The 72,089-nt window shown below is 36.3% G+C and overlaps 1 protein-coding gene, 1 non-coding gene and 1 pseudogene across 2 annotated transcripts; 1 reads left to right on the top strand and 2 right to left on the bottom strand.

The window, feature by feature from the left end:
- Positions 1 to 7,340: 7,340 nt before the first annotated feature.
- On the top strand, positions 7,341 to 12,156 carry LOC131160941 (uncharacterized; annotated as a pseudogene).
- A 31,722-nt stretch (positions 12,157 to 43,878) lies between these two features.
- On the bottom strand, positions 43,879 to 50,129 carry LOC131160611 (probable serine/threonine-protein kinase PBL8). The gene is made up of 6 exons (XM_058116445.1): positions 49,741 to 50,129; positions 49,027 to 49,364; positions 48,736 to 48,871; positions 45,201 to 45,337; positions 44,969 to 45,092; positions 43,879 to 44,572 (listed from the first exon to the last, which is right to left on the bottom strand). Exons 1-6 carry the CDS (start codon positions 49,790 to 49,792, stop codon positions 44,079 to 44,081), a joined length of 1,281 nt encoding a protein of 426 aa, XP_057972428.1. The 5' UTR covers positions 49,793 to 50,129; the 3' UTR covers positions 43,879 to 44,078.
- Positions 50,130 to 52,311: 2,182 nt separating this feature from the next.
- LOC131161029 (U6 spliceosomal RNA) lies at positions 52,312 to 52,415 on the bottom strand. The gene has a single exon (XR_009138192.1). It is a non-coding gene; the product is annotated as a U6 spliceosomal RNA (small nuclear RNA).
- Positions 52,416 to 72,089: the final 19,674 nt, after the last annotated feature.

Below are 72,089 nucleotides of genomic sequence, written 5' to 3'. Positions count from 1 at the left end.
CCCACCTTCTATGTTACTGAAAGGCTTAAATTTACAAATGGACAGACGACTGTCACCATATGGACAAACGACTGTCACCTCATATTCTAGTGACAGACGACTGCCACTTAAGGAACAAACGACTGCCACCTTTCTGCCTATGATTTTTACAGTTATTTTAAATGGACAAACGACTTCAAGGACTTCACAGTCGTCTACCTCGCGGCATTTTTCTGTTTTCCAACGGATATAATTTTTGAAATTCAAATATTTAGAAACTCAAATAAGTTTAATATATGGAAACAAGTCTGAGTATTCTTGGGGAATAAACAAGAAGGTTTTCTACATCTATAAATACCCCTAAGACACATTGATTTCCACACCAAGATCATTAAGAAATCACATTCTGCTATCATACTCTCTCTCATTCTGAATTTCTGAAAGTGCTTCAAATTGCTCTCATCTTTGCTCGAAATTAAGAGAAGTTTTTGCCGAATCTCTCACTGTGTTTGATCATTGAGCTGCTGATTCTTTCATTGAAAGATACCCACGGTGATAAGTTTCTAAGAGCTTCATTCTGAAATTCATATTTTGAATTTACTGAAGTGCATGAGTGTTTCAAATTTGTACTAATCAGCTCTTTGAGGAGCAAGTTCTTGTACATCTTGTTTTCTATCTTTGTAACAGGATTTGTTGACGATTTGAATATTGAATCGTTGGACAAACAAGGGGAGATTGTTTGGAGAAGGCGGGCTCTAGCCTTAGCCAAGGAGTGCTTGTAACTGATTTTGTTCCGGCTAATAAAGGAACGGTAATAGTGAATCCTTTGCGGTTTGGCCAAGGGCGAGGACGTAGGCTGTGTTAAAGCCGAACCTCGTAAAAATCCCTGTGTTCTTCTTTTTCTACTCTACTCTTTATTTTTTTTGGATATAATCTGCGTGGTTGCTTTAAATTTCAATTCTGAATGTTTGGTTGTTAAGTAGACTGGAAGGTAATTTGTTTTGGATAAATCAGCATTGATTGCGGAAACCGAAAGGGACTACCTTGGTTGATTATCCTTGACCTATTAATCTGAAAGTTTATTTAAAAAACTGAACATTGGGAAGAAGAATAATTGTAATACAGGGCTTATACTGAGTGCAGCAAATTTTTACATATATTGTTACATAAATTGAGAGTTTGATCATGCTTTGTTGATTGTGATTGTTTCTAAGATTTACAACTTAAAAGAACTAATTCTAAAGGAACATTTTTAAAAAAAAAAACCAATTCACCCCCCCTCTTGGGAAGCTATTCCTAATTTCAATTGGTATTAGAGCCTAGTTATAATAATTCCTAACAAGAAACTATAAAAAGATCAAATGGCAAATATAGGAGTAGCACCCTTTGGTGAAGGCCAATCCTCAACTCGTCCACCAATTTTTTTGTGGATATAATTATACGTTTTGGAAAAAGAGAATGTAAATCTATCTCCAATACATGGATTGGAAAGCATGAGAAGTAGTTATGGATGGAGACCTTATTCCCACTAAAATAGTTGATGGAAAACAGATTCCAAAAGAAAAAAGGGATATGATCGATTTAGACTATAAAATGTTTCAAATCAATTCAAGCGCTATAAATGTTTTATATTGTGTCTTAGATGCTAATGAATTTAACAGGGTCATGGCATGCAAAATGGCTAAAGAAATATAGGACAAATTAGAAATGACATATGAAGGAACTATTGATGTTAGAGACAATAGGATAGACATATTAACATGCGAATATGAAGCATTCAAGATGAATTATGATGAAACAATATCAAGTATGTACACTAGATTTACCCACATAATAAATTCCTTAAGTGCCTTAGGGAAAACCTATACTACCTACGAAATGATTAGAAAAATCCTAAGAGGCCTTCCCTCAATATGGAACCAAAGGCTACAGTTATATGAACTCATAGGTTCACTTCTTACCTATGAAATGGCCTTAAAAGAAAGGAATCCTGAATCAAAGCATAAAAGATCTATTGCACTAAAAGCGTCTAGCTGCAGCTCTAGTGAAGAGGAAAGTGAGACAAGTGACTTAGATCAAGATGAATTAGCATTCATCACTAAGAGACTAGGCAAATTCTATAGAAGAAATAAGAGATTTCCTAGGAAGTTCAATAAAAGAAACCTGAAAAAGGAGAGACAAGTAGGAAGGAAAATAAAAGTAAGAATGAACCTCCAATATGTTATCACTGCAAGAAACCAGGGCATATCAAACCAAAATGTCTGTTGCTCAAGAAAGACAAGAAGAAAAAAAAGGAAGCTATGAAAGCTACGTGGGATTATTCAAGCTCCAGTGAGACAGAAAATGAATCAAGCGGACAAGAGATGGCAAACATATGTTTCATGGCGAATGAAGAAAATGTAAACTCCTACTATTCCTCTACAAAATCTCACAATGAGTCGTGTGATGAGTCACATGTCAGCATGCCTTCCTATAAGGAATTGCAAGCTGAGTTGTTTTCTTTGCATAAGAGATTCATAAAAATTTCTAAGAGAAATTTTACTTTGAAAGATCAAAATAAAGAACTAGTGAAGCAACTTGAATCATTCAAAGCTATTGAAGAAGGAAAAAATTATTGTATTAAGAAGTTGGAAGAAGAAATAAATATAGCAACTCAAGAGTTAGGCAAAACTCATAAAGATAATTTGAATAAAAAGGATCTAGAAGTAAATGAACTCAAAAAGGTAGTAGAAGATAAAGAAAAAATTATCTATAACTTTACCAAAGGAAAAGAAAACTTTGAAAAGATTATTGGACAACGAAGGCTTCATGGGAACAAAGAAGGTATAGGCTATAATGGTAAAGCAAATAAAAGGAACAAAAAGCTATACATGGGATACTTTGTTAAGGAAACTAAGTATTATGCTAGTACTTCGTCAAACAACAAACATGAACACACCACTTGCTATATGTGCAAGACTAAAGGTCATGTAATGTTTAATTGCCCATTAAAAAGAAAGTATATTAAAGTTCAAGGAGAATGGAAAACCAATAATGGAACTAACAACAAAACAAAGAAAGTCAAAAGAATTTGGGTTCCAAAAACTAACACATAGTATCCCTCATTGTAGGTTTGCTTTAGGACAACAATGTTAACGGATAAATGGTACTTGGACAGCGGGTGCTTAAGGCACATGACCGGTGACAATACCAAGTTCACTACATTAAAACAAAAGGATGGGGGATACGTCACCTTTGGCGACAATGCCAAAGTTAAAATTATTGGCATCGGAAAAATTGGTAAAGAACCTTCACTCACTATAGATAATGTGCTATTAGTAGAAGGATTAAAACATAACCTTTTAAGTATTAGTCAATTAAGTGACAAAGGGTTCGAAATAATCTTTATGAAAGAAAAATGTGTTATCCAAAATCCTAAGAACAAAGAAACTTTGTTCATAGCTTATAGAATAAATAATGTCTATTGCATAAATCTTGAGAAATTAGTAAATCAAGACATAACTTGTTTGACAGAAATGAATGAAGTAAGTTGGTTATGGCATAGGAAACTAAGACATGCAAGCATGGACCTACTATCCAAATTATCTAAGAAAAATCTTGTAAAAGGACTACCAAATTCTAAATTCATAAAAGACAAGATGTGTGATGCATGCCAAAAGGAAAAACAAGTAAAAACAAGCTTCAAAAAAAAAAAAATACATATCCACCAAAAGACCTCTAGAACTCTTGCACCTAGACTTATTTGGTCCAACTAGAACCTTAAGCCTAGAGGGTAAACAATATGCTTTTGTAATAGTGGATGATTATTCAAGATTCCCTTGGGTATTATTCCTAGCAAACAAAGATGAAGTCTGTGACATGCTTATTACATTGTGTAAGAAATTGCAAAATAAAAAGGGCTATAATATAACAAACTTTAGGAGTGATCAAGGTAGAGAATTTAAAAACAAAAATGTTGAAAAATTCTGTAATGAATATGGAATAAACCATGATTTTCCCGCACCTAGGACTCCACAACAAAATGGAGTTGTTGAAAGAAAAAATAGAACTTTACAAGAAATGGCAAGAACAATGCTGAATGAATATAATCTACCTAAATACTTTTGGGCAGAAACTGTAAATACATCATGTTACATTGTAAATAGGGTATTGATAAGATCAAAAATAGACAAAACACCATATGAACTTTGGAAAGGTAGAAAACCTAATATTTCCTACTTTCATGTATTCAGATGCAATGTTTTATCATTAACACTAAAGATGATTTAGGAAAATTTGATACAAAATCTGATGAAGGTATCTTCTTAGGGTACTCTAAAAATAGTAAAACTTATAGGGTTTATAATAAAAGAACCTTTACTATTATGGAATCAATACACATAACATTTGATGAATCAAACAATCATGACAATAAAAAATGAGAATGATGAAAAAAGAAGATACTCCACAAAAAGAAGAAGATTTTGAAATAAAAGAAGAAAACAATAATGCTCCAAATGAAAACCTTATAGAAAATCTGAACCTTCCTAAAGAATGGAGATATGATAAAAATCACTCAAAAGAACAAATTCTTGGTGAAACATCAAAAGGAATAACCACTAGAGCCTCATTAAAAAAAATTTGTAATCATTATGCTTTCTTGTCTCAAGATGAACCCAAGAATATAGAAGAAGCCTTAAATGATGACTCTTGGATCATAGCTATGCAAGAGGAACTAAATCAATTTGAAAGAAGTCAAGTATGGAAACTTATACCTAAACCCAAAGACAAGTCAATCATAGGAACTAAATGGGTGTTTAGAAATAAAAAGGATGAAATTGGAGTAGTTGTAAGAAATAAAGTTAGGCTTATAGCACAATATTACAATCAAGAAGAAGGCATTGATTATGAAGAAACCTTTGCCCCTATAGCAAGAATGGAAGCAATAAGGATGTTTCTTGCCTATGCAGCCTATAAAGACTTCAAATTATACCAAATGGATGTAAAAAGTGCATTTCTAAATGGCTATATTAATGAAGATGTTGACTTAACTGGAGTTTTCAATCCTATTTTGATGATAACAAAATGAAGGATGCTTTAACATATGATGTTAAGTGATGTGTTTTAGGTAAAAAAACTCTCAAGGTTGATAAGTTGAAGCTCAATGTTAATCTAGTGAAAGCACCTCAGAATATTGAAGGTAATGAATAACAAATGAAGAAACTTAAGGGCAAGCAAACCCAAAGTCAAAAGTAAACCTCAAAAGGTTGAAGGAGGCTGAAGGATTTAAGAAGATCATAATTAAAAGAACTGTTGTAAGTACTTCAAAACCAAATGTCATTTAGATATGTGAAGCTCTTATAAAATCAAAAGAAACTAAGAAACACTTTGTTTTAAAGAGCTTAAAACATGTTTTTGAAATTAAAGTAACAAAGGCCTTAATGGAAGGAAAATGTTCAAAATAAAAAGTGAGTTTCTGATAAGCAGTGCACCTGACAGATGACTGTCTATCTATGGACAGATGACTGGCAAGTTAAAGGGTTTAATAAAAGTATTATGGGTTTAAATTTTAATTATGACAGATGACTGCCATGTCATGGCAGATGACTGCCACGTGGAGCAAATTTTAGATCTCAAAGGGAAGCTTCTTGTTAAAATTTTGAATTTCAAAATTTAATTAACAATTTAATGTTTTTTCAAAGTTTACCTAATTTGATATGGACAACATCTTTCAAAATTTTGAATTTCAAAATTTAATCAACAATTTAATGTTTTTTCAAAGTTTACCTAATTTGATATGGACAACATCTTTCAAAATTTTGAAGTTCAAAATTTAATCAACAATTTAATGTTTTTTCAAAGTTTACCTAATTTGATATGGACAACATCTTTCAAAATTTTGAATTTCAAAATTTAGTCAACAATTTTAATGTTTTTTCAAAGTTTACCAAATTTGATGTGAATGTTGATCTTTCAAAATTTTGAAATTCAAAATTTAGTCAACAAATTAAATGTTTTTTCAAAGTTTACCTAATTTGATGTGGAAGTTGATCTTTTAAGTTGCCTATAAATACCTCTTTGGGTAATGAAAAAATACAAGACTTGAAAACACAAGAAAAGAGAGAAATCAGACAAAATTTGAAATTCATCTTGTGCTGAAATTCTTCTGAAGTTCTTCTTTGCTCACATCTTTTGCTGGAGAAGAATTCTACAATTCTGGTAGATTGAAAATATCAAAGTTCGGTTCCGGGTTGCAATTCCATTTCTCTTTTAAACGAACCATTGGTGACTTCTAAAAACTTTAGAGCTTCATATATTCTATTTTGTTTTGGTTTTTTGAAGTACAATTTACATTTCAATTTGTACAACCTGCTCTAAATTTTGGGAGTATTTTTTGTACACAGAATTTATATTATATTCTTGTAGATTGTGACGATTCCAGGTTTGCTGGATCGTTGGCTAGGCAAGGGATTATCGCTTAGAAAGGTGCTGCTCTAGCCTTCTGAAGGAGTGTATAAAGGTATTGTTCCACCCGGTAAAGGAACAGGTTTAGTGAATCCTTTGGCGGTTTTGCCAAAGGCGAGGACGTAGGCTGTGTTGAAGCCGAACCTCGTAAAATCCTGTGTCTCACTCTCTCTTTCCCTTACTCTTTATTTTCAGCATATTTATATTGCGTGGATGGTTTAAATTTGAAATCATATACACTACGTTTATTTGGAAATCAAACAAACTTAAAGTTTAATTTTGATTTGGGTTGCGGAAACCGAAAGGGAGTACGTTGGTTAAACCATACTTTGCGGAAACCATACTGGAGTACGTTACTTGGTTAAAACACCTAAAGAAAATTAACTAAGAGTTTATTTGAATTCTGAATTTTGGGAAGAGTGTGGATGTGCGGTTGTAAATCATATAAAAGAAGCAAATTTATTTTAACAAGCATATCATTCAACTATAAGGCTTGATTCATATTTATAAGGCATACATAAACAAATAACCATCCTAATTTCTTACTACTGTATATCTTAATTTTGGTTTGGTTGTTTGCCTTCAAATTGTGTTTGGTTAGTTTGGATAGTGTGGTTAATTGAAAGGTTGATTGGTGATTTAGTTGTTTAAGTGCTTGTGTTGTTGATTCTATAAAAGAAACCAAGTTATTGTTTGACAAATTAAACAAACAAGTAAAAGAATTAGATAAACAATAAAAGAAGTTAAGTATTCTTAAAAGGAATTAAAAAGAAAGTTTTTAAATTCCCAATTCACCCCCCTCTTGGGAAGCTATCCTAATTTCAATTGGCATCAGAGCCTAATTATAGCAAAACCTAACAAGTAGCTATATAAAGATCTAAATGGCACAAATAGGAGTAGCTCCCTTTGGTGAGGGTCAATCCTCAACTAGGCCACCAATTTTTTGTGGAATAAATTACACCTTCTGGAAGCAACGAATGAGAATCTATCTTCAAACAATGGACTAGAAGGCATGGAACGTTGTAACAAATGGAAATCTAATCCCCACTAAACTACTTGATGGAAAAGAGGTACCTAAAGAAGATAAAGAACTAAACGATTCAGATTATAAAATGTTGCAAATTAACTCAAGTGCAATAAACGCTTTATATTGTGCACTTGATGCAAATGAGTTCAATAGAGTAATGACATGTAAAACAGCCAAAGAGATTTGGGATAAATTAGAAGTAACCTATGAAGGCACAGTAGATGTTAGGGAAAGTAGAATTGATATGTTAACCAGTGAATATGAAGCCTTTAGGATGAACTCCGATGAAAGTATAACAAGCATGTACACTAGGTTCACCCATATCATAAACTCATTAAGTGCCTTAGGAAAAACTTATTCCACCCATGAGATGATTCGTAAAATTCTAAGAGCACTTCCACCTATTTGGGAACCAAAAGCCACAGCCATTACGGAAGGAAGAAATCTTAAAACAACTTCCTTAGATGAACTCATAGGATCTCTTCTAACCTATGAAATGATGTTGAAAGAAAGAAGCACTGAAAACATAAATAAGAAGTCTATAGCTCTAAAAGCTTTGAAAGAATATTCAAGTGAGGAAGATAATGAATCTAGTGAATTAGAAGATGAGGATTTAGCACTCATAACTAAAAGACTTGGAAAATTCTTAAGGAGAAACAAAAAATTCACTAGAAAATTTAACGGATCAAAAGCTGAAAAAGGAGAAAGTAATAAAAAAGAATACAAAAACAAAAATGATCCTCCCACTTGCTATCATTGTAAAAAGGTAGGGCACATCAAACCGGAATGCCCACAACTCAAGAAGGACAAGAAGAAAAAGAAGCCTGCAATGAAGGCAACTTGGGATGACACTAGTTCGAGTGAATCGGAAAGTGAACCAAGTGATCGAGAAATAGCAAACATGTGCTTCATGGCGCATAACGAAGAGGTAAACTCTTATTATTCCCTCTCTGAAGATTCGTGTAATGAATCTTGTAGTAATTCGTGTGAAAGTATGTCCTCTTACAAAGAACTTCAAAATGAATTACTCTTTTTACATAACAAGTTTATTAAAGTCTCAAAAAGAAACATTAGTTTGAAACAACAAAGCGAGGCACTTAAAAATCAACTTGAATCTACAAAACTTGTTGAAGAAGAAAAAGATTTAAAGATTGAAGAACTTGAGAAGAAAGTAGATAACTTATCTAAAAAATTAGCTGAGTCTCAAGTGAATGAAGATAGCAAGATTATGCAAGAAATAAATAATCTCAAAAATCAAATTCAAGAGAAAGAAAAGGTCATCTATAACTTTACCAAAGGTAAGGATAACTTTGAAAAGATGGTAGGACAACAAAGGATGACAAACAACAAAGAAGGAATTGGTTATAATGGAGCCTCAAACAAAAGAAAGAAAAACTTGTATATGGGATATTTTGTAAATCAATCTAAATATAATGCAAGTACTTCATTAACAAATATTCATGAGCACACCACATGCTACATGTGCAAAAAGAAAGGACACATAATGTTTAATTGTCCACTTAAGAAAAAGTATACAAAAGTAAAAGATGAGTGGAAGATAAATGCTAAAAATAGACAAAATTTAAAGAAAATTAAGAAGGTTTGGGTTCCAAAAGTAACAACTTGAATCATTTCTTGTAGGTTTGCTTTAGGACCACTCCATCTAAGGATAAATGGTACTTGGACAGCGGATGTTCAAGGCATATGATGGGCGATAAATCTAAGTTTACCTCTTTCACTCCAAAGGATGGAGGATTTGTAACCTTCGGTGACAATGCAAAAGGCAAGATCATCGGAATAGGTAAAATAGGTAAAGACTCTTCATTTTCTATAGATGATGTCTTGTTAGTAGATGGTCTAAAGCATAATTTACTAAGTATTAGTCAACTTAGTGACAAAGGATGTGAAATAATGTTTAAGAGAGAAAAATGCATAATACGAGATTCTAAGAATCAAAAAACGTTATTCACTGCACTTAGAATGAACAATGTTTATTGCATAAATTTTGATAGTTTAATCTCTCAAGACATAACTTGCTTAGCAGCCATGAGTGAAAATAGTTGGCTTTGGCATAGGAGGTTAGGACATGCTAGCATGGATCTTATATCCAAACTCTCCAAAAAGAATTTAGTTAAAGGCTTACCTAAAACAAAATTTTTCAAAGATAAAGTGTGTGATGCTTGTCAATTAGGAAAACAAACCAAGAAAAGTTTCAAAAAGAAGAAACATATATCAACTAGTAGACCCCTAGAACTCATACACTTAGACTTGTTTGGTCCTACTAGAACCCAAAGTTTAGGAGGAAAACAATACGCCTTTGTAATTGTTGATGATTACTCAAGATACACATGGGTGTTGTTCCTAGCTAACAAAGAAGAAGCTTGCAACTCATTAATCACTTTATGTAAGAAGCTTCAAAATGAGAAAGGGTATTATGTCTCAAATATTAGAAGTGACCAAGGAAGAGAATTTAAGAATCAAAATGTTGAAAATTTTTGTAATGAATATGGCATAAATCACAACTTTTCGGCACCTAGAACCCCACAACAAAATGGAGTTGTGGAAAGAAAAAATAGAACCCTCCAAGAAATGGCAAAGACCATGCTTAATGAAAATGACCTACCAAAATATTTTTGGACCGAAGCTGTAAATACAGCTAGCTATATAATTAATAGGGTTTCCATTAGATCAAACCTAAACAAAACACCCTATGAATTGTGGAAAGGAAGAAGGCCTAACATAAAGTACTTTCATGCTTTTGGATGTAAGTGTTTCGTCCTAAATAACAAAGACAACTTAGGAAAATTTGATGCTAAATCGGATGAAGGCATTTTCCTAGGATACTCCACAAATAGTAAAGCCTATAGAGTTTACAACAAAAGAACTCTAACCATAGTTGAATCAATTCACGTAGACTTTGATGAATCTAGCCCACTTTTAAGAGAGGTTAAAAATGAAGAAAAAGATTATGTATTCAAAAAGGAGGATGAGATAGAAATCAAGGAGGAAAACGAAATAATCAAAGAAAAGTCAAAAGCTGAACTCATAGAAAATATGGAATTTCCAAAAGAATGGAAATATAAGAAAGATCACCCTCAAGAACAAATTATAGATGAACCATCTAGATGTGTGACTACTAGATCTTCACTAAAGAACCTTTGCAATCATTATGCATTCCTATCCCAAAATGAACCTAAAAATATTGAAGAAGCCCTTAAGGATGAATCTTGGATAGTTGCAATGCAAGAAGAATTAAACCAATTTGAAAGAAGTCAAGTATGGAAATTAGTACCCAAACTGGAAAATCATTCGATCATAGGAACTAAATGGGTATTTAGAAATAAAAAGGATGAAAATGGTATAATCACTAGAAACAAAGCTAGACTTGTAGCAAAGGGGTACAATCAAGAAGAAGGAATAGACTATGATGAAACCTTTGCCCCTGTAGCTAGAATGGAAGCTATTAGAATGTTGTTAGCCTATGCTTCCTATAAAGAGTTTAAGTTATACCAAATGGATGTCAAAAGTGCATTCTTGAATGGATATATCAATGAAGAGGTATATGTTGAACAACCCCCTGGTTTTGAGAATATTGAAAATCCTAACCATGTATTTAAACTAACTAAGGCTTTGTATGGACTTAAACAGGCCCCTAGGGCTTGGTATGAAAGACTTAGTGGATTTCTAATTGAGAAGGGATTTTTAAGAGGAAAAATTGATAGCACCTTGTTCATTAAAAATAAGGAAAATAATATACTTTTAGTTCAAATCTATGTAGATGATATAATATTTGGTGCTACAAATGAGCATCTATGTAAAGAATTTGCAAAATGTATGCAAGAAGAATTTGAAATGAGCTTGATGGGGGAATTAAACTATTTTCTTGGACTGCAAATTAAACAAACAAAAAATGGGACTTTTATAAGTCAAACAAAATATATAAAAGATATGATACAAAAATTTGGTATGGAAAATAGTAAACCTATAGGCACGCCTATGAGTACCTCCATCAGCCTAGACAAAGATGAAAAGGGAAAATCCATAGACACAAAGCACTATAGAGGCATGATTGGAAGTCTATTATATCTAACAGCTAGTAGACCTGATATAATGTTTAGTGTGTGTATGTGTGCACGTTTTCAATCAGCACCTAAGGAATCACACCAAATTGCTGTTAAAAGAATCCTAAGATACTTAATAGGCACAATGGACTTAGGACTAATGTATCCTAAAGACACTAGCTTTGAAATGATCAGTTATTCAGATGCGGACTATGCCGGTCGTAAGATAGATAGAAAAAGTACTAGTGGCACATGCCACTTCTTAGGAAGATTTTAGTTTCTTGGTTTTCTAAGAAACAAAATTCCGTGGCTTTGTCAACTGCTGAGGCCGAATATGTAGCAGCTGGTAGTTGTTGTGCACAAACTCTTTACATGAAACAACAATTAAGAGATTTCAATTTAAACTACACAACTGTACCAATCAAGTGTGATAACACGAGTGCGATTAACATATCTAAAAATCCTATTTCACACTCAAGAACAAAGCACATTGACATAAGACACCACTTCCTAAGAGATCATGTTTAAAAAGAAGACATAAATCTGGAATTCATCAATACAAATGACCAATGGGCTGATATCTTTACTAAACCACTCTCAGAAGATAGATTTATAACCATAAGAAGAGAACTTGGTCTACTACATAGTAGAGAAGTAAACTAAAAGGAACTAGACTTAAAGAAATATCTACAATCTCTAAGATCACTTAGGGTTTGTCTCTTTTAAGTGATCAAAATTTGTTTTGGCATGTACTTCGATGTGTTGTATAATTCAACACTGAGTTTGAATTGCTTTCCTTGTCTTTTAGGCTCATGATATGTGATATGCAGCATGCTACATGTGGATATTTAAAAAAAAAAAAATTGGTATCTTTAAATTTATATTTTGGAAAATCTAAGCATCAAAATTACTAAGTTGAGCACCATATGCATGATTGAAAATTCAAAAATGTCACAACACATATGAAATAAGAATGCCCAATTTGAAATATGATGTTGAATCTTGGCATGATTAAGGAGTATGTGGTCATATGTACATTTTAATGTTTACCCTTTTTGATTGATGTCAAAAGGGGGAGTAGTATTTGAGCAAAATCTTGGCATGATTCTAAGCTTGATGGGCATGATAAAGATTAAATTGATTAAAAGCATGATATTGATAGTCTGATATTGAAACTTGAGCATGTTGAGTATGATTAGAATGAAAAATAAAAGCGATAAGAAAATTGAGCAATGAGCATGATTAGACTTGAATTTACAAATTGTTAAAGAAATGCTTATCGTAAGGGGGAGTAGAATAAAGCAAGTTGTAAGGGGGAGATTTTTTATGCTTATTCATATTTTTTTTGCTCCTCATTTGTCATCATCAAAAAGGGGGAGATTGTTGACTTAACTGGAGTTTTCAATCCTATTTTGATGATAACAAAATGAAGGATGCTTTAACATATGATGTTAAGTGATGTGTTTTAGGTAAAAGAACTCTCAAGGTTGATAAGTTGAAGCTCAATGTTAATCTAGTGAAAGCACCTCAGAATATTGAAGGCAATGAATAACAAATGAAGAAGCTTAAGGGCAAGCAAACCCAAAGTCAAAAGTAAACCTCAAAAGGTTGAAGGAGGCTGAAGGATTTAAGAAGATCATAATTAAAAGAACTGTTGTAAGTACTTCAAAACCAAATGTCATTTAGATATGTGAAGCTCTTATAAAATCAAAAGAAACTAAGAAACACTTTGTTTTAAAGAGCTTAAAACATGTTTTTGAAATTAAAGTAACAAAGGCCTTAACGGAAGGAAAATGTTCAAAATAAAAAGTGAGTTTCTGATAAGCAGTGCACCTGACAGATGACTGTCTATCTATGGACAGATGACTGGCAAGTTAAAGGGTTTAATAAAAGTATTATGGGTTTAAATTTTAATTATGACAGATGACTGCCATGTCATGGCAGATGACTGCCACGTGGAGCAAATTTTAGATCTCAAAGGGAAGCTTCTTGTTAAAATTTTGAATTTCAAAATTTAATTAACAATTTAATGTTTTTTCAAAGTTTAACTAATTTGATATGGACAACATCTTTCAAAATTTTGAATTTCAAAATTTAATCAACAATTTAATGTTTTTTCAAAGTTTACCTAATTTGATATGGACAACATCTTTCAAAATTTTGAAGTTCAAAATTTAATCAACAATTTAATGTTTTTTCAAAGTTTACCTAATTTGATATGGACAACATCTTTCAAAATTTTGAATTTCAAAATTTAGTCAACAATTTTAATGTTTTTTCAAAGTTTACCAAATTTGATGTGAATGTTGATCTTTCAAAATTTTGAAATTCAAAATTTAGTCAACAAATTAAATGTTTTTTCAAAGTTTACCTAATTTGATGTGGAAGTTGATCTTTTAAGTTGCCTATAAATACCTCTTTGGGTAATGAAAAAATACAAGACTTGAAAACACAAGAGAGAAATCAGACAAAATTTTAAATTCATCTTGTGCTGAAATTCTTCTGAAGTTCTTCTTTGCTCACATCCTTTGCTGGAGAAGAATTCTACAATTCTGGTAGATTGAAAATATCAAAGTTCGGTTCCGGGTTGCAATTCCATTTCTCTTTTAAACGAACCATTGGTGACTTCTAAAAACTTTAGAGCTTCATATATTCTATTTTGTTTTGGTTTTTTGAAGTACAATTTACATTTCAATTTGTACAACCTGCTCTAAATTTTGGGAGTATTTTTTGTACACAGAATTTATATTATATTCTTGTAGATTGTGACGATTCCAGGTTTGCTGGATCGTTGGCTAGGCGAGGGATTATCGCTTAGAGAGGTGCTGCTCTAGCCTTCTGAAGGAGTGTATAAACGTATTGTTCCACCCGGTAAAGGAACAGGTTTAGTGAATCCTTTGGCGGTTTTGCCAAAGGCGAGGACGTAGGCTGTGTTGAAGCCGAACCTCGTAAAATCCTGTGTCTCACTCTCTCTTTCCCTTACTCTTTATTTTCAGCATATTTATATTGCGTGGATGGTTTAAATTTGAAATCATATACACTACGTTTATTTGGAAATCAAACAAACTTAAAGTTTAATTTTGATTTGGGTTGCGGAAACCGAAAGGGAGTACGTTGGTTAAACCATACTTTGCGGAAACCATACGGGAGTACGTTACTTGGTTAAAACACCTAAAGAAAATTAACTAAGAGTTTATTTGAATTCTGAATTTTGGGAAGAGTGTGGATGTGTGGTTGTAAATCATATAAAAGAAGCAAATTTATTTTAACAAGCATATCATTCAACTATAAGGCTTGATTCATATTTATAAGGCATACATAAACAAATAACCATCCTAATTTCTTACTACTGTATATCTTAATTTTGGTTTGGTTGTTTGCCTTCAAATTGTGTTTGGTTAGTTTGGATAGTGTGGTTAATTGAAAGGTTGATTGGTGATTTAGTTGTTTAAGTGCTTGTGTTGTTGATTCTATAAAAGAAACCAAGTTATTGTTTGACAAATTAAACAAACAAGTAAAAGAATTAGATAAACAATAAAAGAAGTTAAGTATTCTTAAAAGGAATTAAAAAGAAAGTTTTTAAATTCCCAATTCACCCCCCTCTTGGGAAGCTATCCTAATTTCAGAAGAAGTTTATGTTAAACAACCTCCAGGTTTTGAAGACTCTAAAAATCCAAATCATGTGTTTTTAAGCTAACTAAGGCCCTATATGGATTGAAACAAGCTCCTAGAGCTTGGTATGATAGGCGAAGCAAATTTCTACTCCAAAATAATTTCTCAAGAGGAAAGATAGACAACTCTTTATTTATAAAGACCAAGGTACTAATATGCTTATAGTACAAATTGATGATATTATTCGGAGCTACTCAGGAAGACTTGTGTAATGAATTTGCTACAACTAAGCAGAGAGAGTTTGAAATGAGCATGATGGGAGAATTAAATTACTTTCTAGGTTTGCAAATTAAACAAGCTAAAAATGAAACTTTCATAAATCAAACTAAGTATATTAAAGACATGTTAAAGAAGTTTGATATGGAAGAAAGTAAACTTATAGGAACTCCCATGAGCACTTCAACTAGTCTAGACAAGGATGAAAAAGGGAAACGAGTTGATACCAAGCATTATCGAGGTATGATAGGAAGCTTACTTTACTTAACAGCAAGTAGACCAGATATAATGTTCAGTGTGTGTATGTGTGCTAAGTTCCAATACTCCTAAGGAATCACATCAAACAGCAGTAAAACGGATCCTTAGATATTTGTTAGGCACACTAGATTTAGGGTTATGGTATCCAAAAGGAACTGATTTCGAAATGATGAGTTATTCAGATGCAGATTATGCAAGATGCAAAATAGATAGAAAAAGCACTAGTGAGACTTGCCACTTTTTAGGAAACTCATTAGTTTCATGGTTTTCAAAGAAACAAAATTTCGTAGCATTATCTACAGCTGAAGCAGAATACATAGCAGCTGGAAGCTGCTGTGCTCAAATTTTATACATGAAACAACAATTAAGGGACTTCAAAATTCAATACCAAACAATCCCCATAAAATGCGATAATACAAGCACGATAAATATTTCAAAGAATCTGGTATCACATTCAAGAATTAAACATATTGACATACGTCATCACTTTTTAAGAGATAATGTAGACAAGAAAGAAATAGTTCTTGAATTTGTCAATACTCATTCTCAATTAGCTGATATATTTACCAAACCATTAGCTGAGGATCAATTTGTATTTATTTGACAAGAATTAGGCATGTTACATATAAGAGAAGTTAACTAAAAAGGAAGAAGTTCAGTTGGACAGGACAGGCGACTACCAGAGAGCTGACAGATGATTGGCAGGCTACTGTCTGTGTAAAAGATAGTAGACTGACGACTGGCAATGAGCTAGCAATTGACTGGCAAGCTACTGTCTGTGGACACACGATTGTCCAATTAGTGACAGACGACTGTCTTGCGGTGGGTGATGTATCTTTCACTTAAAAAACTCGATTTTTAAACTACAGACGTCTTTCCATTTGTGTTCCTTCTCTAAAACATCTTCCCTTCTCTTTCTTCTCAGTTCTTTCTCTCCCAAGCTACACACAATGATTATCCATCACACACCTACTCCATACATATCTAGGGTTTCTGCATATCAAGATGGTTCGTACCAAAACTGTGGGAAAGAAGGACAAAGCCTCCTCGTCTTCTTCAAAGCCTACAAGCAACAATGACATAGAAAAATGGTTGGTCTCTTCACATGCGAAATCATTGTATCAGAATCACATATCTGCCATTGAACCAATGTTCTGTAAGATTTTAGACGTCCCTTTCTTTGAAGAAAATTTTCCTGAAATTATTGAAAAGTTCAAAAACCATAGGATGGGACAACTTCATTCTTCATCAGGTAAAAGGGTATTATCCATATCAGATTAAGATTTTTTTATTCTAACTTGGTTAAGAAGGAAGATGGAATTTCTACTGAGATTTATGGCCAAAGGATTACACTTACCCCACACTCATTACGGAAAATTCTTCATATCAAACATGGAAATTTTGAGTATACACCATTTAAGAAGCATTGGACCATGGAACAAGGATTTTCACCACAAGAATTTCTGCCTCTTATGATGAATGATATACCTGTGTATTTTGGACATCCTCCACCATATAAGCAGCTTAATCTTCAAGCACAAATCTTGCATAAGATCATTGCATACAATATAATTCCGAGGTCTAGATCTTTTGATCATGTGTCACATTTTGATTGTTTTGTTATGTGGTGCTTACTAAAAGGGAAGAAATTAGACTTATCCAGTATTATACTGAAGTGGATGGTGATGAAGCTTGAATCTCCTAGAATTGGGCTTCCATACGGCGGTATTCTTTCCTTAATCTTTGCCCATTTTCAAGTCCTCTCTCCAGCTTCAAAAATAGTTAAAAGAACCCATTACCATGTTTTATCATCTACTACATTGAAACGAATGGGTTACAAAAAGTATACCGAGGGTTGGATGTTCCGGGGCAATAGACCGACAAGACCTGCACCTGAAGAAAGGAGTCCAGCTCCTGAAGAAGCTGATATGTCACCTTGGTTTGTTCCATTTTATCATAATTATACTAGCTTTAGTTACGAAATGAGAAAAAACTTTGCTTCTCTTTAAGATAAACTTTCAACCATTGATGAAAAGTATACCTCATTAGTCACTCGTATTGCTAAGATAGAGCATCGTGTCATTAAACATGACACTGATTCAGATAATGAGGATAGTAAAAATTCTGCGGAGGAAAAAGCTGAAGATGAAGAAGGTGAAGAAGAAGAATTGCTGAAGACAATGACATTAACTTTGACATATAGACTTTTGTTGGTTTTTTTTTTTTTTTTCTATTCTGTATGTTACACGTACTTAAATTCTGAATGTATTTTTTTTTTTGCTGTAAAAATGGGGAGTATGTGTAAGAAAATACTATGAGTCTTTATAAGTATTTGTTTCTAGTTCTGAAACCCTGAACTTTTGCAATGTTTTGTTATCAGTTTGGTGTATTATAAGTTCTAATGTTAATGATAACTCTAAAAACGTTGCAACTTCTGACCTTATGAATTACAAGAAATGATTGAGTATGCTGATTGACAGGGGGAGTATTATGAGTTATCACTTGAAAATAATCTTTAATCAATTGATGTTAATACATTAACACTGATATCACATATACTCAAATTAATATTTGCCCTTGATCATTATATACTCAAATTATGATTTTTGATTAATGTCAAAGGGGGGAGAAGTGTTTAGCAAAAATTGAAATTAACTTAAGCTTGCTTGAACTTAAAATGAGCATGAATGATGTATATTTTTTTTAAATAAAGAAATGAGATTGATTGATGAAATTATTTTTGATTCTATTAAGATAAAGCTTATAGAAAGGGGGAGTCTTTTTAAGGCTCACTCAAAATTTTTGCTTTTTATTTGTCATCATCAAAAAGGGGGAGATTGTTGGCCTTAAAAGGTTTAATACTCCATTTTGATGCTAACAAACAAGTAGGACTTAACATGCTTCGGTTGAGTGTTGTGTTTTCTCAGGAATCTATATCGAAAGTACTCATATAGCATGGATCAAAGTCTGATAATATGGATCAAAGTCTGAAGACCATAAGAGCATGAAGATTAAAAAAAATCAACATGAGAGGTCAAATTCTAAATTAATGAAGAAATATGAAGAGGGTTTAAAGAGATGAAGGATCAGAAAATTCTGAGAGATCAGAGACTAGCAACAAAGAAAGTTCGGAGCAAAGAAGAATTTTTGAGTACTTAGGACAAGTCTTTGTAAGTACTTTAAGTTTATTCAAGTTTGAAGTTTTCATTTTGAAGCTCATTAGGCAAAGAGACTTAGAGACCTTAAGATAAAAACTTGGAACATGTTTTTAAAGTTAAAACAAATCTATATTCCAAGCAACAATGAGAGAGAAATCAAAAATTGACTAGAAAAGAAAATCATTTAGTGGACAGACTACTGTCTGTTAATAGACAGACGACTGGCTAAATTAACAAGGCTTAAAACTGGAACACAGAAGCCTGACAGACGACTGTCAAGGCACTGATAGACAACTGTCAGTGAAAAGTGAGAAGACTGTGTAGGTTTCACCAGATGACTGTCCACCTTCTATGTTACTAAAAGGCTTAAATTTACAAATGAACAGACGACTGTCACCATATGGACAAACGACTATCACCTCATATTCTAGTGACAGACGACTGCCACTTAAGGAACAGACGACTGCCACCTTTCTGCCTATGATTTTTACAGTTATTTTAAATGGACAAACGACTTCAAGGACTTCACAGTCGTCTGGCTCACGGCATTTTTCTGTTTTCCAACGGATATAATTTTTGAAATTCAAATATTTGGAAACTCAAATAAGTTTAATATATGGAAACAAGTCTGAGTATTCTTGGGGAATAAGCAAGAAGGTTTTCTACATCTATAAATACCCCTAAGACATATTGATTTCCACACCAAGATCATTAAGAAATCACATTCTGCTATCATACTCTCTCTCATTCTGAATTTCTGAAAGTGCTTCAAATTGCTCTCATCTTTGCTCGAAATTAAGAGAAGTTTTTGCCGAATCTCTCACTGTGTTTGATCATTGAGCTGCTGATTCTTTCATTGAAAGATACCCACGGTGATAAGTTTCTAAGAGCTTCATTCTGAAATTCATATTTTGAATTTACTGAAGTGCATGAGTGTTTCAAATTTGTACTAATCAGCTCTTTGAGGAGCAAGTTCTTGTACATCTTGTTTTCTATCTTTGTAACAGGATTTGTTGACGATTTGATTATTGAATCGTTGGACCAAACAACGGGAGATTGTTTGGAGAAGGCGGGCTCTAGCCTTACCCAAGGAGTGCTTGTAACTGATTCTGTTTCGGCTAATAAAGGAACGGTAATAGTGAATCCCTTGGCGGTTTGGCCAAGGGAGAGGACGTAGGCTGTGTTGAAGCCGAACCTCGTAAAAATCCCTATGTTCTTCTTTCTCTACTCTACTCTTTATTTTTTTTGGATATAATCTGCGTGGTTGCTTTAAATTTCAATTCTGAATTTTTGGTTATTAAATAGACTGGAAGGTAATTTGTTTTGGATAAATCAGCATTGATTGCGGAATCTGAAAGGGACTACCTTGGTTGATTATCCTTGACCTATTAATCTAAAAGTTTATTTAAAAACTGAACATTGGGAAGAAGAATAATTGTGATACAGGGCTTATACTGAGTGCAGGCAAATTTTCACATATATTGTTACATAAATTGAGAGTTTGATTGTTTCTAAGATTTACAACTTAAAAGAACTAATTCTAAAGGAACATTTAAAAAAAAAAAAACCAATTCACCCCCCCCCCCCTCTTGGGAAGCTATTCCTAATTTCAAATTTACATACCTCGGGTCAGGTTCTTACAACCCCCCCTCCTTATAAAAATTTCATCCTCGAAATTTGCATTCTCTCATTTACCTAATCATCCACATACCCGTACGTATACCCGACTCTTCGAAAAGCCGGAGGCCACCCACATAGTAGCCTCATCCCAAATATATACATACCCTCACTTATGGCAAAGGAATACTGTGGTTACATACGTACACTGTCTCGGGAGCTCACAATACTACAAAACTCTCCCAGAGACTAACCACACAATACTACTACGATAATAGAGTATTATATACATAAATACGTACATACTCATATCGACCCTACTATCAGTACTATTACTCAGAACGACTGTGGATAATTCTGGCGTATTTCCGTCCTTAACTCCCAAAAAGCTTCCTCAACCGCGCGATTTCACCATAGTACCTTCACTAATGGTATCTCCTTAGTATGCAACTTCTTAACTTTATGGTCCAGAATTTGATCGGGTATCTCTTCATACGCCAAAGCATCCCCAATCTCTAAGGACTCATAACTAATCACATGTGATGGATCCGGCACGTACCTCCTTAACATGGATACGTGAAATACATCATGGATCCTCGAGAGCGCTAGGGGTAGTGCAATCCTATAGGTCACCGAACCCACTTGTTCTAGTACCTCGAATGGTCCGATATACCTCGGGCTCAACTTACCCTTCTTCCTGAACCTTATCACTCCTTTCATCGGCGCGATCCTCCGAAATATCTTACCCCCAACCTCGAATTCCAACTCACGACGGTGAACATCCGCGTAACTCTTCTGCCAACCCTGAGCTGATGTAATCCTATCTCTGATCAATCTAACTTTCTCTGAAGCCTATTGTACAAGTTCAGGACCCAATATCTGTCATTCACCGACCTCGTCCCAATACAGAGGAGACCAACACCTCCGACCATACAACTCCTCGAACGGTGCCATCCTAATACTAGCCTAGAAGCTATTGTTATAGGCAAACTCTACCAATGGTAGAAACTGAATCCAACTACCACCAAAGTCTAATACACAAGCCTATAACATGTCCTCCAAGATCTGTATCGTCCTCTATAACTGTCTGTCAGTTTGAGGGTGGAACGTCGTACTGAAAGTAAGCTTCGTCCCCAGTGCTTCCTGTAAAACCTTCTAGAATTGAGAAGTAAACCTCAAGTCTCGATCTGAAACAATGGACATCGGTACACCGTGCATTCGGATTATCTCATACACATACAAATCTACTAGCCTACTCAAAGAGTAGCTAACCTTCATTGGTATAAAGTTAGCAAATTTGGTCAACCTGTCCACAATTACCCAGATGGCATTCTACCAGTGTAGTGCTGGTGGTAGCCCGGTGACAAAGTCCATGGAGATATGCTCCCACTTCCACTCCGGGACACTCAATGGCTGCAATGGCCCTGCCGACCTCTGATGTTCAATCTTTACCTGCAGACATGTCAGACATTGCTCCACAAATCAAGCAATCTCTTGCTTCATGCCACTCCACCAGAAAGATTCGCACAAATCCCGATACATCTTCGTACTACCCGGATTTACCATATACAAAGAACAATGCGCCTTCTCCAAGATCGTCCTCTTTATCCCCTCATCGTTTGGAACACACAATCTGGTCCCAAACCTTAGCATACCTCCCTCAGAGATGTTAAAATTTGCAGCCAACCCTTGCTGCACTTTCTCTACAACCTCGACTAACTCTGCATCATTGGACTGCATGGCTTTAAGCCTCTCAAATAATGTCAGCTGGATCACCAAGCTAGCAATGAAAGCATGATGATTACCATCCACCAACTCCATACCAAGACTTTCCAGATCCCATCTGATATGATGCTAACCTATTACTGCAAATACTAACGCATGCTCTAACTTCCGACTCAACGCATCGGCTACCATGTTAGCCTTTCCCGGGTGATAGCTAATGGTGCAATCGTAGTCCTTAATCAGTTCCAACCACCTTCTCTGCCTCATGTTCAACTCCTTCTGTGTGAAAAAGTATTTGAGGCTCTTGTGGTCCGTGAAGATCTCACACTGTACACCGTACAAGTAGTGTCTCCAAATCTTCAACGCATATACTACCCCCGCCAACTCCAGATCGTGCGTAGGGTAATTCTTCTTGTACTCCTTGAGTTGTCGATAAGCATAAGCAATTACGTTCCCCTGTTGCATCAGCACACATCCTAACCCCTTCAGTGATACATCGCTGTAAATCACAAAACCACCATCCCTAGATGGGATGGTTAAAACCGGAGTAGTGACCAATCGATGTTTCAACTCCTGGAAACTCTGCTCGCACTCATCGGCCCAATCAAATCTCACACCCTTCCTCATCAACTGTTTCAGAAGGCCAGATAACTTAGAGAATCCCTTCATGAACCGCCGGTAATACCCAGCCAGTCTTAGGAAACTCTGAACATTCTGTACTTTATTCGGTGTCACCCAATCAACCACTGCTTCTATCTTACCATGATCAACTGAGATACCACCCTTCGACACGACATAGCCTAGAAACACGACCTGATTCAGCCAGAACTTGCATTTCTTCAGCTTAGCATACAACTTCTTCTCCTGTAAAACCTGAAGTACCAACCTCAGATGGTTTTCATGCTTTTCTGAACTCTTAGAATATACCAGAATATCATTGATGAATACCTCTACAAACTGATCCAGGTATTCATGGAAAACCATGTTCATTAGGTACAAAAATAATGTCAAGGCGTTAGTCAACCCAAATGGCATGACCAGAAACTCGTAGTGACCGTATCTGGTTCGAAAAGCAGTCTTCGCAACATCCTCAGTGCTAGACCTCTCCTGATGATACCCTGATCGTAGATCAATCTTTGAAAAGACCTACATTCTCTGCAACTGGTAAAACAGATCATATATACGAGGCAACAGGTATCATTCTTCATTGTCACCTTGTTGAACTCACGGTAGTCAATGCACATTCGCATCGACCCATCCTTCTTCCTCATGAACAACACCGGAGCTTCCCAGGGCGAAACACTAGGTTGAATAAAGCCCTTGTCCAATAGTTCCTACAACTACTCCTTTAACTCTCTAAGTTCAGCTGGAGCCATTCGGTATAGAGCTTTAGAGATCAGTGCCTTTCCTGGCAGCAACTCAATAGCAAACTCCACCTCACAATCAGGAGGTAAACCGAGTAAGTCTTTCAAGAATACGTTCAAAAATTTGTTAACCACTTGGATATCTTCAAGTTTCACATCATCCCGAGGTGGTTCCTTCACGCAAGCTAGGTACCCCTGCCAACCCTCCAAGAGTAACCTTTTCGCTTGAATATCCAATAGAATCTATAGCGTCGAATGCACACACGATCCCAAAAACTCATATTCCTACTCCCCAGGAGGTTTGAACACGACTACCTTCCTACGACAATCAATGACCGCATAGCTAGAGAAGAAAAAATCCATCCCCAGTATGACGTCAAATCCAGACATGTCGTATACTACTAAGTTCCTCGATAGCAACCTTCCATGAATAATCACTAGGTAGTTTCCCAACACCTTACTACAGATCATTACACTCCCAGTCGGTGTAGCCACAAACAACCACTCATCCATCACTTGGGTTTCAACCCCACACAATTTCACCAAACTAGCAGATATAAACGAATGGGTTGCTCCCGAATCAAATAAAACAATAGCTCTATTCAAAAGCAATAACATGGTACCTATCACCACGTTCCCAGCGTGTTCCGCATCTACTGGAGTAACCCCAAAACGGCGAGCATTCACCATCGTGCCACTTACGGCACTTGGCGCATGGTGCGGAGGATAGATCCCCCTGAGAACTCTGTACCTTGGTATTCTGCCAATAACCTGAATTGTAGTTCTTTTTCTTCTTCCACTATTCCTGTCGAGGACCAGTCTTAGAACCAGAAGATACCGGCCTCTTCCTCTGTTCCTACACCACCTCATCTCCTAAAAGGTCAGTCTCAACTATGGTTGCTTTATCCATCAAAACAGAAAACTCTCGGATCTGCAGCATCCCCACAAGCCTGCGGGTGTTCTTCCTCAGACCTTTCTCGAACCTTCGAGCCTTCTCATACTCGTTCGAGACCAAGTAAGGTGTGAAACGAGATAACTCGATATATCTAGCGGCATATCTCTGCACCACCAAGGTTCCTTGCATCAGGCTCGAGAACTCATCAGCCTTCTCGTCACGACTAGAAGTCAGGAAGTATCTCTCGAAGAATACCTCCTTAAAACGACTCCACATCATACCAGATGGACTAGCTCTCTACTTCTCAAGCAGACTCACAGCCATCCACCATCTTTCCGCTTCCCCTGCCAGCTAAAAGGTAGAATATAAAACCTCATGCTAGTTAGTAGAGTGTAGAACTTCCAATATCTACTTAGTCTTCTACACCCAATTCTCTACTACTATCGGATAGGGTACTCTCGTAAACGTTAGAAGGTGCATGCGGGTGAACCTTTCTACAGTACAACTCGTAGCAGTAGGAGAATGTTCACATCTCCTAACACTCTGCCCGATCTCCCGCATAACCTGCCTTGTCAAACCCCGAGGCATAGAAGGAGAGTCATCACTCGAAGTCCCCTCCGAACCACTATCCAAGTTGTTATCCTTGGGCTCCATTCTGAAAGTAAGATAGGAATCGGTTAGAATTCTTATATCATACACAGTTAACACAATCATCGAAAACTAATCATGTCAACTACTACTCTCACGGGTCCAGGTCTATCTTATCACACCAACACGAATCCATCAATGGTTTGCCATGATTTTACTGAAATCGTCATTCCAGGAAAAATACAAAACACTGCCAACGAGTCCCCATCTAGTACAAGACAACCCTTGAGATACTCTACCCATTTCCCACATCCTATACTCTGGTATGTACAGATAAATATGTCTAACCAAGCCTACAAGACCTAACAACCTGGTTTAACACTGATACCAAGCTATCACGCCCCAAACCCATGGACGGATCCCAAGTGTGAATATAGTAACCTAACTTGTCTCTGTATCAATTAAAACATACATGATACCATACTGAATGAGGGTTTGGCCCCATTGGGTTCACGTACACCCTATACACATTCACATACGTATCCATAATCATCAAATACGCGGCGAAAATGTTCTTTCTATACATACAATATACCATACCAGAGTTTATACATAATTGGAAATATATATCCCAAAGTACAATACACACCCCAGGTGTCTACAAAACTTAACACTGATAACCCAGTTACAAAACTCGTACCTACACAGGTACTAAACGTAGCTAACTGACTCCCTCGCTTTCGGACGCTAGGATGCTAGTTTTAGCTACCCGAAGGACCTGAAAAATATTTGCATATTCAGGGTGAGACACCTCTCAGTAAGGAAGAAAGCAGTTTATATCAGTGTGTGGCATATAAGTGTCATTTCAGCGTAAAACATTACACAATACAATACAATACGATACAATTCAATACATTTCAATACATTTCCAGTATTTTCCACAAATTCGTTCCAGTACATACGATACCGAACATACGGTCAGTGTCGTCACATTCAAGCACCCAATACCCTGCAATAACCCAAGCCTTACAGCGATATCATTGCCAGTACGATGTACCTCACACCCTTTGGTGACCAACCGAAAAAAGATATTTCACACCCTCAGATATAGAGTCGGACACTCTCGCCCACGGTAATTAGCCGAGACATGGTGTTATCGTATGATAATTAGCCGCCACTAGATAATTCAGTGTACGATAATTAGCCGCCACTAGATGATGTACAAAACCTTGAACAATTTTGGAACTCATATCCCTATACCCGTCAGCGTACGGTAATTTGCTGCCACTAGCTGATTTTACAAAACCTGGAACATTTTTACATACAACAGTTCATTCCACACTTATTTGGTATACATTAAATCATATCGTTTTCAGTTCAAGAATACAGTTTAATACAAATATGGGTACGGTCATCTCAATACTACTGTTTTAATACAACATACAATTTTCAAAACAAAATAGAGATGATACCTGAAACCCCCAAATTTTTCCGAAAATGTAACCTGAAAATTTCACATTTTCATCGGATAGATTTTCCCAAATAAGTAACCAAAACATACAAACGATCTTAAACTACAGGTTTACCAATCCCAATTTCAAAAATAAACTGATATAAATAGAATCCCCTTACCTTTTCCCGAATACCAAACTACGAACTCTACAGCTCCAAAACTACGAACCGAGACACCAAAACCTAAACAACCCAGAACAATACTTCCTTACAATTCTTACTACTACACATATTCCGAAATGAAATTGAAATTGGACCCTTACTTCGATTTTGGGTCAAAACTGGAAAATCCTTGAAATGGCTTTTTGATCCACTATTCTCGAAAAGATTCCTCCTCTGATCTACGCAGTAACGTCGGATCTTCGAATCAAGCAACGAACAGCAAAGAATCGAAGAGAGAAGGAGAGTTTTCGTTGGTTTTAGAGAGAGAGAGTTTTAGGTTTCTTAGCATCTAAGCAAATTAATAGGATATTTATAGCCCCTTTGACCTAACCAACCTCGTCGACGAGATGGCGCCTTTGTTGACGAATCATCCATACATTTCGTTGACGAACTAGCTCCTTTGGCAACGAACCCTATTTTGATATTTTATAATGCATTCGGTATCTTTTCGTCGACGAGGCTTTGAATTTTGGCAATGAAGAGTATAAGGACCTTTCTCGACGAGAACAATGGCTTCGTCGATGAAGCCTGCAAAATTTACCTTTTTACCCTTTTCATGTATTCAATTTACATACCTCGGGTCAGGTTCTTACACTTTCTATGATTTTTCTAAAGTAGACAACGATTTCAGAAAAACCACGGCAAACCTTAGATGGTTTCATTTCGAAACTGTGGGACTGGTCCTTAAGTTGAGAATTTGGACGTATATTGGATTTTAGTTTAATTATTGTGTTGAGTAGGTTATGATAATGGAATGCTTAACTCTTTTCTGTCCTATTTTCAAGATGGATCCTAAGGGTAAGGATGTAGGTACTGGAGAAGGAACTTATGACTCGAAGGCATCTAGTGAGGAGGACTTTGATACTTCCATGATGCTGAGGGGTATAGCCCGTCAAGTCAGGGCAGAAATGAGGAAGGTTTGTAACAACCCGAATTTAGAATGGTATTTAAATAATAAAGAGAGGGAAATGGAGATCGGAAACAGAAGGAGGCAAGACTTCGTTGACGAATACAGGGGATTCGTCGACGAACACAGGGGGCTCGTCGACGAGAAAATACCAAGAGGGTTTTTTAGCCGACTGAATTTCGTCAACGAGGGGTGGATTTCGTCGATGAAATTTGTGAAAGACTCGTCGACGAAGGACGGGCTCGTCAACGAATTCCCCTGTTTATAAATATGGAAAATCCAGGAATTTCTTCATTTTTAAGAAATCTCTCTCTCTCTCTCTCTCTCTCTCTCTCTCTCTCTCTCTCTCTCTCTCTCTCTCTCTCTCTCTATGACTCTCTCTCCCTTCTCTCTTCGTTTCCAGCCCCACCAGTCGTCGGATCGATGATCCAAAGCTACCACGACGATCCTAGCGGAGTTCTCTACAAGTCTGCCAAGGCGGATCGTCGGGGAAACGAAGTTTGATTCCATTCCAAATCCAGGGTAAGGCCTTCTACTCAATATTTGGAGTTGTGACAGTTTAGAGAAGTGTTATACACATTGAAATATTAAAGTTTAATACTGGAAGTTTTCGTTTCCAGGGGTATTGATTGGGAACGTTAGGAATCATCCCTAAGTTGAGGTAAGGCTTTTTAAGCCAAATTTGACTTTGTGGCAGTTATAGAAAATGTTATACGCTTAGAAATACTGAAGTTTAATTCTGAAATTTTTCATTTTCAGGGTGTTGAGTTAGGAACCATGCGGGTGCAGGGTAGTTTCATTAGGGGCTTTTCAGGAATCAGGTAAGGGGATAAACTAAGCTAGTTTTGTTTTGAGAAAATGCTTATATATATACTTAGCATTTGATTTGCGGAAAATGTATATATATTTATATATATGTTCTATATTTGCAAAATACTGTGAAAATGATTGTATGATCGAATATGTGAAAATCCGTTTGTATGGCATAAGTATAAAATGTTGTGAAATACTGTTTTCTGGGAATGTAGATGATATGGATTTTTAAGATGAAAAACCGGCGTATGGGCTGAGATTTTTACATGTTTTGCCAGCGTATGGGCCGTGCTATGTGGATGTGATTTGCCAGCGTACGGGCTGTGCTATGTTTTGCCAGCGTACGAGCCATGCTATGTGACTGTGATTTGCCAGCGTACAGGTTGTGCTATGTTTTTCCGGCGTACGGGCCTTGCTATGTGGATGTGATTTGCTAGCGTACGGGCTGTGCTATGTTTTGCCAGCGTACAAGCTGTGCTATGTTTTGCCAGCGTACGGGTTAAGTTATGATAAAATGTGAAATACCAGCGTACGGGCTAATGATTTTCATGATATATGTATATGTGAAAAATGATATGAATGGTTTGATAATTAATGATATGAGTTATCCATGTATCACGATTTCAGTATATGTTATATGATATCAGAACCTGGTTGGCTTGGTTTAGGCTAGCACTTACACGGTACTGTTGATATGTGTCTATGGTCTTCGTGATCATGATATCTATGTTAACGCCACTGTACGGAGTAGTGTGAGATTAGATGGTCGATGTGGTTATTTTCAAGAAGTGTGTTGTTATCGCCCCTGGTGTACGGACCAGTCTGGGTAGACACATCGGACCTACAGACTAGACTATTGACTTGGCAGTGGTCAGCCAACCATTGTCAGACCCCGCCTTCGAGCCACACAACCCAGTCATGTGAGGGTAATACATGACAACAGCCAACTAACCTACCAGGGATGTTTTTATGTTATCATTATTATTATATGAGATGAGAAGTGTTTATGAAAATGCAGTATGTTCTGCCATGTTTTGATATACATATGTTTTCCTAGATTTGATATACAATACTAAATATGATATGTATGGTATATGTAGAACACAGAATACTCATGTTGCCACACACTGGTATTAGTTTATTTCCCTTACTGAGAGGTGTCTCACCCCTAAACTTTACAAATTTTTCAGGAGTCCCAGATAGGAGAGCGGGAAAAGCCCCGCTGACATAGTGTGGTTTATCTGCCCTTTTTGAAGGGTAAGTTTTTGGTAGGGATAGTATGATTTTGTGGGAATTGTCCCTAGATTTCATTTTTGGGATGTATATATGGAAGTACAGTGATTGTAGTAACTCTAGTACATTGTGATGTATAATATGATGGTATGTAAATGATTGTACATTTTCTACTGCGTAGGCTTTTGTTGTATGTTCTGATGTATCCCTGGTACCCACGGGTCCAGGTGGATTGTGACCTACTGAGCTGGAATGTGAGATGTATGGTATTGATTTTATGATGATATTATTATAAAAAAAATTATGTGAAAAATGAGTAGGTCGTGACAGTTTGGTATCAGAGCCTAGGTTGTTAGGTTCTATAGACTTTAGAGTGTAGCAGAAACAATATCAGAGTTTAGGAAATGATTTGAGGTTTTGTTCTACAGTCTAAAGGAAGGACTTCCGTGGTAGTTTTTGTGATTTTCCTGAGGTAACGATTTCAGGAAAACCATAGTAAGCTATTGTCGGGTTGTGTTCCTAGAATGTAGGAGTGGGGATTAGAAATGAGTTGGAAATGTTGTGATAAGTGGTGAGGATAGGAGGGTAAAATATAAGGGTAGGATTTCTGAGTTGCGTCTATTGTTTTCAGGATGGATCTAGAAGGAAATAGTGCACATGCCGGTGGCAGTGATGGAGCAGGACCATCAAGTGCAGCTGGGACCGACTCTGACGCGGTATTACGTAGCGTGGCTCAGCAGGTTATGGCTGAGATCACTAGAAGCTCGAGTGAGAAGAGTGGTCCATCTGCAGGCCATGGGTGCACTATAGAGAAGTTTACGAAGATGAATCCTCTAGCGTTCTCAGGCGGAGTTGATCCTATAGCCGCTGAGAACTGGATGCAGGAGATTGAGAAGATCTTGGCTCTACTACAGTGTACTGAGGAATAGAGGGTCCTCTTTGCCACCTATACACTAACAGGAGAGGCTGAGAGGTGGTGGACTGCGGTGAGACTATTGGAGCATTATAGGGTGACTCCGATAACCATGACATTGGACCAGTTTAAAGACTTATTCTTTGATAAATACTTTCCAGCTACCGTTAGGGAAGCTAAGGTAAAAGAGTTCCTAAGTCTAAAGTAGGGACATCTGTCCGTCCAGCAGTATGTAGCACGATTCATCGAGCTCTTTCGTTTCGCTCTGTATATTGTTCCTGATGAGGTAAGGAAGGCGAGACAGTTTGAGAGAGGCTTGAGGCGGAGTATATTCAAGCAGGTAGTGGTGCTGCGGATCCAGGACTTTGTTGAGTTAGTCGACAGGGCGGCTTTGGCAGAAATTGGTGAGCGTCTTAATGTAGAGGAGCAGGGACAGAAGAACAGATCTGCATCTACCGGCTACCAGCAGGGTCATAGACCAGGCCAGTGGAGGAGAGGAAATCTTGGCAGAGGGCGGAGACATGAGATAGGAGGACGTGAGGTGCAGATAGGGCAGGGTCCTCCAGTTTGTCAAACTTGTGGTAGGAGGCACTGGGGGGAGTGCCGAGCTAGTGGTGTAGTATGCTATCGTTGTGGTAGACCGGGGCATTTGGTGCGAGACTGTCCTACCCCACCAGATGCAGTTCTGATGTGCTATCGCTGTGGTAAATCGGGGCATATGGTACAAGACTGCCCTACCCCATTCTGGCCAAGTACTTCCATTATTTCTTCAATTTCCTAAACCCAGTTCTCTATAGTCACTAGATCAGGCCCTCCCTTAAAAGTCGAAGGGTTCGACCTCATGAACTCTTTTATGCTACTGCCCTGATCTACAATGGGACAATTCTGCTCTTTAGGCTCCTTCCTCATTTCTGCCCTAACTTGACGGGATATACCCCGCAACATCATAGAGGTATCAATTTCCTCTTCACTGAAAGTCACCGAATCATGCCTTCCTTCTGCCTCTACGTCCTCATCTCTAGGATCCATCCTGAAAATATAACAGGAAAGAGATAAGAATTCCATATCATAACCCCAACAACTCAATTATATATAATTTTAAATCCAATATACATCCAAGTTCTCCATATAAGGACTAGTCTCACAGCTCAAAAATGAAATCATCTAAAGTTTACCGTGGCTTTTCTGAGGCCGTCGACTACTTCAAAAAAATCACAGGAAATCGTCGACGCCTTTAAACTACAAAACAAAATCCTATACTTCTCAAAACCTAACCTATCCATCTAGTATCCTTATCCTAAATAATTCCTATACTCTGGTATAAATCATCCCTAAGTCTACAAAATCCCAAAACCTATGCTCTGATACCAAAATGTAACTCCCCAACCCTCTAAGTGGGCCCGGAATGCTACTAATCCATTCATTTACCTACTAACAGACATTCTAATATCATTTGTGCAGCGGAAAACATAAATATAATCTTCATACAATATAATGTCAGATTTTTCTACTTCTATCTACATTCTATAATAATCCATTCAACCATCTACATCCATATATATACATATCTCCAAAAACATAATCACCACTTCCAGTATTCACAACCATCCATTTCTTAGAAGATTTAAAACATAAAACATAAATGATAAAATATAAACTTTATACATCCCAAAATATCATCAATTTTATACCATTTTTCCTTTATATAACCAAAAATGCTATAATAATTCCAAATTCTCTAAGCTCGATCTCGTGGAGGTCTTGAAAAAGATAAATTTGTATTCGGGTGAGACTCATCTCATTAAGGGAAGAAATAATATATTAAAATAGTGTTTGGCTAACATGAGGTTATAATCAACATAATATTTAACATTTGCAGATCTTAACATGATTACTGAAATGATTTTCTAAACCTAATCAATCACATGTAAGATATTTTACCCACGAGAAAAAAAACTAAAGATAAGAATGATTACCCACCCATACAAGTAGCACCCCTCTACTCTAATACTTTAGGCAACCCGAAGGTCACAACTAAAGCATATCAGGGCACTCACCTTACTCAGTAAGCCCTCAGGTGAAGAAGTAATCTCGTACTCACACAGTTCATACAAAAGTTTACCAACTAAGACTCCCAAGAATAGGGAAATCTACCCGCCCATACAAGTAGTTTCCCCGTGCCCTAGTACGTTATGCAGCCTACTGCTACACCTGATACTAACTAGGGCACTCGCCTTTCTCAGCAAGCCCTTGGGCAAAGAGTTTACCTCGCCTAAACATAACATGTTCTACAAGCACAAATAATGATACTACCATAATACATTATTCTATCTGTCATTTATCCTACCTTTCACAACTGTTCACATTTTCATCTTTTACATTTCATTTCATTTCACTTTACGTGACTTTTCTCATTTCACATTGTTCACATTTCACATTTCATATTTCATTTCCATTTCATTCTCATTCTCATTTCATAATATATCCAGCATCTTTCAGTTGTTTTTGTGTTAGTCCCAGCATCTTTTAATTGTTTTTGTCTTAGTCCACATAGAAATGAGCTAGTCTACTACCCAATATCTTTCAACTGTTTTTGTGTTTGTCCCAACATATTTCAGCTGTTTTTGGTTCCATGGTTGCATTAACACTCACATGCAGCATATTTCATATAATGTTTTCATTTCAATTCATTTCCTGTATATCCTGCATCTCATACATATACCATACTTCCACACAAAATTCTATTTTACTCTTGCGACACTATTCAGCAGTAATATTCATATATATATATATATATATATATCCTATAAAATATGCCAACCAACATTTAACATTCATATACTAAAAATATACTTTTCATTTCTTACATAATTATTCTGAAAATATCTTTCACTTTCATCAGTTCATTTTCACACATACATATCTAATAAAACAGCCCTAGGCTCAGAAAACATAATTTAAACGGTTGACATTTTAAACCCATACAAATACATATACACATATTTATTCATAACATATTTCATTTTCCAGTTAATTCATAAAAATCTGATTTAATATATATTTCCCCTTACCTACTTTCTTGAACTACGCCAATAGGAATCCCCAGAAGATGTCTGTGACGCTCACCCAAACCCTAGTTCAAAAATCCTAGTATAATTAAATAAACCCCAAATAAACTACTATTTCTACATTTTCTCAACTTATAAACCTTAAATAAACCTTTTAAACCCCAAAACTGGGATTCCTAACCCTTACCTCAACTTAGGAGCGTTTTCCGAAAAACCCAATTTAGAAAACTGCTCTGCTAGATGTGTAGAAAATCTTCCCTAGAACACCATAGCGGTCTCCGATCGTTGATTTGAGCTGAATATAGGTCGGAAGAGGGCGTCTAGAGATAGAAACAAACAGAGGAAAATTTTTTTCCTTCACCAAGAAGCTTCCTTGGACCTTTTATACTCGATTTTGCCACATGGCCTCGTCGACGAGTCATAAAAGGGACCTCGCCGACTAGGAGATTCATTCGTTGACGAGTCTTAAAATCTGAAATTTGCCCATTCGAGATCTTCTCGTCGATGAGGAACTGAACTTTGTCGACGATTTTTAATTGAACACTCGTCGACGAGGACATGAAACTCGTTGATGAGGTCTACTGTTCCCATTTTACAAAATTTTCCCTTTTCTCCTTTATTCCTTATTTATCCATTCCAACTATTATTTTCCTAATTACTTAATCATTAAAAATTTTTGGGTCGTTACACTTACTGAGTAAGTTAACTTTCCTGATGAGTATCAGTTGTAGCCATACCTGGTTGCACAAGGTATCAGAGCAGAGGGGTGCTACTTGTATGGGCGGGTAATCACCCCAATCCTTGGGAAACTCTCGTTAATAAAATATGTTGCATGTGTGTGAGTAGGGAAAGAGAATAATTTCATAATTGTGGATTAATTTGTAAATGATGATTATATTTTGTACACAAACCTCATGATAGCCACACACTGGTATTAATCTATTCCGTCTTACTGAGATGTGTCTCACCCGATATGAATTTCATCTTTTTCAGGACCTCCGCGTGATCGAACTCAATAAGCTCGGGACTGGCGTAGCATTTTTGTGAGAGAGAGAGAGGGTATAGACTTTTGATGTATTTTTTTCTTTAGGCTTCATTTAAGTTTTCTGAGATGTATATATTTGTAAATACTGGATGTTGGAGATTACTATTTTGGGATGTATATATAGAACTCTGGTATGTTATAAGGGATGTTAGTTTATTTTTCCGCTGCGTAATTGATGTTATAGTATCAAATACAGGTAAATGGAACACATGGCACTCAGGCCCCACTTGACGGGTTTGGGGCATCACAAGATGGTATCAGAGCAATAGGTCTTAGGTTCTGCAGACTTAGGGATGATTAATACCAGAGTATAGGAACAGATCACAATGAAGATTGGAAATGGGTAGGTTAGGTGTTAAGAATTATAGGATTTTTTCTTGTAGCCTTGAGGCGGAAGTACGTCGACGACAATCTGTGATTTTTCTGAAGCAGTCAAAGGTTTTAGAAAAACCATGGCAAACCTTAGATGATTTCGTTTCTGAGTTGTGGGATTGGACCTTAAGTTGAGAATTTGGACATATATTGGATTTTAGTTTAATGATTGTGTTGAGTAGGTTATGATAATGGAATGCTTAACTCTTTTCTATCCTATTTTCAGAATGGATCCTAGGGGTAAGGATGTAGGTATTGGATAAAAAACTTATGAGTCGAAGGCATCTAGTGAGGAGGACTTTGATACTTCCATGATACTGAGGGGTATAGCCCGTCAGGTCAAGGCAGAAATGAGGAAGGATCTTAGATAGCAGAACTGCCCATCGGTAGACCAGGGTTGTAGCATCAAGGAGTTCATGAGATTGAACCCTTCGAGTGTTGTGGAAGGACCTGATCCAATGGCTGTAGAGAACTAGTTCAGGAAATTAAGGAGATAATGGAAGTACTCGGCTGCACAAATGAGCAGAAGGTATGTTACGTCGCGTTTAAGATGACAGGTGCTGCGAAACGTAGGACGCTTTCGATGAAACTACTAGAGGGATAGAGGTTAGTGAAAGTGGCACTGACTTGGGAACGATTCAAGGAGCTTTTCTTTGACAGGTATTTTCCCTTGTCTTTTAGGAAAGAAAAGGTTGAGGAGTTTACCAATCTGACCCAGGGAAATATTACTGTGGGGGAGTATGCAGCGAAATTTGTGGAGTTGTCTCGCTTCACACCATTTATGATCCCGAATGAGGTAAGAAAGGCCAGAATGTTCGAAAAAAGTTTGAGATGAAAGATCTATGAGCTTGTAGTGGGGTTCCAGGTCCCGAACTTCTCAGAATTGGTGGATAAGGCTTCGGTACTAGAGAATAGCTTACAGGGCAATACAGAGCTGTCAGAGCAGATAAAGAGACCTGCACCTCCCAATTTTCAAGCTGAGGCTAGTCAGGGAACGTGGAAGAGAGAAAGGGATACTGCGGGCCCGAGACAGGGGATGAGAGATCGAGGTTGTCCTTGTTATCAAGATGATTCATGTTGACCCTATGGGTCATACCCTGTTTTGATTATGACAAATACTCAGGTACTTAATGTCTGCCGAGTTGATGTGCAGATTTATCTTGGCAATATTATATGAAGGCACTCAGAGATCCGGAGGAAAATGAAGACCCTAAAGACCCTTACTATAATTTGTTTGTTGTAATTTCTATTTGGGTCTGTAATCTTAATTAAGAAAAGGTATGTAATAATCTGCATTTCATGCATGTAGAAACTACAAGCTCAAAGACCTTAGAACGACTCTAGGTCCCTATCTTCCTAAATTTAATCATCATATGAATAGGGTTTATATACAAAGAGATTGGAACATAAATGTTTGGTTGACCAAACTTTCACAGTATAATATCTCTCGGTCGACTGAACCAGTGTCAGGTCAACAATTTGACCACTGTCCAGTCGACCAAACTTGTCTAGTTCATTTTTACCCAGTCAACCAAACTCCCTAGAAGTCAACACTTTAACCATCTGGTCGACCGTGCCAAAATTGCATACCAACCACCTGGTCAACCGAGTTCCCACGTGTGAGAACTCAACTGTCCAGTCAATCGAACTATTTAATTCAAAAACTTCTGGTCGACCAAATTACGCAAAAAGGAAAAATTACCCTTGGACTTGTAAGTCTGGTCGACCAAACTTCAAGCAACTCAGTCAACCGAACTTACTTCGGTCGACCGGTGCTCTCGGGTTGGACATGATTTTTTACCGCATTTAACTTTTTTAAATAGGGTTAATTATTCCTAAATGTTTTAAAACAATCCTAATAATACCCTTAATGTTCCAAACGGTCATAATTCTTCTCATGTCTATATATACCCCTTCATTTGCAAAAATTAGATAGAGATTAACCAAAATAATTAGCCAAAATATTCTCTATCTCAAAATCTTATTTTTCCCAAAATACTTTCAAATAGTTATTCCCTTGATACATCTTGATATTGTGAGAGTTTATTGAGTGTTCTTGTGTTTATTAGATATTGCTAATACTCCCATTGTTCTTGTTTGATTGATTAATTTTAGGGGAGTTTAGTTAAGTTTATCCCACTAATTTGAATATTATAAATCTTGTGTTGGGATAAACTAGCAAGCTTAGGATATTTGCATTGTCATTGCAAGTGTCTCATAGCTTTGATTTTGTTGTGCAAAATATTTTCTACAAGCTAAAATATTTTTCAAACTACTTGCGTACTTATTTCATTGAAGGAAATATTTTGAGTTAGTTTGAATACTTGATTAACATCTTTGAAACCCTGATTTGCTATTGAGATTTTATTTAGCTTGTTTCAAAGATACAACTTATTTAGAACACTCGTATGCTTGACTGAGTATAATTATTATATTGAGTGTAGATTACACACATACACCACTGAGCTTACAGATCCTACATGTTTGGTGTGAATTGATTATTACCTGTGCATATTGGGTACATATCTGTTTTACATGAAAGTATAATCACCGTACCATTTTATTGTGAACTTACAGTTGTTTTTCTAGGCGTGGCCTGAGAGGGCGGTAATCTAGTCCGGTAGGGATTGTGTAGGTTGAGGTCAGCCCTGTGTTAATTGACCTCGTTGTAAAGGTTGAAGTCAGCCCTATGCTAATTGACCTGGTTGTTTAGGTGCCGCTCCACCTGTTAAGTGAGCTTATAGTGGTAATCCTTGTGCTTGTTAGTCAAGGCGGGGACGTAGGCAATTTGGTCGAACCCTGATAACATATCGCGTGTATTGTTTACTTTTTCGCACCTTACTTTTCTGTACGTGTATGTTTAATTTCTAAATTGCATAGAATGACCCTAGTCTGTGTTATACTGTTGTTAAAACCAGTAGACCTAGACGAAAAATTTTAAATACCCAATTCACCCCCCCCCCCCTCTCTTGGGGTTGCACCAAAGCCAACAATTCATCTTACCCTGTATGTTGTATATGTAATAGGAGGCATAGGGGTGACTGCCGAATTGGGGGTCCTAGCTGCTATAGGTGCGGTAAACCAGGGCATATTGCAAGGAATTTCCGTCAACTATTGCCCAATGCACCTGCACCGAGTAAGATCCGGGGAAACCAACACGTACCCTGAGGTGGAGGTGGTCCAGCACGTGTGTACACGATGATCCCAACCGAGGCAAATATTGCCAAGGGGACTGGTACGAGTTTATGTTTAAGATAATTATGGTTTTATTTAATTGTTGTTAATGCATAAATTTAGATGGGGATATATACTGGATTGTATAAGATATAGTGAGTTAGCAAATTGTAGAAATGTGAAAATGAACGAGTAGCAAAATTTCAAGCACGAAATTTTATAAGGAGGGGAGAATATGGAGACCCAAAAAATTTATTTATGGAAAATAAGAAAGAAATGAAAAGAGGGAAAATTTAAAAAAGAAAAGAAAAGAAAAGAAAACAATAGGCTTCGTCGACGAATCCCCTATTTTAGTCGATGAAGGTCCTTCTGTGGTTCGTCAATGAAGTCCGGGCATCGTCGACGAAGAGATCTCAAACGACAGAAATTTTAGGTTTAGGGTTCATCGACGAAGTCCTTCTTTCATCGACGAACGTTCTACTTCAACTCGTCGACGAAGACTTCATTTCATCAACAAGGTTGGCCGAGTCAACGGCTTATAAATAGAATTTCTCATTTCTTACTCATTAAGAAATCTTAATTTCTCTCTTTCTCTCTCTAAAAACGACGCTTCTCACCCTTTCTCTACGATTTCTCATCGTTCATCGCCTGATTAAACGATCGGAACTTACCACGAGGATCTGGGGGAAATTCTCTACAAGTCTAGCGGAGTGGATTCTTGAACGAGGTCTTTCCAAGCATCACCCTAAAGTTGAGGTAAGGGTAGAAATGAGCTATTTGTCTAATATATGATTATTTAAATGGGGTGTATCGGGCTTGGGTATGTTTAATAGTTGTTGATCTAGGGTTTGAGTTAATAAACTAGGGTTTTAAATCAAAATTCGGGTGAGCGCCACATGCATCATTTTGAGATCCCTGTAGGCGTAGTTCAGGAAACCATGTAAGGGGAGTAGATTAAGATAGTAGATTTGTAAATTTCTCTGGTTTAAATGGAAATTATTTGTTTATTTATATGATTATCCTATGAGTATTGAAAGCCAACTGTTTAAACTAAGATTTTTGAGCCTAGGGCTGTGTTATTTGTTATTATTTGCGAAAATGGAATGATTAAAGTAATGATGTGTATTTTCAGTTAAATAGAGGATGAACATGGGTTGGTGTATTATTTTTGATGATATAATTATGTGTATTATTTAAAATGTGTGGTATGAGTAAAATGAATATACAAAGTTAAGTTATGATATATGTATGACATGTTGGAAATAATGAAATGTATTGGGTTAATACTGCTTGTGAATTATTTAATCAGAGCAGAATGTGAATGTTAAATTGCAATGTATGATTTGAGAACTCTAATGTACCATAGTAGGCATAGTACTGTTGTGTGTGATTTCTGAAGTGCTAGTGCACCCACACGTCTTAAAGAGAGTATGGAGACAGGATGGTCGATTGGGCGAAGAAGGGTAGAGTCCCCTTGGAGTCTAGACCAGTATGGGAATAGCCAATCTGACTTACAGAGTGAATAGGTCGTTACTGATTTAACTCTGGTGGGTCGACCAGGGTCAAGTCCAGCCTATGGGTCGTACAACCCATCATAGGGGGAAGCATGACTGTGATTATCCATCTGGTAGTGAGTTATAAATGCATAATTGTTAATTTAAACAATGTATAACATGAGAACAACGTATGTGAAATTTATGCGAATACTGAGTATGTGAAGAAAGGAGATGAGAAATGTGAAATGAGTTTATGTGATGTGAAATACTGGGAAATATGGGAACTTAGATCTTGAAGGGATGAGTATTATAGAGATAACAGATACAAAGTAAAGTATAAATGTATTATATATTGTAATATTATATTTATTTGGGGCGAGGTAAACTCTCTGCCTAAGGGCTTGCTAAGAAAGGCGAGTGCCTAGATAGGTATCAGATGTAGCCATACCGGGTTGCATAACGTATTAGGGCAGAGGGAAGCTACTTGTATGGGCAGATAATCTTCCCTATTCTCGGGAACCTCCGCTGATGAATAATTGTGTGAATGCGTGTGAATATGAGAAAAACTATCCACCTGAGGGCTTACTGAGTAAGGTAAGTGCCCTGATGAGTATCAGTTGTAGCCATACCAAGTTGCATTAGGTATCAGAGCAGAGGGGTGCTACTTGTATGGGTGGGTAATCACCTCAATTCTTGGGAAACTCTCGTTAATAAAATATGCTGCGTGTGTGTGAGTAGGGACAGAGAATGATTTCATAATTGTGAATTAATTTGTAAATGATGATTATATTTTGTACACAAACCTCATGACAGCTACACATTAGTATTAATCTATTCCGTCTTACTGAGATATGTCTCAGTCGATATGAATTTCATCTTTTTCAAGACCTCCATGTGATCGAGCTCAGTGAGCTCGGGACTAGCATAGCATTTTAGATAGAGAGAGAGAGAGGGTATAGACTTTTGATGTATTTTTTTCTTTGGGTTTCATTTAAGTTTTCTTAGATGTATATATTTGTAAATACTAGATGTTGGAGATTACTATTTTGGGATGTATATATACAACTCAGCTATGTTATAAGGGATGTTAGTTTATTTTTCCGCTGCGTAACTAATGTTATAGTATCAAATATAGGTAAATGGAACACGTGGCACCCAGGCCTCACTTGGCGGGTTTGGGGAGTCCTAAGGTGGTATCAGAGCATTAGGTTTTAGGTTCTGCAAACTTAGGGATGATTAATACCAGAGTATAGGAACAGATGACAATGAGGATTGGAAATGGGTAGGTTAGGTGTTGAGAGTTATAGGATTTTGTCTTGTAGCCTCGAGGCGGAAGTACATCGACGGCTTTATGTGATTTTTCTGAAGCAGTCGAAGGTTTTAGAAAAACCATGGCAAACCTTAGATGATTTCGTTTATGAGTTGTGGGACTGGTCCTTAAGTTAAGAATTTGGACATATATTGGATTTAAGTTTAATGATTGTGTTGAGTAGGTTATGATAATGGAATGCTTAACTCTTTTCTGTCCTATTTTCAGGATGGATCCTAGGGGTAAGGATGTAGTTACTAGAGAAGGAACTGATAACTCGGAGGCAACTAGTGAGGAGGACTTTGATATTTAGACGATGCTGAGGGGAATAACCCATCAGGTCAGGGCAGAAATGAGGAAGGATCCTAGAGAGCAGAGCTGGCCATCGGTAGACCGGGGCTGTAGCATCAAAGAGTTCATGAGATTGAACTCTCCGAATTTTGCATGAGGACTTTATCTAGTGGCTGCAAAGAAATGCGTTCAGGAAATTGAGGAGATAATGGAAGTACTCGGCTGCATGGACGAGCAGAAGGTTTGTTACGCCACGTTTAAGATGACAGGTGATGCGAAACGTTGGTGGCTTTCGGTGAAGCTGCTAGAAGGATAGAGGTTACTGAAAGTGGCACTGTCCTGAGAACGATTCAATGAGCTATTCTTTGATATGTATTTTTCCTTGTCTACCAGAGAAGAAAAGGTAGAGGAGTTTACTAACCTGGCCTAGGGGAATATGACTTTTGGGGAATATGTAGTGAAATTTGTGGATCTATCTCGCTTCGCACCATTTATGATCCCGAATAGGCCATAATGTTCGAAAAATGCCTGAGACGAAAGATCTATGAGCTTGTGGTGGGGTTCCAGGTCCAAAACTTCTTGGACTTGGTGGATAAGGCCTCGGTACTGGAGAAGAGCTTGCAGGGTAGTACAGAACCATCAGAGCAGAGAAAGAGACCTACACCTCCCAGTTTTCAAGTTAAGACTAGTCAGGGATTGTGGAAGAGAGAAAGGGATATTATGGGCCCGAGGCAGGGAACGAGAGATCGGGGTTATCCTAGTTATAAGGATGATTCATCTTACCCTGTATGACGTAGATGTAATAGGAGGCATAGGAGTGACTGCTATAGGTGCGGTAAACCAAGGCATATTGCAAGGAATTGTCGTGAACTACTGCCCAATGCACCTGCACCGAATCAGATCCTGGGAAACCAACACGTACCCGAGGTGGAGGTGGTCCAGCATGTGTGCACACAATGATCTTGACCGAGGCAGATATTGCCGAGAGGGCAGGTACAAGTTTATGTTTAAGATAATGATGGTTTTATTTCATGGTAATTAATGCAAATACTTAGATGGTGATATATACTGGATTGTATAAGATAGTGAATTAACAAATTGTAGAAATGTGAAAATGAATGAGTAGCAAAATTTCAAGCACGAAATTTAATGAGGAGGGGAGAATGTAGAGACCTGAAAAATTTATTTATGGAAAATATTAAATGAATGAAAAAAGAGAAAAAAAAAAAAAAAAAAGGAAAACAATAGGCTTTGTCGACGAAGGTCCTTATATGGTTCGTCGACGAAGTTCAGGCGTCGTCGACGAAGAGATCCCGAAAAACAGAAATTTCAGATTTAGGGTTCATCGACGAAGTCCTTCTTGCGGCGACGAACGTTCTTCTTCAACTCGTCGATGAGGTTGGTGGAGTCAACGGCTTATAAAAATATTATCTTGTATAGTTTTTAAAAAATTGAAAAAATAAGTTGTTTTTTTTTTGTAATTATTTTAAAATATAAAAAGAACAAATTATTTTGGACATTAAAATATACTCTATATTATCTACCTTTTAAAACAAATTTTGAAAAACTAAAAAATAAGTTAAAACTCTACAAAAATCAAAAATTGACACAAAATTTTTTCCATAACCCACTTGAGAACATAATAAGATTGGAATTTTAAATTTGAATTTGTATGAATTTAAATAAAACATATTACAAAATTATATTAATCTCTTTTTAAAATTCATATAAATCTAACCCCAAATTTAAAAATCATTCTTCCAAATACTGCCACGTGTTTTTCTCTTTGTTTATTTCCTTGTAACCAAAAAAAAAACAACTATCCTAATTGGGACAATTTATTTGTCTCCTACTAATTTGCTTGCCACAAGTCATCTTCTGTGATGCTCCTACACAAGTAAAGCCAAACACACCCATGTGGCAAGTATTTAATGACTGCTACAACCGCCCATTGCCTGCCACGTCCACTCAAAACATGCCATGTCGGTGGCCTCATTTATTCTGTTGGTTTTGGCCTTTCGGGGAGCTAGAAGTTCAAGTTATTTTTTGACAGTCAGAAAATATTTTTCCAGTGCTCACCAAGAAAGCTCTTTCCCTTTTTCAAACTGTCCCCCTTCAAAGCCCTATTAAAACTTGAAAAATATTTAAGAATTATATAATTATATAAATTCACTTTTTCTTTTTCTTTTCTTGGATTACGCATCGGGGATCACATGTCCGTTTTACGATCCACGTGACTAATCCTGCCTCCCTTAAAGTTGATCACACAATTCCAAAAGAAGTGTAAATTCAGGAGTTCAGGGACGAAAACAAACCCGAGAGGAATTTGAACACCTGATTTCATGAAAAACACTCCCGCAGCCCCCCACTACTACCTGAACCACATCTTGAAGATATAAATTCACTTTTTCTTGTTTGGTGGCAAAAATGAATCAAAAAAAGCATAATATAAACCAACAAGCATCCATAGAAGGAGAAACAGAGAACATATAATAGTTCCAAAAAAGGATCAGCATGCACTAAAATGCGTCCGTTTAAGAATAGCTTTTCAAAATAGTTAGCACTAACCCACAGGAGCATTAAGTCAAAATCATGATTCATATTGAGCAGTACTGATAGAAAGAGAGTTTGACATCACCATTACACCATGTACATAGAAATACAAAAGCAGCAAATGCACCCACATTTCAGCAAAACCAACATTTTGTCATTTTGAAAGTGCAGAGAGGCAAGGAAGGCACACTACAAAGGAGTATACAAAATGCAAAGCATGCATTTCTCATCTGACCCGGCAAGCCGCAGCCGCACCTGGGGAACAACTGGGGTTGGGGGACCGGCAACCAGCACCGGTACCAATATTGTTGCCAAACCTGTGATGCACCCGGTAATCGGAAATTCCCCTCATGGCAAATGTGCCAGCCCCAGTGATGAGGGAAGATGATGACGATACTTCATCTGTGCCAGCACGGCTGCTCTGGAGAGGCTCTAAGGTCTCAACCACATCGCTCATTAAGGGTCTTGCTTTGGGGTTCTGGCTCAGGCAATAGTATGCCAAGCTGCAGGCTTTCTGCGCTGCCCTCACCGAGTACTGGCTCTCTAATCTGGGGTCTATTATTTGCAGCAATTTCCTCTTGTCATTCAACTTTGGTCGTGCCCAATCCACCAAGCTCTGCTCCTTACTGGGTCTCGTCTTGTCAACTGACCTCCTTCCAGTCAACAGCTCCAGAAGAACAACCCCAAAGCTGTAGACGTCGCTCCTGGCTGTCAGGTGACCTGCACACATTTCATACAAGTCTCACTGAGAAACTGTGTGTAAGTACAGGCGAACTCAAAATACTTTATTCTGGAAAAGTACGGGGAACATGAACTCAAACAGGTACAGAATATATGAAAGGCGGTGTCTTGATGTTGATTGTAGAAGTCCAGAAGGAAGAAATGAAATATGAGGAAAAAAATTTGTAAAACTGGCTAGCCAGAAAGCAGATAAACAGAGTGATGTTATGGAACTTCAAAAATTGAAAGCAGAAAGATAGTATAAGGTATTCCTCCATGTAGCTCGGGCTCCAATCCCTTTCTAACTGATTAAGCATCCACTGAATTTATCTACCTACGTCAGTCAAGGGAATGGCGTTGAAAAATCAAGTGGTGAAGTACAGCTGGGTAACTCACCAGTCATCACATATTCTGGAGCAGCATAACCATAAGTTCCCATTACCCGAGTTGACACATGGGTCTCATCGCCTTGTGGTCCAGCTTTTGCCAGCCCAAAATCAGAGAGCTTTGCCGTATAATCCTACGGATCCAGAGACAGATGTTATGATAGGAATGAACTATTCCACTTGCCAAAGAAATGGTCATTAAAAGAACTCTTGGACATCCAGAATTAAGAAACACTACTTACAGAGTCCAACAATATATTTGACGTTTTGAAATCCCGATAGATAACAGGCCTTTCAGCATTGTGAAGGAAAGCAAGCCCTTTGGCTGCTCCCAGAGCAATCATCATCCTTGTTGCCCAAGATAAAGGAACAGTTGCCTCTGAATGCCTCAGGAAAGACCAATATCAACTTTAGATTACAAAAAGCAGCATCAGAAACTAAAGCTGTGTTTGGTATCATGGAGGGGCAATGCTTGGATTTGGATTTGTGAGGAATTTCAACAAAACTCAATACAAAATTGTATTGTGTTTTGTCAGAATCCACTTAATTCTAAATTCGCTTGAAATCCATACTCCCAAACACAGGGTAAGCATAAACCTATAGATATACATAATGACATTGGAACATATCACTGTATGCTGATCCTCCAACATAAATCAAACAGATCATCAAGAAAGTGCAGAAAAATTAGTAAGCCATACTTCTGTAATGTAAGTAAATTAAATAAGGATAACCTCACACAGATAATGCACTCAAAGATTGACAAACAAAGCATATGACAGGATTGCATGACAAAAAGTCAAAGTGATTATTGATAGGACATGCCCGCCACCCAACCACCCACCCCCCAGCACCAGAGAGAGATCCCATACAAAGCACAAAATGCCAAGGTAGTTTCATCAATATCTGTTGACAAACAAACAACAATAATCCAAATTCCCTAAGGCTGTGTTTAGGACTGAATTTGGATTTGTGTGGATTAACGAAACTCAAAAAGAGTTTATCGTACTTTTTATCCAAATTCACACAAACCAAATCCAAGGTCCTACTCCAAGTTCCAAAACATGGTATATTTTTATTTTCTGGACACCATTAACCTCCCCTGAGGTTTGGCAAAACACAGGAACCTCCCCAGAGGTTTCAAAAATTCCATTGACCTCTCCTGAGGTTTCTAACATACTACAAACTTCAAGGGAGGTCCCTAAAATTCTTGAAACCTCAAGGGAGGTCCTTAAGATTTTTGAAACCTCGGAGGAAGTCTCTATACTTTTGTCAAAAAGTCAGTGTGTTTTGCCCTTATTTTTTTCTTTGGGAAATCCACTATGCCCCGAAGGGACAAAGGAAAAAAGTGTATGGTCTGCCAACAATGACTATGCTTGATCTTGAATTTACAATGAGTGTCAGAAGGGTTTATTTGGCAAGTTTTTCGGATACAATAACAAGGGATACATGAAATAACAAAAGATTAGTAACTGTTTTTAAGATTGTGTCTTGAAAACACTCCCATTTTCGGATTCTACAAAATGATTTTTTTGTCAATTCAGATGCAATGCTAAATTCCCAACCCATTCTTATCCCATCTCTCACTTGTTCCACATTCCTTAACTTCACTAATTGTCACCATTCGCCAACACAACCCACCATTGACTGTCATCATCACAGCTGACAACCAACACCCAGCTACCATGTGTCACCGTTGCCCACCAAGACCAACCACTGCCTGCCACCACAGTCACCACCACATATAAAACATCAGCCACCCAAAAAATGAAAGAAGACAAAAATTGTTTTTGAATTATCCAAACATATTCTTGCTTCATATCTAGAAGAACAAAACTCGAATTTAATCATCAAACTGCATTTTTGAATATAAAAAATGCATGATGCAACTTACTGCTTTTGTTTTCAAAAACAAGAATCTGAATAAAATATTCTAGATCTTTAAACAAACAGGGCCTAACTTTCTCGCTAGGCCAGACCAGCCAGCTCTTCCTTCAAATGTTACCAAGATTTAATTTTGACACCATTTTTTCAGTCTTGGGTTCAAAACCTAAAGCATAAAAAAATTCCCAAAGGCTTGAAAACTTTTTCACAGAATTAGATTTCAATGTGGAGAAAAGGTCGGAACTGAAATGAATTTACAGGAAAAAGTCAGGATTTTCAATACCACTTGAACTTCAGAAATTTAACTGGAACTCATCTAGCATAAAGTTTATGAATCAGAATATGGATTGGTTTTTGCTGAAGCAAGTAGAGAATCAGTCTCACTGGATAATTTACAGATTCCAACATTTGCAATTCTGCACACCCTGACTATAAATTCTTCTGTCAGTTGGTCATAACCCTGCTTATCGTCTACTTGATGTATGAATGAAAACACATGAAGGTTTAGCGCTTAATTTAGTTGCTGGGAAAAAAAGGAATCCCACTCCAAACCAAAATGGAGGACTGAACCTCCATTGAAGAATCTGGAGTTCTGTTACAGTAAAATACACCACATTACATCAAAATAGCACATCCCCAGCGTATCTTCCCCTCCGCACCGCTAAATCCCTGAAAAAAATTTCCAAGGAAGACTGCTAAAAACACCAAGCTCCAAATGCACCAGGAAAAAAAAAAATAATGCAAAAACAAAACAACATTCAATTCACCACTTTGGCAACAAAGAAAGAACACATCTAGAGACAAATCTTCAAAAGGTCTTCTAGCAGATAATTGGTATTAATACTGTTAAGGATGGTAGACAAGTGATGTCCCTAATACTGTAACTAGTCTTAGCTTTCCAAGTAAGAGAGAGTGCATAGGGAACTAAACACCATTAAAATCACGAGTAAAAAGATTAAACAGCGACATATAGGAAATTTACCCAAGGAGAAAAAGAACCAAGCACCTCTAATAGCTGATCAAGATCATTGTTTCTCTTTCATCTAGATTTATTCTAAAATAAAATTCCAAGAAACACCATCCTCTTTAGAAAACAAGAAACTAGAAAAGAGAGCATTATGGCCACTTGAAAAGTATAGATACCAGAATAATCAATGCAGAACATAGCATCCCCAATCAAATGCTAAAATCAAACTTCTCCCATGGCCAATGTGAAGCTTCACGAAGGAAGAAAGAGATGCAAATTACAAGAAACAAATATCCAATGTCTCAAATGAGTGGCATTAGATTGCGAGTTGGGGCATTGTCAACTCATCTCCTCAAGGTTTCTAATAAGTGTGTGCATTTATTTATTTATTTTGAGAGAGAAAGAGAGGCAAGGGGTAATATTTGTAAAGTTGAACAGAAACTCTTGAGAAACACTGTCTTGTTCCCCTTTACCAAGTTACAAGTATGCATAATGCATTTGATGTGTGGTTTCAGTAAAAGGCTGACTCTTCACTAGCGAATTGGCAAGTATTAGACAAAATACGTAGCAATCATTGACTCTAGAACCAATATTAAGACTGACTACCATAATTGAAAGTTTCAGAGCTCCCAAATGACAATAGAATGAAGTTCTCAGAGATGTAAGGTTTTCTCCTCTAAAGAGTCGAAATGACACGTCCACAATAATGAAGTGGTAAAAAGATAGAGCATAAAACAACCTGCATGGTTGCAGGAACTTTGTTTTTATCAAGTCACCAACTCCTGCACGTCAGCCTTCATGTACAATCAACACAAATTGATCCAGTTCATTAATTTATATGTTTTGCAGAATTGTTCTGTCAAAATGCACGCATGAAAAGTAAGGTTTAGCAACATCAAATTGAGAAAGAAATGACCGGTACATACTTCGAAACAAGTGATTCTCGAGGCTTCCGCGGAACATGAACTCGTAGACAAGTAACCTATGATCATCCTCGCAGCAATATCCAATTAACTTGACCAGGTTTGGATGCCTCAGCTGCCCAAGAAAGTTAACCTCCGTCTGGATAGAAGACAAGGGCAAAAGAATCAAAAAAGCGCAAACAACACATCAAAAACAGAAGCAATACGCTTCAAGGGAAGCAGAAAAATAAAAGCAATAGTAAACACAAAAGCGTAGCAAAAACAAAAATATATCAAGTAGGGAGGAAAACATACACGCCATTCTCTATGGCCTTGAAGGCCCTCCTTGTTAAGAACTTTTACAGCAACTGGGAGGGATTTGAGGCCGACCCTCACATTTTCGTCTATGTAACCCTTGTACACTGTTCCAAATCCACCTTCGCCCAGAATATAATCAGAGCGGAAGCTCTTGGTTATGGTCTCGAGCTCGAACAATGTAAAAGCGATAACATGTGTATATAGCACAGCATTCTTTCTAGAGTCCTCAATGTTGTGCGGAGTTGAAGGATCGCTCAGATCTGATACGGAACGACTGTGCTTCTTCTCCGAACCGCCATTTTTAACAGGTAGAGATAACATGTGAAGCTGCTGAACTGCCCCACAAAGAAACCCCCAAATTTAATCTCAGATAAAAACACGAACAAACAAACAAACAAAGAAGAAAACCCAGTGCGAGTACCCATCCACTGAACATGACTTCCCCAGCTTACATTATCGAATTCGTGCAAACCCAATCAAATTCACCCAGCAAAATTACGAAAATTGGCGTGTGTGTGTGTGTGTGTGTGTGTGTGTGTGTGTGAGAGAGAGAGAGAGAGAGAGAGAGAGAGAGAGAGAGAGAGAGAGACAGAGAGCAAAAACAAGAACAAAAACAAAAAGAAGCAGAAAGTTAATGTGCAAAGGCAAAAGATGGGGGAAAGAGAAGAAAAGGAGCAAGACCCAGATCTGGAAAGAGCAGCAAAAGTGAACCTTGCGCATGGGAGACGACAGCAGACTCCTCTCTGGTACCACAGTTGCCCATCTTCAAAAGCTCCTCTCTGGGTTTGATGCAGCTGGTGTAGTGGTAGAGCTAGTTCCAGTGGTGCTCCTCGTGTTCTTCCTCTCCTAATGGCCCCGGGTTTCATTCTGCGGCTCCTCCTTCCTCCCCTACTCTTTCCAGAGACAGAGCATATCAGCCCTCCCTCAGTCCCTTTCTCTCTCTTTCTCTGCTATGACTTTCAATGGTTAAAGAATAATAAAAGAAGAAGAATAAGAAATTATAAAATGTGCCTCAAAAGGGTTTAATAATCATGGGAGCAAGTTACGGTCACTGTTGTTAGGGTTACTAACAAAAGAGTAGTTATTATTTCCTCATAAATTTAGACCCCACTAAAAGGGCTTAGGACATTTAATAAGTTAAGTTTTTTGGCAAACCTTTTGAACTCTCCCTAGGGCACAATGACCCCTGGGATGACTTAATTTGTCTCTTGAAATTAATAAAATGAAATTTACTTTGGAACAAAAGTTTATAAAATTCATGTTACTGGTAAATTTTATTTTATTATTCAGTAAAAATTAGGTATTAAAAAAGTTATAAATTGATTGAAATATTTTTAAAACAGATATATTATTTTAATAAATATAAATAAAGTAATAGATATTGAAAAATAGTATACTCATGGAGGGTAATAATCTCTAAACCTCTATTTAAGAGTTTAGATTTCAAGTCTTAAATTTGAATTTGTATAAATTTAGACAGAATATAATATAAAATTGTAATAAGTTTCATCCAAATTCATATAAATTTAAAAATAATATCTAAAATTTATGCCCTCAAACAATATTTTAGAAATAAGATAACTTTTATTTTGTTAGACTTCTTCATCATGATTCTCTAAATCATATAGAATTATTTCTAAGAAGGAAAAAATAGAATATATTTAGGGTAAATTTGGATAAAATATTTTAGTTAGAGAAAGGAAAAAAAAATAAGAAAATATAAAGGAAACTTATTTTCTCTTATATTTTCCTTCTCTATTAAATACTATTAAAAATAAAAATTTGTTTTATTATGACTAAAAAATAAGAAAGACGGAATATTAATAATGTGTAAAATCAAAATTTTGTTCATAAATTTAGTATATTTTTTATTTTCTTCCCTACCTTTATTTATAACCAAATATGAAAATTTGAATTTCTTTTTTTTCCAATTTCCAAATAGAGCCTTATGGAAGGTGGATGAGGAAACCATAAGCACAAAATTTCCTAAAAACCAACAAGATTTCTTGAAAGATGCCTTCACATACATAAAAACTCTTTAAAATTTCTCAAGTTGATACCTTGAGAAAAGAGGAGAAAAGAAATTATGCTTTTTTTATAAGAAGTTATGTTTTTTTTCATTAAAATATTTTTAAAAAGGTTTTTAGAAAACATTTTTATGAGATTTTGTAAACCACTTGAAATTACTTAAAACCACTCCTTGTTTGAAATGAAAAACATTTTTTTCTTATTGAAAACTTTTTAATTTTTCAATGAGTGCTCTATAAAATAGAAATTAAAAATTAAATTTAAGTTTAAAAAAAAAACTTATTTTTTTACCTTCAAGCCACTTTATAGGCGATTACTTTGAAAAATATGTTAGTTTGTTTAAACTTGAAGAAAAAATTAATTTTTGGTGGGAGAATCATAAATCTGCCTTGAAATTTTATTTTTTGAAATTATGAAAATTTTAAAGAATATCTAAAACTCACTTCATGGGTGTTATCTCAGGACGACTATGTAGAGAATGTGCTGGAGAGGTTTAGCATAACTTGTAACACCCTAATCTGAGTCTGTCAAGAAACACTGCGTTTCTCTTCCTCCACCTAGACCAGACAACAGGGGGCGGGCCTTATCAGACTAATGATTGATCTCACAGACCAACACGTGTCATTTTCAGTGTGTTTTATCCTCACCCAAACACTTCCTGAGAAAACTTCCCAAAAGGTCACTCATCTCAAGATTACTCCAAGTCTGCATGCTTAACCATGAAGTTCTTATGGGAAGGCTCCCGAAAAGAAATGTACACTTTGTTGATATAGGTAATAACATCAAATTCTTTTTAAGTCTTTCTTCCATAGGATATCACATTCTCCCCCACTTACAGAACGCAACGTCCTTGTTGCGAACTCACATTTCCAAACCCAGGCGATGTGAATCTCATCACACTTCCGACTGGGTAATTGCTCTAATACCATTTTGTAATGCTCCAACCTAGGTCGATCAAGGAGCACTGTGTCTCTCCTCCTCCACCTAGACCATACAATAAGGGGGCAGGCCTTATCGGACTAATGACTGCCCCATAGACTAACACATGTCTTTTTCAATGTGTTTTGTCCTCACTCACACACTTTTTGAGAAAATTTCCCAAAAGGTCACCCATCCCAAGATTACTCTAAGTTAAGCACGCTTAACCGTGGAGTTCTTATGAGAAGGTTCTCAAAAAGGAAGGTACACCTTGTTGATATGGGTAGTAACATCAAATCATTTTTAAGTCTTTCTTCCACGAGATATCACATTAAAAAAAATTTGGACCATTTCTCAAATTTGTTCGTGTCATCCTTGCGCAGGGGCCATACTATTCTTCCTTGTATCATTCCAATTTTATCGGATGTCTCTGAAGAGACATCAAAAAACTAGGTTCAGCAGATAGAGGATATGCTAGAAGTACTTGGCTGCACGGATGAGTAGAAAGTCCGTTATGCTATATTTAAGATGTTAGGGGATACAAAACACTGGTGGCTTTTGGTGAAGCTACTAGAGGAACAGAGGTTAGTAAAGATAGTTCTAACATGGGATCAATTCAAGGAGTTATTCTTTGATAGGTATTACCACTTATCTATCAGAGAGGATAAGATTGAGGAATTAACTAATCTGACACAAGGGAGTATGACTGTGGAGGAATATGCTGCTAAGTTTGTCGAACTGTTATGTTTTGCTTTGTTCCTAATTCCAAATGAGATGAGAAAAGTCAGAAAGTTTGAAAAAGGCCTACAATGAAGACTTTATGTGCTTGTAGTGGGGTTTTAGGTCCAGAATTTTTCAGACTTGGTAGACAAGGTTTCGGTAGTGGAAAAGAGCATCTAGGGCGGTACAGAGCCAATAGAGTAGAAGAAGAGGCCTGCACCTTCTAGTTTTCAAGCTGAGGGTAGTCAGGAATCGTGGAAAAGAGAGAAAAATACTATGGGCCCACGACTGGAGATGGCAAATTGAGGTTATTCTAGTTACCAGGATAAATAGTCTTACTCCTTATGTCAGAAATGTAATAAGAGGCATAAGGGTGAATGTTGGACCGGGACTCCTAATTGTAATAGGTGCGGTAAACCGGGGCACATCAAGAGGAACTGTCAGGAACTGCTGCCTGTTGTACCTGCACCTAATTCGATTCTAGAAAATCAACAAGTACCCCGAGGTGGTGGTGGACCAGCACGTGTCTACACGATGGTCCTCGATGAGGTAGATAAAGCCAAAGGGGTAGGAATGAATTTGTGTTTAAGATAATGAAGAATTTATTTAATTATAGATGATGCAAAAGTTTATCCGGTGATATTACTTAACTGTATGGGATAAAATGAGTTAAGAATTGTAGAAATGTGAAAATGAATAATCAGCAAAATTTTAAGGACGAAATTTCTTAAAGGAGGGGAGAATGTAGAGACCCAGGAAATTAGTTTATGGAAAATGATAAAGAAAAGAAGAAAGGAAAAAATATTAAAAAGGGTAACCGTAGGCTTCGTTGACGAATCCCCTGTTTTAGTCAACGAAGGTCTTTCAGTAGTTCGTCAATGAAGTTTAGGCATCATCGATGAAGAGATCCCAAACGACAAGAATTTCAGAATTTAGGTTCGTCAACGAAGTTCTTCTTTCGTCAACAAATGTTCTTCAATAGCTCGTCGATGAAGACGTCATCTCGTCAACGAAGGTGGCTGGGCATAAATTGAATTTTTCGTTTCTTATTCATTAAGCAACCTCAATTTTTCGTTTTCTCTCTTTAAAAATGGCGCTCCTCGCCTTCTCTCTTCAAATCTGTTGACCTCATAGGTTATGCCTGATTTTGATAATGACAAATACTCAAGTATATGATGGTTATCGAGTTTATGTGCAGGTATATAATTAGCAGATCAACTGATAGCATATGAAGACTCAAAGTCTAAAGACCCCGAAGACTTCTTTTGTTGTAATTAATATTTGCTCTATTCGGGTCTATAATAGTAAATATAGGAAAAAGTTTGTAATAATCTATGCATGTCATGCATGTAGGTATTTGTAAGCTCATAGACCTTAGAAATTCCTTAGGTCCCCACACAAATTAAACACATAAAATAGTCCTCATAATCATTTGCATTATCAGAGGAATCAATTAAAATGAATAGAACTTAAATAGACAAAAATTGTGAGAGGTCGGGTGACCGAACCCTTAGTGTTCAAAATACTTCGGGCGACTGAACCATTGAATGGTTAGAATGTGGACTTGGTTTTGGGTGACTGAACTTAAATGACTGCTTCGTCTTCAGGTGACCAAACCATAACTCTAACCTTTCCCCATCAACTCGGCAGCCCGAACTTCATGTTCAAAATAACCTCGACTGACCAAACACATGAGTTCGGTTAACCAAACTCCTGACTAGGCAACCAAAACGTGGACAAAATGGAAATTGCCTTGGTTTAGCAAATTGAGCCTATACTCAAGCACCCGAACGTTCAAAAATAACTTTTTTGACTGAGTCTATTTGGGCAACCGAACCGTGGATCGAGCACCCAAAAGCTCTCTCGTTGTTTTATTTTTACCACGACTAAGCACTGTTAAAGAGGGTTAATTTTTATAAATGATTTTAGAACAATTCTAATAATACCCTATATGTCCTAAACTGTTATAATTTGCCCTACTTCTATATATAGGGGCTCATTTGTGAAAATTAGTATTGGATTAGCAAGATAATTAGTGAAAAATCCTCTCAAATTCAAATAGCCTATTTTTCCTATACTACTTCAAATACTCTCATACACTCCTTCCTTTGATCAATCCAAGTATTGTGAGAGTTCTTATTGTGCTAGTCCTCTATTGTAAATCGCTTAATACTCTCATTTGTGTTATTGTTGATTGTTATTGATTTTGGAGAGTTAAGCAAGAGTTTACCCACAGATTTAACTTGATAAATCTAGTGTTGGGAAAACTCATTAGCTTGAGGATCTTTGCATTGCTATTGCAAGATTCTTTAAGTAATAATTTTTGTGTGCAAATTATTTTACAAGCTATAGTTTAAACAACTCTTGTACTTATTTCATTAAAGAAAATATTTTTAAGTTAGTTTGAATATTTTTATCAGCATCTTTGAAGCCCTAATCTAATCTTAAGATTTGTTACATCTTGTTTCAAAGAAATAACTTGTTTGTACACTCTTGAGCATATTTGAGATTATACTTTGCTGAGTGTTGTTTGCACAAAATCACATCACCAAACTTACAATTCCTATATTATTGATGTGCATTAATTGATTGTACTGGTACATATCTGCTTAGTTAAGAAGCATTTATTTGTATGCAAAGTTTTATATTCGTTGTATTCTAAGCATGGGCCTGAAGAAGGAGACTAGCCCTGGTAAATAGTCTCGAATTGGCTTAGACTCGGTTAGGAAAGCTAGGTGCACCATCCTGATAAGGTGCGGTTATAGGTTGAAGTCAGGCCCATTAATTGATCTGGTTGTAACCAATACCGCTCCACCCGTTAAGTGAGCATTAGTGGAATTCTTGTGCTGGTGAGCCAAGGCGAGGATGTAAGCACTATTGGCCGAACCCCCATAACATATCGTGTGTGCACTGTTTATATTTCCTCAATTTACATTCCTACACATGTATGTTATTCTCTAAATGTTGCGCATGATTTAATTTCCACACATTTTATTTATCTGTGCATTTGGGTTTATGAGTATATAGACAGACCCTAAGTTGAGTATTACTGCTGTTGATTTGAACATACCTAGGAAGAAATTTTAAATACCCAATTCACCCCCCTCTTGGGAATACACCAAGGCCAACAAAATCCGGCCTAGATTCAACTCGAATCAATGATCAGAGACCGCTACGATGTTCTAGGGAAGATTCTCTACACATTTAGGGGAGTAGATTTCTAAACTGGCTATTTTAGGAAATGCTCCAAAGTTGAGGCAAGGGTTAGGATTCTTTGTTTCTGGGGGTTTAAATGTTTATTTGAGGTTGTGGGTTGATAAAATGTTGAAATAGTAGGTTAATTGGGGTTTATATGATTAAAGTAGGGTTTTCAATCCAAGGTTCGGGTGAGCGCCACAAGCATCATTTTGGGATTCTTGTTGACGTAATTCAAGAAAGCAAGTAAGGTGAATATATTAAATCAGGGTTTTTGTGAAATTAACCGATAAAAATGAAAATGTTATATATATATATATATATATATATATATATATATATATATATAATTTTCATGTGAGTTTTGAAAAGCCAACCATTTAAATGGTAAATTTCTAAGCCTAGAGCTGTGTTACTAGTTATATTAGCAAAAAAGAAAAGGTAAAATAGCAGATTTTCTAAATAATTGTGTAAGAAATTAAATGTATATTTTTAGCGTATTAATGATGATTATGGTCGGCTTATTTTCAGTAAACGTATGATTATAAGTTGTTAAATTGTGTGGCATGAGTAAAAGGAAATTTCTGTGTTGAACTATGATATATGTATGAGATGCAAGAAATACTGGAAATGTATTGATAATCAAACTGGGATATGGTTTATTATGCATGTGTTTGGGATTGTTAAATGACAATGTCTGGTTTGAGAACTCTAGTAAACTGGAAACTGGTAAACTGGAATATGGGCATAGTATTGTTGCCGATTTATTTGGCGGAGCTAGTGCACCCACACGTCTTAGATAGAGTGTGGAGATGGGATGATCGATTGTGCTGGGAAGGGTAGTGTCCCCCTGGAGTCTAGACCAGTGTGGGAGTAGCGAATCGGACCTACAGACAATAGAATGTGGTTAATTTATCTCTGGTAGGGCAACCAGAGTTAAGTCCAGCCTTCGGGCCGCACAACCCGTCATGGGGCGGAAGCATGACTACGATCTTCGATCGGTATAGAGAGTTCTAAACACATAATTGTTATTTTAACCATGGTTAATATGAAAAACGACAGATATGAGAACAACGGATATGTAAACTAGCAAATGGAAATGATATGGATAAGAATAATATGGAAACAAATTATAAGAAATATGGAATGTAAATATGAATGTAATGAATGCTACGGAAATAACAGATATGGAGTAAAGAAAGAAATGTATTATATATGGTATTATTACATGTATTTGGGATGGGGTATACACTTCGCTCGAGGGCTTGCTGAGAAAGGCGAGTGCCCTGATAGGTATCAGATATAGCTGTAGGCTGCATAACGTGTTAGGGGAAAGGGAAACTACTTGTATGGGCAGGTAATTTTCCCTATTCTCAGGAACTTCTGTTGGTAAACTTTTGTATGAATGTGTGAGTATGAGATAAACTAAATCACCTGAGGGCTTACTAAGTAAGGTAAGTGCTTTGATATGCTTCGGATGTGACCGTAGGTTGCTTAAAGTATCAAAGTAGATGGGTGCTACTTATATGAGCAGGTAATCACCCAATCCTTGGGAACTCTCGTTGGTAAAATACCTTACACGTGTTTGAGTAGGAACAGATAATGGTTTTATAATTATGGTTTCATTTGAAAATAATGAATATATATATATGTTTATTGTACACAAATCTCATATTGGCCACACACTATTTTAATGTATTCCATCCTTACTGAGATTTCTCTCACCCAATAGTTGAATTTCATTTTTTCAGGACCTCCGCGGAATTGAGCTTCGGGCTATTATAGCATTTTTAAGATAGAGAGTATAAACTCTGGTTATAATGTTTGGGGTTGTAATATATTTATGTTTTCAGAGATGTTTATGGATGTTTGTGAATACTGGATGTTGGGTTATGTTTTTGAGATTTATATAGATGTAGACACTTTGGTATATTTTATTGAGGAATTGTAATTATTTCCATTGCATAACTGATATAGAGTCAGGTACAAGTAATAGAACACGTGGCACCTGGGCCCCGCTTGGTGGGTTCGGGGCATCATGAGGCGATATTAGATTTTTATTTCAAATAACACTCTGTACCCTAGTTTTAGGTTCGAGGTGTTACATAACTAATGCTAAGCCAGTGAGCACACCTTTGGTGAGTCATTTCAGGCTGTCTACCACCCAATGCCCATGGACAGACAATGAGGTTCATGATATGTCGAAGGTCCCTTATGCTAGTGCAGTGGGGTTTTTGATGTATGTCATGTTGTGTACTTTGGTTGGATCTGGCACATGATGTCAACGTGGTGAGTAAGTTCTTCTCGAATTCAGGTCAAAAGCACTGGGATGCTATCAAGTGGATTCTCAGGTACTTGAGGGGTACGACCGAATATGGCATTACGTTTAGTGGACAATCGAGTGATCCTTCGGTGGTACGGTACGTGGATGTTGACTACGCAGGAGACTTGGATGACAGGAGGTCTACCACAAGGTACGTATTTACCCTTATAAAAGGACCTATTTGTTTGAGGTCTATGGTGCAACCGCTCGTAACTTTATCTACTACTGAGTCAGAGTACATGGCAGTGGCTGAGGCTACCAAGGAAGCGTTGTGGCTTACGGAATTGTTCAGAGAGCTGGGTGTCCAGTAAGGTGGAGTTCAGCTGCAGTGTGATAGTCAAAGTGTCATCTACTTGGTGAAGAATCAAGTGTACCATGCAAGGAAAAAGCACATTGATGTGCAGTATCACAGGGTCCGAGAATTGATTGCTTCAAGAGAAATTTTACTTGAAAAGGTTCATATGTCTGACAATGCGGCTGATATGCTGACGAAGCCAGTCACAATGGACAAGTTCAAGCATTGCTTGGACTTGATCAACATCTCCAGGTGCTAGATGGAAGACGGTCCCAATCTATTGTCTCGAGTGGAGTAACGATTATGCTTTCAGATTTCCTAAGTGGTGAATACTCGCCAAGGTAGAGATTGTTGGGGATGTGGCTTATATTTTAAATAGAACGCATGTACCGAGAAAGTTACGTCAAGCGAGGAGCAAGAGCAAGGGAGAAGGCTGCAGGAAGAGGGAAAACTATCGATGATTTGGGCTGTAACCGTCAACGGTTTCAGGCATAATGTTGATTATTTCTTTCCTATTGTCCATCATTAAGTGATTGCATTGGTTGTTTGTTAATTAATTCGTAAGTGTGTGAAAGGGCTTCCGTTGCGCATCTGCGAACAACAGTCAACCACCTTCTCTACACACAAGTGTACTCCCGAACCTTATTCTCTATGTCATAGACCTTTTAAAATTTTTTCCTTTATTTTCCCTTAAAAAATAAATAAAAGTGGCGACTTCGTTTATTCAATCTTGTCTATATTCTTATAGTTTTTGCCTATGCTCTTGACATTTTTGTTTTCGAAAATCGTCAAACAACGTCCCATTCGTCGGCACACCCCCGGACTAGAATCTAATGTCGATAAATTTGAATTTCCATGAATAGCTTACTATCAACTACCCTAATTGTTGTTAACATGTGACAACTATTAGAACATGTGACATGCCTAGATCATTGGTCAATCAAATGGATCAACTTAAATTTTCAAATTTTCACTGGGCCAATCAGCCATTGTTAGGTGGCACCAAACTAAAAAAGGAAAAGGGTTCGGTCGACTACCAAAAAGTGGTTGGTCAACCACCTAATGTTGTAGTCTTTTTCTTTGTGTTTTTTAACTAAATGTTTCATATACTTAACTTAGTTTCTTTATTTTATTGGGTAAAAAAAATGACTATCAACAACAATAAACCCCATTAGGATTGATGATTTTGCTTTTAAGTTGTGATTTAACAAGATGTTAAGTCATTAGATATGCCAAAATGAGAGGGTTTGAAGATCTTTTTAGTTGTTATTTGTATTAGTTCATCTCTCTCAATTGTAATAGTATTGTGTACTACACTATAACACAACTAAAAACAAAAGAAAACATATTAACTAATTTGGGCTATTATGCTTAGATTATGGTTGACAACCTTCAGAGACTAGTCAACCAAATTTAACATAATGTTTAAGCAATTAACTATTTTTGAGGGATGACTAATCAAACTTGTGTAGAATGTCTCCAAAACCATGTAACAAATAGTGATAAGTCGACCTATTTGGCACATTCAAATGGCATAACACAATCAAATTTGATCCCTAATTCTATATGCATGCCTTCTAAGCTTAAAATTGATCAAATTTGACTAATTGATTTTCCGATCTTCAATTACAATAATGGTTGGCAGATTCTGATTTTATTTTGAAATAATAGCTAGTTATTATTAATTTTAATTTGCAGCAACAACTAATTCTTTGACTAAATTAGTCATAAGGTTTAGTTTTCAATTTTTTAGTATTTTAGATAGTGAATTCAATTCACCTCTAACACCGTTCTATAATGTCTATAAAAAGGCGTCGTTAATAACTTTTGAAATCTACTTAACCTTTCAACACTTCTCCTAGTACTGTTATCCTCTTCCCTCTCTTTTTCTTTTCTCTAGTTAAAATATCAACTTATGCCTCGATTGGGTTTAGTTCTTGAGCTTATGGTTTAATGTGCAGCTCACTAAAAACATAGATTGTCGAATCTTGAGGACCAGACATTAAGTACCTACTACATTGCTAAAGGTGGCAAATTCGATTTAAAGACAATAGCATTTTTGTGCATCAACGTACAATCTCTTTACTGTAATTTATTCTTTGTAAAATTTCAAATTTCCAAGTTTTTTTTTCTTTTTATTAAGTCCTTGAGCATTTTGCTTAAATAAAATAAATTTTAAATTATTTCCAGCAAGACTCAGTCTGATTACCTACATGTAATTGAAGAGCCAAACTTGATTACTAATATTGTTGCGGAATAGGAATGTTGAATGACCTCCGATGAACTTTTCGATCTCGATCACCTGAAAAAATGATGAAATAAGAGTAGCTTAGAGGACTCAGGGTGTACTCCGAGGGATCTCTCTGATGCCTAAGTAAGGGATTGGCTTGAGAGGTTGTAAGCAATAGTAAAATGGGTTAGAATGAGATGTCTTACCTCTTTGCAGTGCTCCCCTTTTATATTGGTAAGGTCTGATTTTTATGAGATTAACCATTTATGAGTGTGTTTATGGCACTTGGCATGAATCCCTCCGATTATTACAGCACTGGCATAGATCGCTCCGGTCATCATGGCGCCGACACCAATTGTTCTAACTGAGCAATTGACTTAGGTGGTAATTGCCCTCATCAATGTTGGGTTCTAATCTCCTCTTGATTTATGGTAGGTGATATATTTGGGGTATAACAAATATATATATATTGGTTGTTTATGTTAATGTATATGCACACACAAAAAAACTAAATTTAATTATATATATACCCACACATTATATATGTCAATTATTTAGTATATTTTGGTCAATTCAATTAATAAAAAAAATTAACAACAAAATTAATCAATTCTAAAATTTTACCAAATTAATCAAACCAATTGTTTGCTCTAGACGTGGTCAAGAAAAATCGAAAAATCAAATCAAATTGCAAAAGCAAACCAAACTGAAACAAAAAACTGTGAACTATTTTTTCGGTTTGGTTTCAATTCAAAATTTTTAATTTTTTTTCAGTTATCAGTTTGGTTTCAATTCAACTCATTCAGTAACCACAATTAACCGAATCAAACCAATAAATTATAAATATACATATAAAATACATATTATATACAATATTATATAAAATTTTAATAATTTAAATTTAAAAAGTTGTACTAATCTAATATTCATGCTTAAATTTTTATTAAATATATTTAATTTACATGTTGATTATTATGAATGAAAAAGTTTATTTTGGTGACTTTAAAATTTTTAAATTATACTTAACGCTCAATTCGGTCAACAATTGGATATTAGTCCAAAAATTGGCTGTTAACCATTTTAAACGGTTCAGTTTCAATTCACATTTTCTAATGAATCGAAACTTCAGTTTGGTTAATGGTTTGGGGGTATTGGTTAAGTTAACCGAACCATATCTACCGCTAGTTTGCTCACCCATAGAAACCCCCCAAAGCGTACTCTCCGTTTCTCTTTCTACTTTCTCTCTCTCCACGCTCCATCTCTTTCTCTCTCTAAGATTTCTTCAACGAATTGTGTGCCGATTGAAAAAAGGGAAGTATCCCTGGGTTCTAAATTCGACCACCGACATTTTAACTGAAGTAGATTTGTTGTAGGATTGTCACAAGCACCACTTAAGGGATAAGGTAAACTCTCTCTCTTTCTTCTCAATTTTTTTCTCAGATCTTCAGCTAAATTGACAATCAAACGCAATATCAGGGTTCCAGCTTCCATCCTCGTTGTTTTAATCAAAGTGGATTTGTGATTTGGGCTTCCTAGGTACCACTCCTAGAATAAGGCGAGGAATACAAATTGTGTCTGTTGTTTTAAAAATTTAACTAATTAAATTCTAGTATTTAATTATTAAATTGTAGTATTTGATTATATTAGATTTTTGGAGATATTTTTGGGATTAAATTAAACTGCGAGATTGGATTATATTAGAGTTTTAGAGATATTCTTGAGATTAAATTAAACTATAGGATTGGATTATATTAGATTTTTAAAGAGATATTCTTGGGATTAAATTAAACTGTAGGATTGGATTATTTTAGATCTTTGGAAATATTGCTGGAATTAAATTAAACCACAGGATTTTATTATATTAGATTTTTGGAAATATTCCTAGGATTAAGCTAAATTGCAAGGATTTGATTAAATAGATTTTTTGGGGAATATTATGGAATTAGATTAAACTGCGAGGATTTTATCATATTGATGTTTTTAAATATGTTAGAAATTAAATTTAAATATGGGAAGTGGATCAAACCCGCGTTTTTAGAATTTAACCAGTTAATGAGAACGTGTGAGCTTAGGAATATTAAAATAATTGTAATTCTGAGGTTGAATTGATTAAACTAGGGTATGTGAAAACAGGGATTTGTACGAACGCCACAGGCATTGCTTTAGGATCCCTACAGGAATTTCTCTAGGAATTAGTTAAGGGAATAGATTATGTCAGGTATTTTCAGAAATTTCACCAATTAATTTGTAGTATTTAATTACAGAAATGATATATATCATTTTTCAGAATATTCAGGCATATGAGAATTATGATTATGAGTTATTATATTTTTGGAAAACCGAGTGTTTGAGTTGAGTAAACCCTAGAAGTTGATTTAATATTATTTCTCAGCAAAATATATTTTCCCCTGATAGTTTACAGTATTCCGAAATTATAATTTAAATCGTGTGGCATGAGAATAATATGTTTTATTGCATAATTGAATCAGAATATTTTTTTTATGGTATTATACGGTGAAATGGTGAAATGGTACTGATTTTATGGAAATGTTGGAAATACTGTGAATTTATGAAGTATGTGAAATGCCGGTTTTATACCGGGACACAGACATGATATTTTTTATACTTAGAAATGTGATTTATACAGACATGATATTTTAATACTGGAAAATGTAATTTATAAAGACATGGCATTTTTATAATGAGAAAGGAAAAGATAGTTTTTATACTGAGATTACATATGTGAAATTGTGATTTTATATAGGAATATGATTTTATATTGAGTATGAATTTTATACTAAATTATGAATATATACAAAGTTGTGATATTATATTGGTTTCTTGATTGGTTGGGAATACTGTAGTATTTGTGTTATGAAGTTTGTACTGATGTCGGTAGGGGAGGTATGCACAGTACGGAAATTATGTTATGAAGTTTGTACTGATGCTGGCGGGGGAAGTATGTTCAGTACGAAAATTATGTTATGAAGTTTATACTGATGCCGGTGGGGGAGGTATGCTCTGTACGGAAATTATGTTATGAAGTTTTTACTCATGCCCGTGGGGGAGGTATGCTCAGTAAGGAAATTATGTTATGAAGTTTGCACTAATGTCGATGGGGGAGATATGCTCAGTACGAAAATTCCAATGTGAAAATACATATACGTAGATTTACGAAAAATAGAATTATTTCCGTAGCTAAAAGTATGTTTGAGAAGAAATGTGTATTTTAAGTTATATATGTGTGAGTTATGATATATATAGATGCCTTTTTAGTTAAAGTTAAATTAATGGCTATGTTTTGCTTAAGTAAGAACTCATCTGCCACGCGCTGATAATAATCTATTCCTTCTTACTGAGAGGCGTTTCACCCAGAATTTAAACATTTCAGGAAACCAAGACAGACCAGCAGAGAGAGCTCCAAGGTAGAGGAGACTATGGTACCCTAGTATTCAGGGTAAGTGTTTGAGTTAGGGGATGTGTTTTGTGTAACCCCTAGACTATTTTATAGATTTTTAGGGATGTATATGTGTGTGTGTGTGTGTGTGTGTGTGTGTGTAGAGGTCTCAGCACTCTAGTATTATATAGCATTTTGGATGGTAATGTATATTAGGCTCAGACATTGTATGTAATCCGCTGCATGGATAGTATGTTTGGATGGATTGAATACCTGGTACCCTCCCTCAGGGTCAGGTTATGTGTAATGTATGGTATTAGAGTTCGTTGACAGATGATGATTGATTATTATTGTTGAAAAAAAAATGGTAGAAAAATCAGGTCATCACAGTTTGGTATTAGAGCCTAGGTTGTTAGGTTCTGTAGACTTCAGCAGAATACAATACTGGAGTACAAGAATTGATCTTGAGGAGAGTAGGATATGGGTAGATTGGGATATGAGTCAGACATTGATGGAGGATAAGATAGAAATTTAGGGTTCAATCTTGTAGCCTAGAGACAGGAAATTCCGTGGTGGTTTCTATGATTTTCTTGGGGTGACGATTTCAAGAAAGTCATAGTAAACTATCGTTGGTTCTTATTTTTGAGTGGTAAGAGTGATTCTTAAACTGGGAATAAGGATGTTAAGTCAATTGGTGGTAAAAGGATATTTTACAATCCTTAGTTAGATGAATGTACTAGTTATGTTATAAAGTTAGGATCCTTAAACTACTTTGTTCTATTTCCAGGGAAATTTTGGTAAACCTCTTGATGGTTTTTGTTTCTGAGCAAAGGGACTGGAACTTGAGATGTTAGTTGGTTTGGTAGGTCATAATTTCTGCGGATTCAGGGTTTGGTCCTTAAAATGGCTTGAGGCATATAAGAAGGAGGATAGTTATGGTTTTGAGACTGAGTGGTGCCTTAAGGCTTAACTTGGAAATGTGGATGTTTAACTATTTTCTTAGTAATAAAATTGTACCAGTCACGTTAAGGTATCGAAAATCTAAGATTGTTTTCGTTCTATTTTCAGGATGGATCCCGAGAATAACACAAATTCTGGAAGTAGTGGTAACGTGGGGGCTTCCAGCATAGATGGCAGTGACCTTGAACAGGTGCTGTGTAGTGTAGGCCAACAGGTCATGGCAGGGATTGTGTGGAACTATAGGGGACAGAACTACCCACCTGTTGACCCGAGCTGCTCTATTGATCAATTTACCTACATGAATCCCCTGACTTCTATGGGGGGGGGGGGGGAACCGATCAAATCATTGCGAAGGAATGGATCCAAGAGATGGAGGGTATATTGGCAAGTCTCTATTGTGCAGACGAGCAAAAAGTTCTGTATGTTGTTTTTTAAAATGACTAGGGAGGCCAAGCGTTGGTGGATGTCAGTGAAGCTACTCGAAGAAAAAAGTTCAAAACCAGCAACCTTGACATGGAACCGTTCTAAGGACATTTTCTATGATCGACACATTCACTCTTCTACTAGAGATCCCCAGACGAAGGAGTTTATGAACCTAAACCATAGGAAGAGGACCATGCCTCCTAGATTTCAAGAAGGTACCAGTCAGGGGCCTTGAATAATACATGGTGGCAGTAAAGGCCAAAGATAGGGAATGGAAAATCACTAAACAGGGTTATCTATCATGCCCTCCTTGTCCTAGGTGTTACAAGAGACATTTGGGGGAATGTCGGATTATGAAGGTGATCTATTATCAGTGTGGTAGATTCGGACACGTGGCACGTGACTGTCGTGCGCCACCTAGTAATATGTATGCTTCTAGACAATTTCGAGGGAAACAACCAAGCATACCTTGGGAAACAATCAAGCACCCCAAGGTAGCTAGCAAAGGAACACCACCCAAGCGTAGGTGTATGCGCTTACACCAGAAAAGGCGGAGACTGTAGGTGACATGGTGACAGGTATTATAGTTATAATTTCAGTTAAAGCTATTGTTTTGCGTGATTTAGAAGCAATATGTGCGTTTATTTCTTGGAAGAATATTAGACTGTGTAATATGGAAACTTAATTGTTAGACACCAAATTATTTGTAGCCACACCAATAGGAAGAATGGTAAAATGTAGAAAAGTGCTTAAGGATTATCCAGTGGATATTTAAGGAAAGATATTGCCTACTGATCTTGTAGTGCTTGATATGCACAAGTTTGTTATGATCTTGGCAATGGACTGGTTAGCTGTCAATTATGTCATTATTGACTGTTATAAGAAAGAGGTAGTATTCAAACCTCCAAGAGAGCAGGAGTACAAGTTTGTGGGGACATGTGTGCATACCCCACCACTAATATTATCAACCATCCAGGCAAGGAGGTTGCTACTGGAGGGATGTCAGGGACAGGGCCTGTGTAAAGGAAGCATTAGAAGGGGAGTTGAGGTTAGAGGATATCCCGATAGTGAGTAATTTTCCTGATGTATTTTCGGAGGATTTGTCAAGACTGCCTCCTGATCGTGAGGTAGAGTTTGCTATTGATTTGTCTTTAGGAACATCGCCGATTTCTAAAGCGTCATATAGAATGGCATCGGCGGAATTAAAAGAGTTGAAAGAATAACTACAGGAATTGTTAGATAGGGGGTTTATCAGGCTCAGCGTGTCAACTTGGGGAGCGTCAGTATTGTTTGTGAAAAAGAAAGATGAATCGATGAGAATGTGCATCGACTACAAAGAGATAAATAAAGTGATAATTAAGAATACATACCCGCTTCCCTACATTGATGATTTGTTTGATCAGTTTCAGGGAACAAAGACTTTTTCCAAGATTGATCCATGATTTGGGTACCATCAAGTGAAGGTTAAGGTGGAGGAAGTTCCAAAGACAGCGTTCTGGATCCGATATGGCCATTATGAGTTCCTAGTTTTGCTGTTCGAACTGACGAATATTCCTGTCGTATTCATGGATATGATGAACAGGGTTTTTCATCAGTACCTAGATCAATTTGTTGTAGTTTTTATTGATGATATTCTAGTGTATTCAAAGAACCCTGAAGAGCACGAGGATTATTTGAGAATAGTTTTACAAGTGCCGAGAGAAAAAAAGTTATATACCAAATTCAAGAAATGTGAGTTCTGGTTGAAACAAGTCACCTTCCTTGAACACATGATGTCCAAGGGTGGCATTTATGTGGATTCGAGCAAGATTGAGGGCAGTGGACTGGGAAAGACTGTAAAATGTGTAGGAATTCTGGAGTTTCTTGGATTGGTAGGATACTACCGCCAGTTTGTAGAGGCATTCTCTAAATTGTCAGCTCCTTTGACAAAATTAACCAGGAAGAGTATAAAGTTTGAATGGACAGATGGGTGTGAACAGAGTTTTCAGGAGTTCTAGCAGTGACTCATCACTGCACTGGTTCTGAAAATCCCTTCTAGAAAAAGAGATTTTGTAATTTACAGTGATGTGTCACACAAAAGGCTCGGTTGTGTGCTGATGCAACAGGGGAAAGTGGTAACTTATGCTTCCCTACAACTTAAAAAGTATGAAAAGAATTACCCTACCCATGATCTAGAATTAGCAGCGGTGGTTTAGCTTTGAAAATTTGGAGACATTATTTGTATGGGGGTAGGTGCGAGATCTTCACAGATCATAAAAGCCTGAAGTACTTTTTCACACAGAAGGAATTAAATATGAAGCAGAGGAGGTGGCTGAAGTTAATTAAAGATTATGACTGCACCATCATTTACCACCCAAGGAAGGCTAATGTGATAGTTGATGCTATGAGCTAGAAATCAGAGAATGCCTTAGTATCAGTAATAGTGACTCAACATCCGATCCAGATGGATTTAGAAAGGTTGGGTGTGAAGTTGGTAGAAGGGAATCACCAGACATTTATTGCCAATTTGGTGCTTCAGCTGACTCTATTGGATAGAATTAAGATTGCTTATATATAAGATACAAAATTGGTACAAATTAGGGATAAAGTGCAGAGTGGTTAAGGAGGTGATTTTAATATCTCAGATGATGGAGTGTTGAGATTCCGCACCAGACTATGTATACCTGCTAATGCTGAGATTAAAAGAACCATCCTAGTGTGACTGGATTTGCTTCTTTGCAAGGAGATTGTTTAAGTCATTGAGTCTACACTATGATAATTCTCTATGAAATGAAGAACACAATGGATTAGTTGCCAAGAAGTTTACCCAAGTGTGCGTTGTAGATTATTTTTAGGCTTCCTCTCTTGTTGCTTAACTAAATTATGTTAAACCATTCATGTTAATCTTGTTGGCAGTTAATTTCGATTGGGGCTTTCTAATGGAATTTTATGCTAGGAGCTTTTAAAAGAATATCCAAAATATAAAGTCTACTGAGAGATAAAGGTTAAGTCCATGATAGATTTTGGGAAACTGAAAATGAGAATTGAAGTTATTGGATGTTGATGTTCTAGCATAGGGTATTAAAGCAAGATGGCCAGTCCATCAGATCATGTTAATTACCAGTTTTAAAAAGGGGTTCTTTGCGAGTTTAAATTAAAATCGATAGGTTAACGAAGGATTTTATTTGAAGTGATATTTAGCTAATTTCAAGGACAAAAATTCTATAAGGAGGAGAGAATGTAGCGCCCTAGAAAATTATATGCATGGAAGTGTAATATATATATATATATATAATATACATATATATTATTAATTATTAATTAATTAAATAAATAATATAATAGGGTATATATATATATATATATACACATATACATATATATAATATTAATATAATATAATAAAGTTATAATATATATATATATATGAAATCAAGTTCGTGAGGACTTGAATTGCAATTGCAAACAGAACCCCCCCAAAGCGTACTTTGTCTCTCTCTCTCTCTCTTTACTTTCTCTCTCTCTCCACACTCCATCTCTTTCTCTCTCTAAGATTTCTTCGACGAATCATGCGCTGATTGAAGAATGGAAATATCCCTGGGTTCCAAATTTGACCACCGACATTTTAACTGGAGTGGATTTGTCGTAGGGTCGTCGTAGGCACCGCTCCAGGGATAAGGTAAACTCTCTCTTCCTCTCCTTAATTTTTTTCTCAAATCTTCAACTAAATTGACGATCAGACGTGATATGAGGGTCTCAACTTCCATCCTCGTTGTTTTAATTAGTGTGGATTTGTGATTTGAACTTCCTAGAAACTACTCCTGGGATAAGGTGAGGAGTACAAATTGTGTCTGTTGTTTTAAAAATTTAACCGATTAAATTCTAGTATTTAATTATTAAATTGTAGTATTTGATTATATTAGATTTTTTGAGATATTCCTGGGATTAAATTAAACTACAGAATTGGATTATATTAGACTTTTGGAGATATTCCTGGGATTAAATTAAACCGCAGGATTGGATTATATTAGATTTTTGGAGATATTCCTGGAATTAAATTAAACTGCAAGATTGGATTATATTAGATTTTTGGAAATATTCCTGGGATTAAATTAAACTGCTGGATTTTATTATATTAGATCTTTGGAAATATTCCTAGGATTAAGTTAAACTGTAGGGATTTGATTAAATAGAATTTTGGGGGAATATTGTGGAATTAGATTAAACTGCAGGGATTTGATCATATTGGTGTTTTTAAATATGTTAGAAATTAAATTTAAATATGGGAAATGGATCAAACCCGTGTTTTTAGAATTTAACCAGTTAATGGGAGCGTGTGAGTCTAGGAATATTAAAATAATTGTAATTCGGAGGTTGAGCTGATTAAACTAAGGTATGTGAATACAAGGATTTGCGCGAATGCCGCAAACATTGCTTTAGGATCCCTACATGCATTTCTCCAAGAATCAGGAAAGGGGATAGATTATGTCAGGTATTCTTAGAAAATTCACCGATTAATTCGTAGTATTTAATTACAGAAATGATATATATAATTTTTTAGAATATTCAGATATATGAGAATTATGATTATGAGTTATTATATTTTTGAGAAACTAGGTGTTTGAGTTGAGTAAACCCTAGAAGTTGATTTAATATATTTCTCAGCAAAATATATTTTCCCCGGGTAGTTTAGAGTATTTCAAAATTATAATTTAAATCGTGTGGCATGAGAATAATATGTTTTATTGCATAATTGAATCAAAATATTTTTTTATGGTATTATATGGTGAAATGGTAAAATGGTACTGATTTTATGGAAATGTTGGAAATACTGTGAATTTGTGAAATATGTGAAATGTTGGTTTTTTACCGAGATACAAACATGATATTTTTTATCCTTAGAAATGTAATTTATACAGACATGACATTTTTATAATGAGAAAGGAAAAGATAGTTTTTATACTGAGATTACATGTGAAATTGTGATTTTATACTGGAATGTGATTTTATTCTAAGTATGGATTTTATACTAAAATATGAATATATACGAAGTTGTGATATTATACAAGTTTCTTGATTGGTTGGGAATACTGTGGTATTTGTGTTATGAAGTTCGTACTGATGCCGGTGGGGGAGGTATGCTCAGTACATAAATTATGTTATTAAGTTTGTACTGATGCTAGCGGGGGAGGTATGCTCAGTACATAAATTATGTTATGAAGTTTGTACTGATACCGGTGGGGGAGGTATGCTCAATACAAAAATTATGTTATGAAGTTTGTACTAATGCTCGTGGGGAAGGTATGCTCAGTACAGAAATTATGTTATGAAGTTTTTATTCATGTCGGTGGGGGAGGTATGCTCAGTACGAAAATTATGTTATGAAGTTTGTACTGATGTCGGTGGGGAGGTATGCTCAATACGAAAATTCCGATGTGAAAATACATATACGTAGATTTACAAAAAATAGAATTATTTATTTAGCTAAAAGTGTGTTTAAGAAGAAATGTGTATTTAAAGTTGTATAGGTGTGAGTTATGATATATATATACAGATGCCTTTTTAGTTAAATTTAAATTAATGGCTATGTTTTGCCTAAGTAAGATGTAAAGACTTGAAAATTATAATGATTAAATAATTAGGAAAAATAATAAACGGGATAGATAAATATAGGATAAAGGGAAAATTTTGGAAAGAAAACAGCAGATCTCGTCGATGAATATCTTGTCCTCGTTGATGAGTAGTTTACATTGGATCGTTGACGAAGTTCAATCCCTCATCGATGAAGAGATCCTGAGTGAGTGAATTTTGGACTTTAGGTTTCGTCGACGAACGCATCCTTTCGTCGACGAAGTCCCTTCTATGACTTGTCGACGAATCCTATCTTCTCGTTGACGAAGCCACATGGCAATATTGTGTATAAAAAGGATCCAAAGTTGCTTCTTCGCGAAGAAACTATTTTTCCTTTATTTTTCTTTCTCTAGAACATCCTCTTTACCTTCTCTCTAAAAATCCGGCCCGGATTCATCCCGAATCGACAAACGAAGTCCGCTACGGTGTTCTAGGGAAGATTCTCTACACATATAGCGGAGCAGATTTCTAAACTGGGCTTTTCGGGAAACGCTCCAAAGTTGAGGTAAGGATTAAGATTCTTAATTTTAGAGTTTTAAATGTTTATTTGAGGTTTATAGGTTGAGGAAATGTAGAAATAGTAGGTTGGAATTTATCTGATTAAACTAGGGCTTTTGATTCAGGGTTTGGGTGAGTGCCACATGCATCATTTGGGGTTCCTGTTGGCGTAGTTCAAGAAAAGGTAAGGGGAAATTTATATTAAACTAGGTTTTATGAATTAAATGGGTAAATGGATTATGTTATGTATATATGTATATGTTTCGGTATGGGTTTAAAATGTCAACCATTTAAATTATAATTTATGGGTCTATGGCTGTTTTATTATATATGTATTTGTGAAAATGGACTTATAAAAGTGAAAGATTTTTTAGGATAATTGTGTAGGAAATTAAAGGTATACTTTCAAAATATGAATGATAAATGAGGATTGACTTACTTTACATGAGATGTTTGAAATATA

Source organism: Malania oleifera, chromosome 7 (genome assembly GCF_029873635.1).
Source record: "Malania oleifera isolate guangnan ecotype guangnan chromosome 7, ASM2987363v1, whole genome shotgun sequence".
NCBI lineage: Eukaryota > Viridiplantae > Streptophyta > Magnoliopsida > Santalales > Ximeniaceae > Malania > Malania oleifera.
Note: the sequence above shows the minus strand (reverse complement) of the source record. Positions and strands in the feature narration are given on the sequence as shown.

Bases quoted from the DNA above. Each gene is read 5' to 3' on its own strand.
- LOC131160611 (XM_058116445.1), bottom strand. From the start codon at position 49,792: ATGGGCAACTGTGGTACCAGAGAGGAGTCTGCTGTCGTCTCCCATGCG. The intron at 49,365-49,740 runs GTTCACTTTTGC...TTTGTGGGGCAG, and splicing joins TGTCGTCTCCCATGCGCAAG to TTCAGCAGCTTCACATGTTA. The intron at 45,338-48,735 runs GTATGTACCGGT...TGAGGCATTCAG, and splicing joins CGAGAATCACTTGTTTCGAA to AGGCAACTGTTCCTTTATCT.